The following is a 72,089-nucleotide window of genomic DNA, read 5'->3' as shown; positions in this document are numbered from 1 at the left end:
ACCAGATGGTCAACACTGAAATCAGATTGATTATATTCTTTGCAGGTGAAGATGGAGAAGCCCTATACAGTCAACAAAAACAAGACTGGGAGATGACTGTGGCTCAGATCAAGAACTCCTTACTGCCAAATTCAAACTTAAATTGAAGAAAATATGGAAAATCACTAGGCCTTTCAGGTATGACCTAAATCAAATCCCTTATGATTGTACAGTGGAAATGACAAATATATTCAAGGGATCAGATCTGATAGACAGAGTGCCTGAAAAACTATGGATGGAGATTCATAACACTGTACAGGAAGTGGGGATCAAAATCATCCCCAAGAAGAAATGCAAAAAGGCAAAATGGTTGTCTGAGGAGGCCTTACACATAGCCAAAAAAAGAAGAGAAGCAAAAGGCAAAGGAAAAAAGGAAAGATATACCCACCTCAGTGCAGAGTTCCAAAGAACAGGCAAGAGATAAGAAAGCCCTCTTCAGTGATCAGTGAAAAGAAATAGAGGAAAACAATAGAATGGAAAAGACTAGAGATCTCTTCAAGAAAATTAGAGATACCAAGGGAACATTTCATGCAAAGATGGGCTCAATAAAGGACAGAAATGGTATGGACCTGACAGAAGCAGAAGATATTAAGAAGAGGTGGCAAGAATACACAGAAGAACTATACAAAAGAGATCTTAATGACCCAGATAACCATGAGGGTATGATTACTCACCTAGAGCCAAACATCCTGGAGTGTGAAGTCAAGTGGGCCTTAAGAAACATCACTATGAACAAAACTAGTGGAGGTGATGGAATTCTAGCTGAGCTGTTTCAAATTCTGAAAGATAATGCTGTGAAAGTGCTGCACTCAATATCTCAGCAAATTTGGAAAACTCAGCAGTGGCCACAGGATGGGAAAAGGTCATTTTTCATTCCAATCCCAAAGAAAGGCAATGCCAAAGAATGTTCCAATTACCACACAGTTGGCACTCATCTCACACGCTAGCAAAGTAATGCTCAAAATTCTCCAAGTTAAGCTTTAACAGTACAAGAACCGAGAACTTCCAGATGTTCAAGCTGGATTTAAAAAAGGCAGAAGAACCAGAGATCAAATTGCCAACATCTGTTGGATCATAGAAAAAGCAAGAGAGTTCCAGAAAAACATCTACTTCTGCTTCATTGACTACGCTAAAGCCTTTGACTGTGTGGATCACAACAAATTGTGGAAAATTCTTAAAGTGATGGGAAGACCAGACCACCTTACCTGCCTCCTGAGAAATCTGTATGCATGTCAAGAAGTAACAGTTGGAACTGGACATGAAACAGCAGACTGGTTCCAAATTGAGAAAGGAGTACATCAAGGAGGTATATTGTCATCCTGCTTATTTAACTTATATGCAGAGTACATCATGTAAAATGCTGGGCTGGATGAAGCACAAGCTGGAATCAAGATGTTGGGAGAAATATCAATAACCTCAGATATGCAGATGACACCACCCTTATGGCAGAAAGTGAAGAGGAACTAAAGATTCTCTTGACGAAAGTGAAAGAGGAGAGTGAAAAAGCTGGCTTAAAACTAAACATTCCAAAAACAAATATGGCATCTGGTCCCATCACTTTATTGTAAAGAGATGGGGAAACAATGGAAAGAGTGACAGACTGTTTTCTTGGGCTCCAAAATCACTGCAGATGGTGACTTCAGCCATGAAATTAAAAGATGTTTGTTTCTTGGAAGAAAGGCTATGATCAACCTAGACAGCATATTAAAAAGCAGAGACGTTACTTTGTCAACAAAGTCTGCATAGTCCATGCTATGGTTTTCCCAGTGGTCATGTATGGATGTGAGAGTTGGAGTATAAAGAAAGCTGAGCGCAGAAGAATTGATGCTTTTGAACTGTGGAGTTGGAGAAGACTCTTGAGAGTCCCTTGGACTGCAAGGAGATCCAACCAGTCCATCCTAAAGGAAATCATTCCTGAATGTTCATTGGAAGGACTGATGTTGAATCTGAAACTCCAATTTGGCCACCTTATGCAAAGAGCTGACTCATTAGAAAAGACCCTGTTGCTGGGAAAGATTGAAGGCAGGAGGAGAAGGGGATGACAGAAGATGAGATGGTTGAATGGTATCACTGACTCAACAGACATGAGTTTGAACAAACTCCAGAAGGTGGGAATGACAGGGAAGCCTGGCGTGCTGCAGTCCATGGAGTCACAAAGAGTCAGACACGACTGAGAGACTGAAAAACAGCAACATAATGCAGTGAAGAGGGGCCCTCCGGGCCCGCCTCCCAGGTTATGCATGCTATCTTGCTTGGGTCCACACCACGCCATTTATAATACCACGGCTGGAAGTTCCCACTTCTTACCCAACCCAGAGCTCATCACCACCAGGGATGGTGGGCATGCTCTGCTCCAGTAAAGGAGGCCTCAAGGAGCCCAGTCTGCCTTGAGACCCACATTCTGACTCTGGACACCGGCTGTCAGTCTGCAACCAAAATGGTACACTCGCTGACCAGAGAGTCAAGGGATGCCTCTCAGTCGGTGCACGTGACTGGGAAGGCCTCCCAAGCCTCCCATTCAGACTTACCAACATTGGCCACGCTAGAAATCCCAGCTATGCTTGGCTCTAGTTGGGGTTCCAGGAGTCTCATGAGCTGCCTTGGGCTCTGCACCTAGACCCAGGGACGCGTGGCTCTCAGCCTGCACACCTTAATGTGTGTCAGGGGAGGCTCACCCTGGGACCCGTACCAGGGCCAAGAGGTCTACCAGTTTTTCTCTGTCTTGGCTGTCTTTCTAGATGGGAAACAACCACCAACTCATCTGAAGATGCCCTTATGATGTATCCTTAGTAACTGGGAGCTATTGACCCTCAGACTCTGAGGCCAAGATCCTTAAAATTCTTTTGTAATTCTGTATGGCTGTAATATAGCCTGGGGGATGGGGAACGCTGGCCCAAAATTGGGAGCTTAAATTACAATACCATTCTACAATTGGATCTGTTCTATAAGAGACAAGGGAAATGGGTAGAGATCCCCTATGATCAAATTTTCTTCCAATTAAGAGACATGAAGGAACTCTGCCTTGAGTGTAAGATTAATGTATGCTTTGAGTGCAGACCTGCTAGACAGATGGTGTTAGAAAGACGACCAAGTAAAAGAGGCCCCCCTTGAAAGTCTGCCTCCCGCCACTCCACCCTCAATATATCCAGAATTAGCCCCATAACCCAGAGTGCCCTTTCCACTGGCTCAAGTATGACCTTTAGCTGAAACTGGAGGGGAATTTGGACCAAACTGAATGCGTAAGCCCTTCTCTCCCCTAGAACTAAGGCAAATAAACAGGATTTGGGAGGCTACATGAATGACCCAGGTAAATATATAGATGCAATTCAGCATATCACCTTGGCCTTTGACCTAACATGAAAAGATGTCATGGTCATATTTAATTGAACCTTATCTGACCCTGAGAATGATAGGGTCATAAGGGAGGCCTGAAAATATGCTTTGGGGCTTCATATGTCAAGCAGTAAATATTCAGTGGGGGAAGAGCAGTTCCCTCCTCAGTTCTCAGTTGGAATTATAATAGCCCTGGTCAAATTTGGAAAAGAGACCATCCTTTATTCTGTATAAAGTCATGATTAAAAGCAGCTCAACAGAAAGTGATCAGCTATGCCCAAGTCTCAGCAGTAACTCAGGAGCTCAATGAAAACCCATCATCTTTTTAGAAAGACTAAAAGAGGCCCTCCAAAATTTCATCAATCTGGACTTAGACTCTTATGAGGTAAAGGTGATATTAAGGACAAATTCTGTCCCAATGTGCCTCAGATATAAGAATAAAGTTACAAAAGTTATAACAACAAGACACTATGGCCTTCCTGGATGAGGTAGTCCAGATGGCAACCAATAACTTTTATAATAGAGAAGAGGAGAGGGAGGCCAAGGCCCAGGAAAGGGAAAGAAGGAAGGAGACAAGGCATGCCAAAATGCTGGCCACCCAGCAGCCAACTCAGAGTCCTGAAGGACAAGGCACGAGACAAATGCCAAGTCTGTAGACAGGCAGGACATTGGGCCAAGCACGCCTCCTATAACAGCCTGTCACAAATGCCACCAACTGGGGCATTGGACAGCGCCCTGCCCCTGGGGCCCGAGAGTCCTGGGGTCAGACTCCAAGCCATCCTCTGTAATGGTCCCTCAGGACTGAAGCAGCCCACTCCAGCCAGCCCCATATCTCAGATAACCATCACAGAGCTGGATCCAAGGGTGCAACTGGTTGTGGCAATTAGGTCTGAAAATTTTTTCATCAACACCAGGCTGCCTACTCTGTACTGACCTCCTACTCAAGAGCCATCTCCCCCCCAGACCTGTGCCATTTTGGGTGCCATAGGAAAAACATTTACAAAAGAATTCACCCAGGCACTTCTTTGTTGCTGGGGTGGTCAGATATTTTCCCACCAGCCCCTGTGGTTCCTGAGTGTCCCACTCCTCTGTTAGGAAGGGGCATATTTACCAAACTGGGAAGCACCCTTATGCTGGGGAACTTTCCAGCCCCCAGGGCTCTACAAGTCCTAATTATAGTTGAGGAGCCCACAACAGCTCCCCCATGAGAAGGGACCAGAGACCTTGGGAGGACAGAATTAACCCTGAGGTGTGTAATTCAGTTCCTAAACTTTTTGGCAGTCTCTCACGCCAAAGCACAGATGGTCCAGACACAGGTCACTTAACTCAGATTTCAAATTATGCATGGGAGATCCAATTATGACTGTCTTCCGACTGAGTGCAAGGGATTCTCCAGTTGCCTGCCCCTCTGACTTGAGAGCAATTGTGGGCCTTCTTGTGGTTAACCAAGTGTTGCAGAATCTGGATACCCAGCTATGGCCGAATCACTCAGCCCTTACATGAAAGCTTGAAAAGACAGGATGATTCAATTCCAATGGCGTGATGATGTCCTCAAAAGAAGGCTGAAGCTGCTCTAAAGCAGGCCTTAATCCAGGCACCTGCTTTAAAGTTGCTGGGCCCAGAGAAACCATTCCAACTGTATGGTCATGAGAGGGAAGGGATAGCCTTGGGATTGCAAACTCAAAGGCTGGGACCTGAACCCCAGGCAGTGGCTTACATATCTAAGAGGCTCAACCCCAACTGTCTGAGGCTAGCCTCCCTGCTTTCAAAACCTAGAGGCCATAGTAGTTCTAATAAAAGATGCCCTAAAGCTCTCACTAGGAGGTGAGCTAACTATTTTTACCAGCTACCAAGTGAAACAACTTTTAAGTGGAAAAGGCCACTTATGGATGTCAGAACAAAGGATTCTCAGATATCAGTGATGAGTTCAGTGATTATTTCAGTCACTCAGTCGTGTCCAACTCTCTGCGACTCCATGGACTGCAGCACACCAGGCCTCCCTGTCCATCACCAACTCCCAGAGCTTGTTCAAACTCATGTCCATTGAGTCAGTGATGCCATCCAACCATCTCATCCTCTGTCGTCCCCTTCTCCTCCTGCCTTCAATCTTTCCCAGCATCAGGGTCTTTTCCAATGAGTCAGTTCTTTGCATGAGGTGGCCAAAGTATTGGAGTTTCAGCTTCACCATCAGTCCTTCCAATGAATATTCAGGACTGATTTCCTTTAGGATGGACTGGTTGGATCTTCTTGCAGTCCAAGGGACTCTCAAGACTCTTCTCCAACACCACAGTTCAAAAGCATCAATTCTTCAGTGCTCAGCTTTCTCTATAGTCCAACTCTCACATCCATACATGACCACTGGAAAAACCATAGCTTTTGACTAGACAGATATCAAGTAATGCTAATGGAAAGCCTGGGCTTGACCATAGTCTGCTGTGGGACACTCAATCCTGCTACTCTCCTTCCCCTGACAGAAGAGTCTCTCCCTTTTCACTCTTGTGTAGAAATTTTAGACCATTGGACAAAGCCTTGGGAGGGATTATTGGAAGAACCTCTGACCAATCCTGAGAAAATTTGGTACACTGATGGGAGCAGCTTTGTCTTAGATGGGGAAAGGAGAGCAGGGTATGATGTAGTCTCCAGTCATGAGACCATAGGGGTTAAACCTCTACCACTAGGAACTTCAGCCCAATTCACTGAGTCCATAGCTCTGACTTGGGTTTTAGACCTGGGTAAAAGGAAGAGAGTAACTATTTACACCGACTCCAAGTATGCCTTTCTGGTGCCACACACACATGCTGCCACTTGGAAAGTGAGGGGCCACCTGACCACTCAAGGGTCCCCAATCAAGTATGGTGACTAAATTCTTAGGCTCTTGGAGGTAGTCCATCTGCCCACTGAGGTTTTGTTCTCTCACCATGAAAGTGAAAGCGTTAGTCACTCAGTCATGTCTGACTCTTTGCAACCTCATGGACTGTAGCCTGCCACGTTCCTCTGTCTATGGAATTCTCCAGGCAAGAATTCTGGAGTGGGACTGTAGAGGACACCAAAAGGGGAATACAGAAGTGGCATGAGGGAACCAAGCTGCTGAATAGCACTGCAGAGCAGCACTGCAGAGCAGTGACCTAATAGGGGTTGCCACCCTAGTTCCACAGGCTAACTCGCCAGAAACTCTTTCATATACTGAAGGTGCAACCCTCAAGGCTTCAAGTGAGGGCTTCCAACAAGACCATATGGTTTTGAAAGGAGGGTCAGCTCTTTCTGCCCGGATACCTCCACTGGAAGTTGGTTAACCCCCTACATGCCACCACTCATCTAGGGGACAAAAGCCTCCAAAGATTACTGGAAAGGTCCTTCAGGGGAATAGGCCTCCAAATGACCATAAGGCAGGTGGTCCCTCGTGTCCCACTTGCCAACTAAATAACCCCTAAAGAGCTCAAAAACTACAGTTGGCCCAACCCATCCAGCATCGGGGAACATACTCAGGCAGGGGAGGAGTGGCAGATAGACTTCACCCAGATGCTGGCCTGTCAAGAATATAAGTACCTACTGGTCATGGTAGATCCCTTTACAGGCTGGATTGAAGGCTTTCCCACCCAGACTGAAAGGGCTGAAGAGGTAGTGAAAAAGCCGCTCCATGAAATTATTCCAAGATGTGGTCTACACAGGGTACTACAAAGCAACAATGGGACATCATTTGCTTCTAAAGTCACGCAAGGGGTTTCCAAAGCATTGGGCATTACCTACCACCTTCGCTGTGCATGGAGGCCTCAGTCTTTAGGAAAAGTAGAAAGAGTCAATCAATTTTAAAATCAACAATTAAAAAAATAACCCAGGAAATCTACCTCAGATGGAAAGAGGCTCTGCCAATAGCCTTCCTCCTCACTCATATTACAGGTTTCCCTGATAGCTCTGTTGGTGAAGAACGTACCTGCAATGTGGGAGACTGGGTTCAATCCCTGCATTAGGAAGATCCCCTAGAGATGGGAATGGCTACCACTCCAGTATTTTCGGCCTGGAGAATTCCATGGAGAGAGTCCATTCGGTTGCAAAGAGTTGGATGCAACTGAGCGACTTTCACTTTCACTCGCATAACTCCTATAAAACAGATGTCTCAGATCCTATGAGATGCTATATGGGAGATCTTTTGTTTATGTCATGGCCTCTTTTTAGATCAAGAGCCTCAGGCCCTCCAATCTTACACTATGGCCATTGAACAATTCCAACAAGAAATGCCCTTGTGGGGTGTCAACCAGGACACAACGAACTCTGAGGGACTGCCACTATATGCCCCGGACACCCAAGATATGGAAAGATGGGTCTTGAGGGCTCAATTCCAGCCTAAACAGACAGGCCCATACCCTGTAATACTTTCTACCCCTACAGCAGTCAAGGTTCAGCTCAGTTCAGGTCAGTTCAGTCGCTCAGTCATGTCCGACTCTTTGCGACCCCATGAATCGCAGTATGCCAGGCCTCCCTGCCTATTACCAACTCCCGGAGTTCACCCAAACTATGTCCATCAAGTCAGTGATGCCATCCAGCCATCTCATCCTCTGTCATCCCCTTCTCCTCCTGCCCCCAATCCCTCCCAGCATCAGGGTCTTTTTCCAATGAGTCAACTCTGCGTGAGGTGGCCAAAGTATTGGAGTCTCAGCCTCAGCATCAGTCCTTCCAATGAACACCCAGGACTGATCTCCTTTAGGATGGACTGGTTGGATCTCCTTGCAGTCCAAGGGACTCTCAAGAGTCTTCTCCAACACCACAGTTCAAAAGCATCATTTCTTTGGCGCTCAGCCTTCTTCACAGTCCAACTCTCACATCCATACATGACCACTGGAAGAACGATAGCCTTGACTAGACGGACCTTTGTTGGCAAAGTAATATCTCTGCTTTTTAACATGCTATCTAGGTTGGTCATAACTTTCCTTGACAGCAGTCAAGGTACCAGGACACAACTCTGGGATACACTAGTCTCAAGTCAAGCTGTGGAAGGAGATAGGAGAGGATGCCCAGCATACCTGTGAGCCCCTGGGAGACCTTTGATACCTATTCAAAACTATGGATCAGCACCATTCTGATGAATATCCAGGGACCTGAATCTCTCAGGTTAAACCTTATGTTCTGCCTATACTTCATTACTCTCACCTTTTTAGGTTGTTTATTCCAAGGAAACTCTTTCTATGTTTGTTATATCCAAATTCCATAAGCCCTATACCCTAGATGCCATGATGTGGTACCTCTTTCTGGTCTGCCTTGCTGGTTTAGACTACTCAAACAAAGACTACACCCTTTGAGCTTGGCCATCTCAGAGGTTGCCAAGTCCCTCAACAAGTCTGGCTGTTCGGTGTGCCCTGATCCAGCCATCCAAAACGTGATGATATAACATGGTGACTTACTTGAATATCCTTTAGTGGCCATCCTATACCCTTTGCTGACCTGGCACAGGTCAATAGGAGCTGGCTAAATTCTACTCGCTCATAAGGAGATAATATCCTAGAGGTCAGAAAAGTTGAAACCATGTCTGGTGTTGCCCCAGTATGCTTTATGAGTCACCCCTGGAAAAATGGAAAACCATGCATGAAGGTGCTTGTGATCTCTTCACTGGGGCACTTAGCTTCTGAACCCACTGTAACTGGACTATGGAGATACGGAACTCCTCCCAGCTCTGGGACTCGAGGTTCAGAAACACCAAAACAAGGACCCAAACCCTCAATTGTTCACCTCAGATGGATGGATAGACATCAAAGGAATCAGTTGGTATCAAAACCAGACCACCAACCCCTGGGGCTGGGAATGGGCACCCCTTGTTGGTGGAGATGTAAAAAATTGATCATATACATATGATTTTGTGACCCATAACAACTCTAATAGCTTCCCTAACAATAATGATGGAACCTGGTTCTCAGATGTTGAGCAATACGTGAACCGTGAACTTCCAGATGTTCAAGCTGGTTTTAGAAAAGGCAGAGGAACCAGAGATCAAATTGCCAACATCCGCTGGATCATGGAAAAAGGAAGAGAGTCCCAGAAAAACACCTACTTCTGCTTTATTGACTATGCCAAAGCCTTTGACTGTGTGGATCACAATAAACTGTGGAAAATTCTGAAAGAGATGGGAATACCAGACCACCTGACCTGCCTTTTGAGAAACCTATATGCAGGTCAGGAAGCAACAGTTAGAACTGGACATGGAACAACAGACTGGTTCCAAATAGGAAAAGGAGTTCGTCAAGGCTGTATATTGTCACCCTGCTTATTTAACTTATATGCAGAGTACATCATGAGAAACACTGGACTGGAAGAAGCACAAGCTGGAATCAAGATTGCCGGGAGAAATATCAATAACCTCAGATATGCAGATGACACCACCCTTATGGCAGAAAGTGAAGAGGAACTCAAAAGCCTCTTGATGAAGGTGAAAGAGGAGAGTGAAAAAGTTGGCTTAAAGCTCAACATTCAGAAAATGAAGATCATGGCATCTGGTCCCATCACTTCATGGGAAATAGATGGGGCAACAATGGAAACAGTGTCAGACTTTATTTTTCTGGGCTCCAAAATCACTGCAGATGGTGACTGCAGCCATGAAATTAAAAGACGCTTACTCCTTGGAAGGAAAGTTATGACCAACCTAGATAGCATATTCAAAAGCAGAGACATTACTTTGCTAACAAAGGTCCGTCTAGTTAAGGCTATGGTTTTTCCAGTGGTCATGTATGGATGTGAAAGTTGGACTGTGAAGAAAGCTGAGCGCCAAAGAATTGATGCTTTTGAACTGTGGTGTTGGAGAAGACTCTTGAGAGTCCCTTGGACTGCAAGGAGATCCAACCAGTCCATTCTGAAGGAGATCAGTCCTGGGTGTTCTTTGGAAGGACTGATGCTGAGGCTGAAACTCCAATACTTTGGCCACCTCATGCGAAGAGTTGACTCATTGGAAAAGACTCTGATGCTGGGAGGGATTGGGGGCAGGAGGAGACAGAGACGACAGAGAATGAGATGGCTTGATGGCATCACCGACTCGATGGACGTTAGTTTGAATGAACTCAGGGAGTTGGTGATAGACAGGGAGGCCTGGCGTGCTGCAATTCATGGAGTCACAAAGAGTCAGACACAACTGAGCGACTGAACTGAACTGAACTGAACTGAACAATAATGATGGAACCTGGTTCGCAGATGTCCACATACAGCTATGCAGGTTTGTCCGAGTTGAGACTCGGGAAGGATCTGGGGATGTGTGAAAGCTAATCCCTGCAATCCTGATCAAGATCGTGGAGTTGGGCACACAGCAAAACACTGAGACTCTAACCAGTCCATACACCACTCCAGAAATATTATTTAACTTGTCTTCCAAAACACCATTTTTCCAAAGACAACAACGCATCCTGCATGCAAAAAACCATTCCCAATATACCCAATAGGGGTATGCTTACCCACCCCAGGCCCCCATCCAATGTACAGGGTGAAGTTTCATCCAACCAGGGCTAAATCTGACATCTTAGGTCAGCCCACATCAAGGGGAAATCTCCTTGGTGGGAATGGGATATTATTTCCTTTATGGGAAGATTATATGCCTCGTCCTACCAGCCTAATGGTATGGGGTCTGTGCAATAGAACTGACTGTTCAAGAGTCTAGTTCCTCAAAGCTAAACAACTTGGAGCAACCTCAGAGGTGATCTGCAGTTTGGTTTCATTTCTAGACAGGCAGTGGAAAAAGTCACATATCGGCACAGGCACTCCTTCCCCTCTTACCAATTACCATCGGATATAGGAGGACATGCCCATGATAATTCCATCCTGGAAAGTTGGGGGATAGGACATTCTACAGCTTGAGGGCTCTTTTGGTTTGTGGGAATTGCCCTCCTACAGAGGTCAGTACTAAATATCTTGCTGATGATTCAACAAGGATGGAAAGTGACAGTATCAGTTCTAGAGGAACAACAAAAACCCACGACAGTTTGGCAAGGTTGGAAAACTACTGATGAAATCTACTGCTTGGCCTTAGACAGACACTGCCTTAAGGATCCTGAGGTCTAAAGATAACAAGAGAGCCCAAAACCCCTCTCAGTCCCAGCTCAGCAGGAAGTAGCCAGAGAGACTTTGACACACCTATTCCCAAAGAACTGGGCCTCCTATCTCTTGAGAAGGGAAAAGTTAGGCATTTATAATAGGGAAACAGGGTCCAAGATGGTGGTCAGAGGAAGCCATGACTAGGAAAAAAAAAAAAAAAAAGCCCACAAAAAGCCATGGGCTGGAGTGGGAACCTCTGGTGGGAAAATACGCCCCCTTCCCTGGCTGGTCTTGGGTGTAACCAGGTACAGTCCTCTGTTGTAGAGGCTGTAACCAATCAGGCCCCAGGAATCTGCTCAGGAGAGGGAACAAGGGATATAAAAGAGGAAAGCCAAAATGGGACAGGACCATTCCTATAGGAACTTGTCCACTCTCATATCTCCAAGAGTGTACTGCTTGCTATTTACCCCATAAATCTTGCCTGCTTGACTTATATCTGGTCTGTCATTTCAGTTTTTTGCTACGATGAGACAAGAACTGAGGAAGAAGAACCAACCTGACATTTTGAAGAACCGGCCTGACATTCCCAGTAGAAATTTTTGCTACCATTTAAATCTCAGAATAAAGAAGCCATATGGAGCAGAGCCCTAGCTAACCTGCAGTTGAACTGACCTGAACAAGAAATACACATTTGGAATTTGGGATTTGGGAATACTGTTCATTCCTGTAGCATCACCTACCTATGCATTTCCTGTATAAAAAATTACACATGTTCTCCCAGGTATGCACGCATTCTTCAATATACACAAATAAATCTATATACCACATCAACAAACTGAAAAATAGGGTTTCCTTGGTGGCTCAGTGGTGAAGAAGCCCACTGGAGACATGGGTTAAATCCGTGGACCAGGAAGATCCCACGTGCAGAGGAGCAACTAAGCCCATGCACCATGACTATTGAGTCTGTACTCTAGCACCAGGAACCACAACTACTGAGCCCTTGCATCACAACAGCTGAAGCCTGCATACCCTAGAGCCTGTCCTCGGCAACGAGAGACACCACCACAGTGAGACACCCACAGGCTGACAGTAGCAGGATGTGGCCACAACTAGAGAAAAGTTCACGCAGCAATGAAGATCCAGCACAGCCAAAAATAATCAATAAATAGCTAAAGTTATTTTTTTTAAAACCCTGAAAAATAAAAATCATATGATTATCCCAAAAGTTGCTAAAAAAAGCTTTGACAAAATTCAACACTCACTTATGGTAAAAACTCTCCAGAAAGTGAGCATAGAGGGAACCTACCTCAACAAAATAAAGGCCGTTTACGACAAACCCATAGCTAACATAATTCTCAACATGAAAAACTGAAAGCGTTTCCTCTAAGATCAGAGGACGAGGATGTTCACTCTCACCACTTTTATTCAACACGGTTTTAGAAGTTCTAGACATGGCAATCAAAGAAGAAAAAGAAATAAAAAAATTCCAAACTGGAAAAGAAGAAATAAAACTGTTACTGCTTGCAAACAACATGATGCTATACATAGAAAATCATATGCTGCCACCAGAAAACTACTAGCATTAATCAATGAACTTGGTAAAGTTTCAGAATACAAAATTAACACCCAGAAATCTCTTGCATCCCTATACACTAACAACAAAATATCAGAAAGAGATGTTAAGGAAGCAATCCCATTTACCATTGCAACAAAAAGAATGAAATACCTGGGAATGAACTGCAGCAATGAAGATCCAGCCTAAAGGCTTTCCAGGTGGCACAGTGGTAAAGAATCTGCCTGTCAATGCAGGAGATCCAGAAGACAAGGCTTCTTTCTGTCTCAGGGTCAGGAATCTTCCCTGGAGTAGGAAATGGCAACCCACTCCAGTATTCTTGCCCAGAAAATTCCATGGACAGAAGAGCCTGGCAGGCTACAGTCCATGAGTTGCACAGAGTTTGACACAACTGAGTAACTGAACACACATACACCCAAACCTACCTAAGGAGGCAAAAGACTTGTACTCAGACAAGATACTGATGAAAGAAATAAAAGATGACACAAACAGATGGAGAGATATACCATGCTCTTAGATTGAAAGAATCGATATTGTCAAAATGACTATACTATCCAAAGCAATCTACAGCTTCAATGTAATACCCGTCAAACTACCAATGGCATTTTTCAAAGAATTAGAACAAAAAATTTACAGGATGCTGTAGTTGTTCAGCTGCTAAGTTGTGTCTGATTCTTTGTGATCCCATGGACTGTAGCCCACAAGGCCCCTCTGTCCATGGGATTTCCCAGGCAGAATACTGGAGCAGGTTACCATTCTCCAGGGTTACCATCCCCTGGGTTACCTTCTCCAGGGGATCTTCCTGGACTAGGGATTGATCCTGCATCTCCTGCACTGACAGGCAAATTCTCTACCACTGAGCCACCAGGGAAGCTCACACAAGAAGTAGGGAGGTGCTAAAACCAGGAAAGGATGGGAAGAAGTGTGAGGTTTTTTCCTTCCCAGAAATGGACAATTATTATAATTGATTAAATGAGCACAATCACAAAATGCTCTCTGGGCTATGTACAAAGTCAGGTAAATAATAACAGCAATAATAAGTCACGTTTCTCCAGCACTTACTATGTGCCAGGTACTATTGTATGAGCTTTACTTTTGTAAGACTTAATCCTCAAGACAACCCCATGAAGTAGGTAATGTCCATATTAAACCTATTTTACAGATGAGCAAACAGATACAGATAAACTTCTCAATATCTTATCTCCATTGGCAGTATCTGGGATTCAACTCCAGAGTCCTGTCTCTTAACCACTAAACTAGGCTTCCAGTGGTCCGACGACCCTTCTGGAGTTTATACCTTTCAAACAGTATCCCTAAACTGATCATTAGACACCAGTTTCAAAGACATGTGCATAACTCTGCTCATTTTGCATGGGGGAAAATCTAGAAAAGTTAAGGGACTTGACCAAGCTCATGCTGTCCATAGATGGGGAATTAGGACTGCAGAAACCCCTGTGGCCTTTCCCAGTGGAGCGCAGTAGAAAGCAGGGTCTCTGGAAACTCCACTCCAAGCAACAGCATCTTCTCTGACTGTCTTTTGCCAGGCCCCTTCACCAGCGCAAGTGCCAAGGCTCCTGGAGAGGATATTTCCACAGAGCATGAAAACATAAAAGACCTGGAGTAGACAAAGCAATCTTTTTTTTTTTTAATTAAATTAATTTATTTATTTTTAAATGAAACAAAGATGAATACTTTTAATGGTAAAAGCTACCATTCACAAAGAAGATAAACATCAAAAACCATTAGACACCTAACAACAGACAGACAAAGATACATAAGGCAAAAATCAGAAGAAATATAAAAGGAAAGAAAAATATATGTCATCATAGTGAGACATATTAACCTTTCTCTGAGAATATTTTATCAAGTACAGAAAAAATAAGAATAGGAGCATCTTGAATGATGTCATTAATAATTTAAATATAATAGATTTCTATTATATTACTCTAATATCCTACACAAATGTATTTAAAATTTTGTTTCTCCTACATTGTTATTAGATGCTCGTAGGACATTTAGAAAAACTGCCAAAAGATAAACATTCAGATCAGATCAGTCGCTCAGTCGTGTCCGACTCTTTGCCACCCCCATGAATCGCGGCACGCCAGGCCTCCCTGTCCATCACCAACTCCTGGAGTTCACTCAGACTCACGTCCATCAAGTCAGTGATGCCATCCAGCCATCTCATCCTCTGTCATCCCCTTCTCCTGCCCCCAATCCCTCCCAGCATCAGAGTCTTTTCCAATGAGTCAACTCTTCGCATCAGGTGGCCAAAGTACTGGACTTTCAGCTTTAGCATCATTCCTTCCAAAGAAATCCCAGGGCTGATCTCCTTCAGAATGGACTGGTTGGATCTCCTTGCAGTCCAAGGGACTCTCAAGAGTCTTCTCCAACACCACAGTTCAAAAGCATCAATTCTTCGGCACTCAGCCTTCTTCACAGTCCAACTCTCACATCCATACATGACCATAGGAGAAACCATAGCCTTGACTAGACAGACCTTTGTTGGCAAAGTAATGTCTCTGCTTTTGAATATGCTATCTAGGTTGGTCATAACTTTCCTTCCAAGGAGTAAGCGTCTTTTAATTTCATGGCTGCAGTCACCATCTGCAGTGATTTTGGAGCCCAGAAAAATAAAGTCTGACATTGTTTCCACTGTTGCCCCATCTATTTCCCATGAAGTGATAGGACCAGATGCCATGATCTTCGTTTTCTGAATGTTGAGCTTTAAGCCAACTTTTTCACTCTCCACTGTCACTTTCATCAAGAGGCTTTTGAGTTCCTCTTCACTTTCTGCCATAAGGGTGGCGTCATCTGCATATCTGAGATTATTGATATTTCTCCCAGCAATCTTGATTCCAGCTTGTGTTTCTTCCAGTCCACCGTTTCTCATGATGTACTCTGCATATAAGTTAAATAAACAGGGTGACAATATACAGCCTTGATGAACTCCTTTTCCTATTTGGAACCAGTCTGTTGTTCCATGTCCAGTTCTAACTGTTGCTTCCTGACCTGCATACAAATTTCTCAAGAGGCAGGTCAGGTGGTCTGGTATTCCCATCTCTTTCAGAATTTTCCAAAGTTTATTGTGATCCACACAGTCAAAGGCTTTGGCATAGTCAATAAAGCAGAAATAGATGTTTTTCTGGAACTCTCTTGCTTTTTCTATGATCCAGCGGATGTTGGCAATATGATCTCTGGTTCCTCTGCCTTTTCTAAAACCAGCTTGAACATCAAGAAGTTCATGGTTCACGTATTGCTGAAGCCTGGCTTGGAGAATTTTGAGCATTATTTTACTAGTGAGTGAGATGAGTGCAATTGTGTGGTAGTTTGAGCATTCTTTGGCATTGCCTTTCTTTGGGATTGGAATGAAAACTGACCTTTTCCAGTCCTGTGGCCACTGCTGAGTTTTCCAAATTTGCTGGCACATTGAGTACAGCAGTTTCACAGCATCATCTTTCAGGATTTGGAATAGCTCAACTGGAATTCCATCACCTCCACTAGCTTTGTTCGTAGTGATGCTTTCTAAGGCCCATTTGACTTCACATTCCAGGATGTCTGGCTCTAGGTCAGTGATCACACCATCGTGATTATCTGGGTCGTGAATATCTTTTTTGTACAGTTCTTCTGTGTATTCTTGCCATCTCTTCTTAATATCTTCTGCTTCTGTTAGGTCCATACCATTTCTGTCCTTTATCGAGCTCATCTTTGCATGAAATGTTCCTTTGGTATCTCTGATTTTCTTGAAGAGATCCCTAGTCTTTCCCATTCTGTTGTTTTCCTCTATTTCTTTGCATTGATCGCTGAAGAAGGCTTTCTTATCTCTTCTTGCTATTCTTTGGAACTCTGCATTCAGATGTTTATATCTTTCCTTTTCTCCTTTGCTTTTCACCTCTCTTCTTTTCACAGCTATTTGTAAGGCCTCCCCAGACAGCCATTTTGCTTTTTTGCATTTCTTTTCTATGGGAATGGTCTTGATCCCTGTCTCCTGTACAATGTCACGAACCTCATTCCATAATTCATCAGGCACTCTATCTATCAGATCTAGGCCCTTAAATCTATTTCTCACTTCCACTGTATAATCATAAGGGATTTGATTTAGGTCATACCTGATTCGGTCTAGTGGTTTTCCCTACTTTCTTCAATTGAAGTCTGAATTTGGCAATAAGGAGTTCATGATCTGAGCCACAGTCAGCTCCTGGTCTTGTTTTTGCTGACTGTATAGAGCTTCTCCATCTTTGGCTGCAAAGAATATAATCAATCTGATTTCGGTGTTGACCATCTGGTGATGTCCATGTATAGTCTTCTCTTGTGTTGTTGGAAGAGGGTTTTTGTTATTACCAGTGCGTTTTCTTGGCAAAACTCTGTTAGTCTTTGCCCTGCTTCATTCCGTATTCCAAGGCCAAATTTGCCTGTTACTCCAGGTGTTTCTTGACTTCCTACTTTTGCATTCCAGTCCCCTATAATGAAAAGGACATCTTTTTTTGGTGTTAGTTCTAAAAGGTCTTGTAGGTCTTCATAGTACCGTTCAACTTCAGCTTCTTCAGCGTTACTGGTTGGGGCATAGACTTGGACTACTGTGATATTGAATGGTTTGCCTTGGAAATGAACAGAGATCATTCTGTCGTTTTTGAGATTGCATCCAAGTACTACATTTCGGATTCTTTTGTTGACCATGATGGCCACTCCATTTCTTCTGAGGGATTCCTGCCCGCAGTGGTAGATATAATGGTCATCTGAGTTAAATTCACCCATTCCAATCCATTTCAGTTCGCTGATTCCTAGAATGTCGACGTTCACTCTTGCCATCTCCTGTTTGACCACTTCCAATTTGCCTTGATTCATGGACCTGACATTCCAGGTTCCTATGCAATATTGCTCTTTACATCATCGGACCTTGCTTCTATCACCAGTCACATCCACAACTGGGTATTGTTTTTGCTTTGGCTCCATCCCTTCATTCTTTCTGGAGTTATTTCTCCACTGATCTCCAGTAGCATATTGGGCACCTACTGACCTGGGGAGTTTCTCTTTCAGTATCCTATCATTTTGCCTTTTCATACTGTTCATGGGATAAGATAAACACTACTAGATTTCAAAAAGTAGAATTATTTTTTGTGTGATTCAGTTATTATTTTTGAAATTATTTTGCATTATAGATTATTACAAAATATTGACTATATTTACCTGTGCTATATAACAAACCTTTGTTGCTTGTTACATATCTATTTTTTTATTAGAAATCTAGCATTCTATTCATACTAAGTCAAACAAGTGGAATCAAAATGTCATAATTATTTTTAGTTAGGCAAAAATTCATGTTTTATAAATATATATATTATACATATTATTTATATATATTTGCAAGAGCTTTTCTACTATGCTTGATAAAGACTTGAGAAAGGACATAAAAAATAAAAAAAAAAAGAGATGGAGAAATTGGAACACATAAACTAAATGAAATGAGAGCACTGAACATGAAATAGAAAACATGAAACAAGCTAAATAAAAGTAAAAGACCTCATATAGTCCAGTTGTTTCTAAACACAGCTGCTCATTAGAAACATACCTGGAGCTCTGGCAAAAAAAAAAAAAAGCAATACCTGAGCATTTGTATTTTTCAAAAACTTCCAAGATAATTCTGATATACATCTGTATTTTAAAAAGTGATTACAGGTTTTCTATTAAATGTAGTTTTGGTGATATGGAATTCTATTATGTTTCTGTTGACTAATCATGATAGAATGGTATTGAGTAATAGTTACATAATCACAATAGTGAAAGATGTTTATCAGTTTTCACAATCAATAGCCAAACAAAAAATAAAAGATAATTACAACTGCAAGCCATAATGGGAACATGGTTAACCTAACAGTATAAAATAATTACATACAATTTGGAGGAGTGGTCAAGCAGAGTGATGTGGTAAGTGGAAATGCATACATGCAGATGTTTTCATCTGCTTGGCCACTCTGTGTCTTTTGGTTGGTGCATTTAATCTATTTACATTTAAGGTAATTATTGATATGTATGATCATATTATCATTTTCTTAATTGTTTTAGGTTTGTTTTTTGTAGGTAGGTCTTTACCTTCTCTTGTTTCCTGCCTAGAGAAGTTCCTTTAGCATTTGTTGTAAAGCTGATCTGGTGGTGCTGAATTCTCTTAACTTTTGCTTCTCTGGAAATCTTATGATTTCTCCATCAAATCTGAATGACAGTGTTGCTGGGTAGAGTATTCTTGGTTGTAGGTTCTTCCCGTTCATCACTTTACATGTATCATGCCATTCCCTTCTGGCTTATAGAGTTTCTGTTGAGAATTCAGCTGATAGCCTGATGGGAGTTCCCTTGTATGTTATTTGTCTTTTATCCCTTGTTGCTTTTAATATTTATCTCTCTTTAATTTTTGTCAGTTTGATTATTATGTGTCTTGGTGTGTTCCTCCTTAGGTTTATTCTGTCTGGGACCCTCTGTGGTTCCTGGACTTGGTTGACTCTTTCCTTTCTCATGTTAAATAAGTTTTCAGCTATTATGTCTTCAAATATTTTCTAAGGTCCTTTCTTTCTTCTCCTTCTGAGATCCCTATAATGTGCATATTGGTGCACTTAACGTTGTCCCAGAGGTCTCTTAGGCTGTTTTCATCTGTTCTGCAGCAGTGATTTCTACCATTCTGTCTCCAGATCATTTATCTGTTCTTCTGCCTCAGTTATTCTGGTGTTGATTCCTTTCCATATATTATTCATCTCTGCTTGTTCTTTAGTTCTTCTAGGTCTTTGGTAAACTTTTCTTGCATCTTCTCAATCTTTGCCTCCATTCTTTTTCCAAGATCCTGAATCATCATCACTATCATTATTCTCAATTCTTTTTCTTTAAGATTGCTTATCACCATATCTTTTAGTTGTTTTTCTGGCATTTTATTTTGTCCCTTCATCTGGGACATAACTTTTTGCTTTTTCATGCTGTTAACTTTCTGTAATGTGGTTTTTGTTTTAGTCACTGTGACACTGTGGTTCTTCTTGCTTCTGCCCTCTGAAGGAGGAGGCTAAGAGGCTTGTGTAAGCTTCCTGACGGGAGGGACTGGTAGTGGGAAAAACTGGGTCTTGCTCTGGTGGGTAGGGCCTTGCTCAGTAAAGCTTTAATCCAATTATCTGCTGATGGGTGGGGTGGCACTCCCTCCTTGGTAGTTTTTTGGCCTGAGGTAACCCAGCCCACAATCCATGGGGTTGCAAAGAGTCAGACATGACTGAGCGACTGAACTGAACTGAATTGACTAGCCCTTGGTCGGGTTAGTGGTGATCTTCAAGAGTGTTGGTGGCTCAGACGGTAAAGAATCTGCCTGCAAAGCAGGAGACCCAGGTTTGATCCCTGGGTTGGGAAGATCCCCTGGAGAAGGGCATGGCAACACACTCCAGTATTCTTGCCTGGAGAATTCCATGGACAAAGGAGCCTGGCAGGCCCCAGTCCATGGGGTCACAAAGAGTCAGACACAACTGAGCGACTAGCACACACGACACCAAGAGCATGTATACCAAGGGGGACCTTCCCAGTCTAGACCCCCGTCCCTGTAGTGAGCCCCTGCCGACTCACGCCTCCACAGGAGGCCTTCCAACACTAGCAGGTGGTTTTGGTTCAGTCTCCTGTGGGGTCACTGCTCCTTTCCTCTGAGTCTTGGTGCATGCAAGGTTTTGTTGTGCCCTCCAAGACTGGAGTTTCTGTTTCCCCCAGTCCTGTGGAAGTTTTGTAATCAAATCTCACTGGGCTTCAAGGTCAGATTCCTTGGGAATTCCCAGTCCCTTTGTCCCAGGCTGTGAAGCCTGCCGTGGGGTTCAGAACCTTCACAACAGTGGGAGAACTCCTTTGGAACTTTGCTCTCCAGTTTGTGGGTCACCCACCTGGTGGGTATGGGATTTGATTTTATTGTGATTGTGCCCCTTCTACCATCTTGCTGAGGCGTCTTCTTTGTCTTCGGACATGGGGTTTGTTTTGTTTTGTTTTGTTTTTTTGGTAGGTTCCAGCATCCTCCTGTTGATGGGTGTTCAACAGCTAGATGTGATTTTGGTGCTCTGACAGGAGAAGATGAGCACATGTCCTTCTGCTGTGCCATCTTGAACCAGAAGCCCAAAGCAATCTTAAGAAATGAAAATAGAGCTGGAGGAATCAGTTTCCTTGACTTCAGATTATACAACAAAGCTACAGTAATGAAAAGAATTTGGTACTGGCACAAAAACAAAAATACAGATGAATGGAACAGGATTTTTAAAAGTCCAGAGATAAACCCATGAACCTATGCTCAACTAATCTATGACAAAGGAGGCACGAATATACAATATAATCTTTTCAATAAGTGGTTCTAGGAAAAGTAGATAGCTACTTGAAAAAGAATGAAATTAGAACATTCTCTAACAGTATACACAAAAATAAACTCAAAATGCATTAAAGACCTAAATATAAAACTGGATACTTTAAAACTCTTAGAGCATAATATAACCAGAACACTTTCAGACATATACCACAGCAATATCTTTTTGGATCCACCTCCTAGAGTAATGAAAATAAAAGCAAAAATAAACAAATGGGGGTCTAATTAAACTTAAAAGCTTTTGCAAAGCAAAGGAAACCATCAACAAAATGATAAACAGCCCACAGAATGGGAGAAGATATTTGCAAATGAAGTGACTGATAAGAGATTAATCCCCCAAATATAAAAACAGCTCATGCAGCTCAATATCAAAACAACAAACAACTCAAAATACAGGCATAAGAGACTTTCCAGGGTGGTCCAGTGGCTAAGAATCCATCTGCCAATGCAGGGAACACTGGTTCAATCCCTGATCTGGGAAGATTCTACATGCTGTGGGCAACTAAGCCTGTGTGCCCCTGCTTAAAAGCATGCGCGCTCTAGAGCCTGAGGAGCCACTGCGATGAGGGGCACACATATCACAACAAGAGAGCACTCCCACCTGCTGCGACTAGAAACATGCAGCAGTGGAAACCAGTGTAGCCAAAAATAAAAATAAATAAAAATTTTAAATGGGCAGAAGATCTAAATAGACATTTCCCCAAAGAAGACACACCGATGGCCAAAAAGCACATTAAAAGGTGCTCGACATCACTAACTCTTAAAGAAATGCAAGTCAAAACCACATTGAGATATCACTTCACACTGGTCAGAATACCCATCAAACACTCCACAAGCAATAAACACTGCAGAGAGTGAGGAGAAAAAGGAACCTGCTTACACTGTTGGAGGGAACATAAATTGGTACAACCATTATGGAGAACAGTATGGAGGTTCCATAAAAAAACTAAATATAGAACTCCCACATGATTTAGCAGTCCCACTCTTGGGCATATACTGGAGAAAATAATTTAAAAAGACACACGCACTTGCACTCCAGTGTTCACTGGAGCACTATTTACAACAGCCAAGACATGGCAGCAGCCTAACCCTTCATCGAAAGAGGAATGGGTGAAGGTGTGGAACATCTACACAATAGAATATTGTTGTTGTTGTTGTTCAGTCACCCAGTCGTGTCCAACTCTTTGAGACCCCATGAACTGCAGCACACCAGTCCTCCCTGTCCTTTACCGCCTCCCGAAGTTTGCCCAAGTTCATGTCCATTGCATTGGGGAAGCCATCCAGCCATCTTATCCTCTGATGCCCTCTTCTTCTTCTGCCCTTAATTTTTCCCAACATCAGGAACTTTTCCAATAAATCAGCTGTTCTCATCAGATGACAAAAACAATGGAGATTCAGCTTCGTCATCCATTCAGTAATGGAATATTACTCAGCCATAAAAAGAACAAAATAATTACATTTACAGCAATATGAGTGTACCTAAAGATGGGCATACTGAGTGAAGTAAGTCAGACAGAGGAAGTTAAGCATCATATTATTCGTGGAATCCAAAAAAAAGAAAAGTACAAAAAATTACACATGCTATATGAAAATCTGTTAAACTTTACATCCCACATTTTCTTTTTTAGGATTCATTTTTCTTCTTGTTGAAGTAGTTCTTTCAGTGGGAGTCTGTGATTACTAAGGTTTCTGAGATATTTCATGCCTAAAGATGTCTTTACCTTTACTCTGGAATAATAGTCTCATTGGGCATAGGATTTTATATTTAACATTGTTTTATTTCACTATTTTGATGATTTTATTCCATTGTTATTTGGCATCTGCTGTTAAATATGAGAAAGTCTGGTATCAATCTGATTCTTATTTCTTGCTAAGTAATCTGTTTTACCTCTTTGGTAGCTTTTAATATTTCCTTTTCTAGTTCTCAAGTTTGGCTTTTAAATCTATTTTCTCCCTCATTTTCTGTGTTTAGAGAAGAAAGAGAAGGTTTCAGCAATTGTTTCCCCTGCTCTCTTGACCCAGAACTTGGCTCTTGCTCTATTAAATGGAGTGAATTTATTTTGATGACACATACTCATCATTTTGAATTGTCTATTTTTATATGATGTTGCAGAAGCCTGATTAATATTAATAAATGGTGTCTTTTTAGTTCTTGTGTCTTCTTTTAGAGATTTCACCCTTCTCTTCTTTCCAGCTATCAGCTGCCACTTCACTCTAATGTCCATATAACTAGCCATAGCAATCTTCTACGTGTTGTTTGGCCTCTTCACTTCTCCCAGTCAGTTCAGAATGATTTCTTCTACCTTATTGTATAGAACAATTGTGTTCTCTCTAGCCCCTGCCTCCAAACTCAGCTTGCGACTTCACTTTGAAAACTTACAGTATTATTCACATGCTCTAGTACACAATGGGATATCTCTTTTGACTTTTCTTTTTTCTAGCAGTTCAACAAACAGAAAGAAATGGTATAGAAATTTCTTCTCTTGTTGATGTAAATTATGCCACTGTATTAGTGGGATTTGTGTCTGAGTCCTAATAATAAAGGCCCAAATTAGAGGGCTTAATCAAATAAATGCTTTTCTACTCCCACATAAATAAGCCTCATAGTAGGAAGTTTTAAGCTAAAATCGTAGTTCTCCAGTCATCAGGGATCCAAGTACTTTCTATTTTTTCTGTTTGGCTTTCCTTAACAGAAAACTTTCAAACTCCCTTCATTGTCTCTTTGTGGTCTCAAGATGGTTGCTAGATCTCCAGCCATCACAACCATATTCCAGCCAGGTCAAAGAAGGAAGTGAGGGGCTTCCCTGGTGGCACAGTGCAGGAGACATGGGCTTGATTTCTGGTCCAGGAGGATCTCACAAGACTGGAGCAACCAGGCCTGTGTGCCACAACTGTTGAACCTGTGCTCTCAAGTCTACATGCCACAACCACGGAAGCCCTTGCAGCCAGGGTGCTCCTCAGCAAGACAAGCCATTGCTATGAGAAGCCTGCATGCTACTAGAAAGTGGCCCCTGACCACTTTCTGCAACTAGGAAAAACCTGCAGCAGTGAAGACCCAGCACAGCCAAAAATAAATAAATACATAATTACTTTAAAATTAAAAACAAGATGTGTACGATTCAAAAAAAAAAGAGGAAAGTGGGAAAGGGCAAAAAGTTATGCCCCTTTAGGTGAAGTTCCCATATACCACACTGTTGCGATGAAAAAAAATAGAGGAATGAGTTTTTCTTTTCTTTCCTGAGAGCAAAGAAGATAGAGAACAGTAAACAGGACTGGTCACTCCTAGTTTGTGCTTTAACTGTTCCTAATCTGAAGTCTGTAACTAAGTTTGCTTTTCTGACATTTTGCACCTATTATCCTTTGACTATGCAAATTACATCCTGTATCTGGTGCTCACCTTTATACACTGTCTTTGCAAACCACCCCTTGTAGTAGTTCTTCTCTTTTTGAAAACAGAAAAAATGCCACACAAAAGACAGTGGACCCAACTACTGGGCTACCAGACTGCCAGGCCCAATTGCTGGATGCCAGCCTACCACTGTTTTTGAAACAAAGCAAAGAAAGAATAAGCTCCTCATACCTTTGTTCCTCAACTCTTACCCTGGACTGCAAGCCCTCTTCTTATATAATCCCCCAGATTCCTCATGGAGAGGGGGGCATAGTTTTGAGGCATGAACCTAGCGTGGTTTCCCCCTCTGCTGGATAAGGATTAAAACCATCTTTCTATTTCCTCCAAACTCTGTCTCTGTATTTTTTTAATTTGTCTTCAGTGGCAGAGAAAGCTAAGATTTCGGGGGTAGCATCACCTATTCCATTTATGTTTCATTGGTCATCCCTAGCTACAAGGGAAATATTTTAGTCTCAAATAAATTGAAAATATTGCCTGGTACACAATCACCTTTGATGGCTCTACATTGTACCTTAGCTTACAATGGTGGAACAGACTCATCTCTTTCTCTTAAGGCAGGGAAAATTATTTTTGCATCTCTTTATGCTTAAGAGTATTAAGACTTTAGAGTTAATTTTGGCTGGAAAAGAGGAATGGGGAGAAAGGCAGGGCAAAATCAGAACAGAAAGGAGCAGGGTTGAATTGAGAGGAATGAAATCAGGAGGGCAATTTCGTCCTGAGGGCCCGTAGCAGCTTCCCCTAACCCCAGACTGCCCCCTCCCGTTCCTTTTCCCCTTCCTCCTCCTCTTCCTCCTCCTCCTGTCTCCTCCCAGCCAAGCCTGGCTTCCATTCAAAGTTTCCGGAAATCCCCTACCCAATCTCCAGCTTTTGAAACAATGACCCTCTGGAGACTATTCCCATTGTCCTTGGAACTAGAACAATGAGAGAGTAGAGGCTCCTCTCCGGCTTCAGGCTAAGTCCCTACTCTTAGCCTCCCCCCAAAGTAAAAACTTCCTCAACTCTCCAATCACTGTCCTCTTCTGTACAGAGGCCGGAAGTTGGGGGAGGTAGACAAAAAGCACTTTCTATCAACGGCTTCTGAGGCTTAAAGTCAATGCCAGCCCCTTAAGTACAGCCTGGGGCCTGTCCTCTCTTAGCTGGAACTAAGGAGTCTGTCTGCAGGGCAGGGTGTCCACTGGACACCTGAGCATACTGGGGGGTGGCAGGCAAACCCAAGGCCTTACTCCTATATTTTCTAAGTCTTTTGTGATGACTTAATGTCCCCTGTCATTGAAATGACAGAACCACAGGCCATTCTAAAGGAATTGGCAGTTTTATGTTACTGCCAGCCTCTCTTCCAGCCTCTCTTCTCCTGACCCTAGGAGACCCCTGTCCCCTGCCTTACCCAGTTCTGCCAAAAGAGCCCTTAGATAGGGGGAGGGGTGCGGGCGGGGCTTTTCTTGCACCATCCTGGCGCCTGACAGGATCGGATTACTGGAGGCAGTCTGGATTTGAATGTGCAAATAAACAGAAGTCGCTTTGATCCAGGAGGCTGTAAGGGAGGGGGAAGAAAAATGAGTGCCCTGGTCAGAGACGTGCTTGCTGGGCACTTGAGAGAGGGTTTGGGGGAGGTGGAGTGTGAGCATGTCCTATCCCTTTGACTGGACCCTAAACCTACTTTTTTAAAAAAAGAGAAGGAGATCCAGAAAGAGACAGGGACCCACTTTAGGCATTTCAGACTTCCCCCTGGAACCAAATACCCCATTGGCCTTCCTCGCTGTTACCAGGAGGGGAATGGGTAGTTTGCACCCCACCCTCCCTCCAGGCTCTCCCGCCTTTGGGACATTTTGGGTGCTACTTAGGAGAGCGAGAACTATGGAGTGTGTGCGGCTCAGGGTGGGGCCACAGGTTGGGAGTGGGTAGGGCCTATTGTCTTCCCGGGCACCAGTCCACAGCCACAGGCAGGCTTAGAGAAGGAGAGACAAAGGAGAAAATGGAAGAGCACAAAGGCAGCAAGGAATGAAAGGGTAAGTAAAGGCAAACAAAAGTGAACCGGGGGAGACAAAAGCTGGGAACAATATTCCCCAGGCAATAGGCTGGGAACAATGGGGACACTGACAGCGCCACAAAGACACCAGTGTCTCCAAGTAGACGTTATCTCAGGCAGTGGTTGGCAGCCCCGCTCTGGCTGCAGCTATTTTCAGGGCCGCTTTTGTGCCATGCTGAACAATATTCCTTGCATGGCTGCTGATAGAAAGATGAGAAGGTTTCTGTTTGATTCTCCTCTTCCTTCCCTCCCCCTTCCCCCTCTTCCAACCCCCACCAGCTCAGGCATTCTGAGCTCAATCAACTGGCCTGGTAAGGGAGTGTGTGTGAGTGTGTGTGTGTGCGCGTGTGTGAGGACCAAGGGGCCTGGGGGAGGCCCTCTGTCAGGCTCTCCAGTCGCCCTCCGCCTTAGCAGGGCCACCGCGGAGGGTAGAGAGTGGGGATTAGGGCTGGGCAAGCAGGGACTGGAGAACTGGATTGTGGCGGGAGGACTGTTCAGGAAAGTGGTTTCTGCCCAACAATCATGAGTCTAGCCTGAGCTATTCACTGTGAAAAGGCCTACTCAGCAAGCGTTTTGCTTGTTGCGGCCAGCTATTCATTTCATAGCTAACGCCATAAGGGGAATCACCTGGTCCTTCTGCCACCTTCCTCTGGGCCAGCGAGGTTCCCCACTCCATCCCTCATGCCATCGCTCTCCCATTTTTGTTTATAGTTTTACCGGTTTTTTGACTACCTCTCAACTCCTCCCTCCCTAACCTTTGCCACTCTGAGTTGCACCTAAGGGATCAAGGTCCTTAGCTTGAAAGACTGCTTGATAATACTGGCCCTTCTGCAGGCCCCATGACCATTCCCCTCCGAGCACTCGATCCCTATCCACAGTGTTAGCCATTTCCTGCTGAGTATCTCCTGCATTCCTTCTTGGGGGAACTCAGAGCTACGTTGTGCATAAGGCTGTGTACTCCTAGTTTTCTCCGGGATGCAGCCCAATACATTTGACGTTGTGTGACTAGAAAGAACACTACACTTTCTCATTGAACTGATTTTCTTCTTGTTCTTATTCTTCTGTTTGGGTTAGTTTTCTAGGTGGTTAAAATACCATATTTCAGATTCATGGCTTCCCCCCTACACAAATGAGCCCAAACTTCTTGGGAAGACAAGGCATTGATAAAAAAGCTTCCAAAAGAATGCCTTCCTAAGAGTCCAGACACTCAGAGGTGGACCAAGAAATTCGAGCCATCACTTAATTTGTAGCTATTTGTTCAGATTTCTCAATGTAAGTTAGCACTTTGAAGGCAGGTATTTTTACACCTCTATTGGCTACTTCATACTATCATGGCACCGAATAAATTCATTGAGAATTGCTGAATTGCACCAAAATTTGAGAATCAGAAGGGAGCTTAAAACTCATCTAGTACCTTACTCTTCAAAATGTGACCCCTAGACCAGCAGGATTAGCATCACCTGGGGGTTTATTAGAAATGAAGAATCTCAAACTGTACCTCCGAACTGCTGAATCAGAATCTGCATTTTGATGAGCTACCCAAGTACTTCATATACTCCTTGAGAAGCACTGACCTAGCAGAGCTTCTCCCGCCTTGCCTCCTCGCAATTGCTGCCCATTTCATGGCAGTACTGCCATTCAGAGCCTGCAGTCACTGAAACCGCGAGCTGTACCACACCATCCAGTAGAGAAGAGCTTAGTATCTGTGGTAACAATCTAATCTGCTTGGAATCAAGTCTTAAGAAATGGGACCTTTTACCTAGCATATACCCCATCAAAGGCTGTGTGTGTGTGTGTGTGTGTGTGAGTGTTTAAGATATTCACTTATTATTTATTTTTGGCTACATCAGGTCTTACTTGCAGCACAAGGGAACTTTGTTGCAGCATGCAGGCTCTCTGGTTGTGGTGCAAGGGCTCCAGAGTGCATGGGCTCAGTAGCTGCAACCACTGGACCACCAGGGAAGTCCCTCAGGGAAAGCTTGCTAAGGGAAAGGCTTTAAAATTCTATTATGACCTCCTTGGATGATCTCTGTGGTAGGGACTTTTATGGACCAACTTGACTGGGACATGGGTACCCAGACATTTGGTAAAACATTATTCTGATTGTGTCTGTGAGGGTGTTTCTGGATGAGGTAAACATTTGAATTGATAGACTAAGTAAAGCAGATTGCCCTCCCTAATGTGAATGGGCCTCATCCAATCAGTTGAAGACCTGAATAGAACAAAATGCTGAATAAGAGGAAACTCCTCAGGCCTGTCAGCCTTCAGTTGGGACGTTGGTCTTCTCCTGTCTTTGAACTTGAACTGAAATATCAGCCCTTCTTTGATCTCAAGCCTGCCAACTTTTCAACTGAAATTTACGTCATCAGTTCTCTGGATTCTCAGGCCTTTTGACTTGAATTAGAACTTAAAGGTGATTCTGGTGAGATTTCAGATGGAAATAAGGAACATGTTGGAAATTATAGAGGAAAGGTTATCCTTGTCACAAAGTGGCAAAAAGCATGGCCACACTTAAGTCTTGATGTTTTGTGGAAGGTAGAATTTATGAACTATAAAATTGGATATTTAACTGAGGAGAATTTCAAGCAAAATATTGAAGGAGTGGCTTGATGCCTCCTAACTCATAGTAAAATGTGAAAGGAGACAGATGAATTGAAGAACCCCAGTATCAGAGCTGTAGAGGTGGGACCACTGCTCTACCTCTTAAGCAAAAAGGAACCAGAACTTCAAGATTTGAAAAGTTATCCTATTCATGTTGTACAAAGAGAGAAAGAGAACCTTTGTTGCCAGGAGAATCCTAAGGGTACATGAACAACCATTTGATAAAGAGATCATGGATGTAATTCCTGGACTTAATCAGTTCATCTCAGCAGAAGCCAGGAATATAGATGTGATTGTACCTGATTATACCTGACTTCCTTGGTGGCTCAGATGGTAAAGAGTCCAGCTGCAATGCAGGAGACCCCGGTTCAATCCCTGGGTCGGGAAGATCCCCTGGAGAAGGAAATGGCAACCCACTCCAGTATTCTTGCCTGGAGAATTCCATGAACAGAGGAGCCTGACGGGCTGCATTCCAAGAAGTCATGAAGAGTTGGACATGACTGAGCAAGTTTCAGTTATTTTCACTTATACCTGGAAAGACACGGTCAATGTGAACTAAAGGAGACAGAGAAAATGAAGTAAAATGAAGGAAGGCTACTGGACTTTTTAGGTTTTAAGAAGAGGACCATAGGGCTGTTAGACTGTAAATGTCTCCTAGTCTTCAAAAAAAAAAAAAAGGGAAGAATAACTGCTCAGGTAATTCAGAGATCTTTAGGGCTGCCTCCTTGGTTTCAAAGGGTGAGGCTATTGTCTTGGTTCCAACAGGACAGACAGCCTCCAGGGTGGAGCTGCCCAGAGCCTTGGGGGCAGGAGCCCCAGTACCAGAGCTGTGAAGGTGGAACTACGCTGCCATGGGTCCCGAAGGCAGGACAGCCACCCCAGTGGGTCTAGCAGACAGGGCACTGAGCAAAAGTGGATCATTGCAAACCTTAAGAGCTAATGAACTTTACCTTGCTTGGGACCCAGATTTCTTCCTTTAGATTCCTCCCATTTGGAATGGGAATGTCTCTCCTATGCCTGCCCACCATTGTAGTTTGGAAGCACATAAATTGTCTGGTTTGGTGGCATTAACGGTAAAGAACCCACCTGCCAATGCAGGAGACATAAGACATGCAGGTTTGATCTCTGGGTCAGAAGTTCCTCTGGAGAAGAGAATGGCAACACATTCCAGTATTCATTCTTGCCTGGGGAATCCCCATGGACAGAGGCACCTGGTGGGCTACAGTCCACAGGGTCGCACTGAGTCAGACAGGACTGAAGCTACATAGCACGCACGCACCAGGATCACAGCTGAAGAATTTTGCCTTAGGATGATTTTACCCCTCAGGCATCATGCATACCTGCTTTCGATGACATTTATCTGAGACTTTAAACTTCAGAGTTGATACTGGAATAAGCTGACTTTGGGGGCTGTTGGGATGGAGTTCAGAGAAGGCAATAGCACCCCACTCCAGTACTCTTGCCTGGAAAATCCCATGGATGGAGGAGCCTGGTAGGCTGCAGTCCATGGGGTCGCTAAGAGTCGGAAACGACTGAGAGACTTCATTTTCACTTTTCATTTTCATGCATTGGAGAAGGAAATGGCAACCCACTCCAGTTAATGTATTTTGCAGGCAATAAGACATGAATCTGGGGGGCTAAGAGTGGACTGCTATGAGTCAAATTGTGCCCCTCTAAATTCATATGTTGAAGCCCTACCTTCCACTGTGACTGCATTTGGAGTAATAAAGTAATTAAGGTTAAATGAAGTCATAAGGGTGGGACCCTGATAAGTTTATGTAACAGGAGACACCAGAGAGCTTATTCTCTCTCCCCACCCTGTGAGGACACAGGGAGAAGGCAGCCAGGAGGAGAGTCTTTATCAGAAACCGACCCTGCTGGACCTTGATCTGGGACTTCTCAGTCTTCAGAACCGTGAGAAAATACATTTGTCTAAGTCACCCGTTCATTAGTATTTTGTGATGCAGCTTGAGCTGGTTAATGCAGTCCCTACTGGTGGGAGAAAGGAGAGGTCCCAAGGCCTGCACAGGGCAGAACGAAGGACGCAGCAGAGGACACGCTGAGTCTCTTCACTCCTCCAGGGCGACATGGCAACATCTCCTCCTCTCCTCTGCTGTCTTCAGTGCAAACAAAACCACGGCAAAGTGAGCCACTTGGAGCTGCTGCATGTCTTATAGCTCAAAGCAGTTCCTATTCAGGGAGCATTCAAAACCCTTATGATTATCTCAATTCAAAACTCTGTTCTTAGATTGAAAAATTTTGTTGCTGTTGTTCAGGCAACGCCCTATCTTCTCAATCTGTGGAAAGTTACAAAGGAATAAAGGTTAAATTTTTAGAATTATAATTTTTTTTTCTCCCATAGGCTGGGAAAAAAAACACCTTTGTTGGTGTCTGCTTATAAACAGCTTTATTCATGTGGTTGTTTTAATCCTAGTATATAATTTCATCACCTTCTATAAAGATCATCATGACTCCTATGTAGTCAAGCAATCTAAACGAATTTATAAACAATTGCTGAGCATTTATTTGACAGTCTTCCTCCACCAAACCAGTCAATTCCCTCCAATGAAATAAGTAACAGTGTAATTTCTGATCTATGGGCAGTCAAGTTTTGGGAGGAGGGGAGAGTAGCTGGGGCTGGCAATCTACTGGCCAGCCAAACTGGAAAATCGGCTTTTCAGCAGTTTCCTCTTGACTCCTCCCAGCCCATTTATCTCAGATATCCTCCACTCCCACTCCCCAGATTAGGGTAGGGCAGAGAAGAGAACAAATATTAAGGTTTGGGATAAACGATCATTGATCGTATTTATAATTAGTTCTGAATTCTCAGCAACAGAGGACCGGACTAGAGGCATGACCTAGCGCCCCTAGTCCACACACACGGCCATCAGGAGGACTGCGGTGAGCCTCAGGGGTTCTCTCCTTCTGCCTGTTCACGTGTCTTTTGACATGATCTGATCATCCCAGACTGACTACCTCCGGTATACCCGAGTATGGGTACAGAGGGTGACATCACCTTCCAGAGTCTGAGAATCCTGTGTGATCAAGGCAGCTGGTACTAGGTGATGGTTCACAGTCCCCAAAGAAGCTCAGTGAAGTGGAAATTAAGTTACTGCAGTGGTGACCTAGGATGGGCAGCTGGGAGCCTACTCATAGAGCTATGAGGGTAGCAGAATGCACTGCCCCCAAATATGCCACCTTGGCATAAGAATGATTTTGAGCTGAAGGCAACTGAGGAGAAGCAGACACAAAAAAGCTCTCTGCCCTCCTCTCCCTACTTGCAGGACATAAATGCGTAAAGGTGTCCACATTCCCTGTTCAAGAAGGACAGAGGTAAATCACAACTCTGGGCCCTTATTAGCCCAGAAATGTCACCAGAGGGATCTACATCGCAAACTTTACTGAAATGATCCCTATCCCCCATTAGTTCATCCATATATTAATATTCACCTTCCCTCCAACTGCTCCCTTAGTAGCTCAAAGTCCTTTTCCTTTGTCTTGTCATGATGGCTGGATGGCATCACTGACTCGATGGACGTGAGTCTGAGTGAACTCTGGGAGTTAGTGATGGACAGGGAGGCCTGGCATGCTGCGATTCATGGGGTCGCAAAGAGTCGGACACGACGAGTGACTGAACTGAACTGAATTGAACTGTCACTTTTCCAAAAATTTACTTTGAAGATACTATATAAGCCCAAGTTCTAACCACCAATTTGAGTTACTCATCATTGAGGGCTCTTCTGTATATGTACCATTCACATGTTAATAAACTTGCCTTTGTTTTCTCTTGTTAATCTGTCCTTTATCAATCTAATTTACAGGGCCCCAGGCAGTGAACCTAAATTGGGGAGAGGAAAACAGTTTTTCCTCTCCTATATCAGGGGAATGCCAGGGCCTCTGGGGCCCTTAGAGAAATGATGGGAGGGTTGTTGTTGCTGATGTGGTTCTTGTTCAGTCCCTAAGTCAGGAATGACCCTTTGCAACCCCATGGACTACAGCACGCCAGAATCTCCTGTCCTTCACTATCTCCTGGTGAAAGTGAAAGTGTCAGTCGCTCAGTCGTATCCAGCTCTGTGCAACCGCATGGACCTCAGAGGCCCACCAGGCTCCTCTGCCATGGGATTCTCCAGGCAAGAACACTGGAGTAGGGTGCCATTTCCTTCTCCAGGAGTTTGCTCAAATTCTTGTCCATTGAATGGGTAATGCTATCCAATCATCTCATCCTCTGCATCTCCTCCTTCTGCCCTCAGTCTTTCCCAGCATCAGGGTCTTCTCCAGTGAGTCAGGTCTTTGCATCTGGTGATTAAAGTATTGGGGTTTTAGCTTCAGATCAGCCCTTCCAATGAATATTCAGGTTTGATTTCCTTTAGCATTAACTGGTTTGATCTCCTTCCTGCCCAAGGAACTCTCGAGAGTCTTCTCCAGCACCACAGTTCAAAGTATCAATTCTTCAGCGCTCAGCCTTCTTTATGGTCCAACTCTCACATCCATACATGACTACTGGAAAAACCATAGCTTTGACTCTATGGACCTTTGTCAGCAAAGTGATGTGTCTGCTTTTTAATATGTTGTCTAGATTTGTCATAGCTATTCTTCCAAGCATCTTTTAATTTCATGGCAGCAGTTACTGTGATTTGGGAGCCCAAGAAAATAAAATCTGCCACTGTTTCCATTGTTTCCCCATCTATTTGCCATGAAGTAATGGGAACAGATGCTATGATCTTCATTTTTTGAATGTTGAGTTTCAAGCCAGCTTTTCCACTCTCCTCTTTCACTTTCATCAAGAGGCTCTTTAGTTTCTCTTCACTTTATACTAAGAGTTACATCATCTGTGTATCTGAGGTTGTTGATGTTTCTCCTGGCAATCTTAATTCCAGCTTGTAAATTATCCAGCCTAACATTTCACATGATGTATTCTGCATATAAGTTGAATAAACAGGGTGACAATATACAGCCTTGTCATACTCCTTTCCCAATTTTGAACTAGTCTGTTGTTCCATGTCTGGTTCTAACTGTTGCTTCTTGACCTGCATACAGGTTTCACAGGAGGCAGGTTAGGTGATCTGGTACTCCCATCTCTTTAAGAATTTTCCACAGTTTGTTGTGATCCACCAAAGTCTTTCATGTGGTCAGTGAAGCAGAAGTAGATAGTTTTCTGGAATTCCCTTGCTTTTGCTGGGATCCAACAAATGTTGTCAATTTGATCTCTTGTTCCTCTGCCTTTCTTAAACCTAGGTTGTATATCTGGAAGTCTTTGGTTCACATACTGTTGAAACCTAACTTGAAGGCTTTTGAGCATTATCTTGCTAGCATGTGAAAGAACTACAATCGTACAATAGTCTGAACATTCTTTGGCATTGCCCTTCCTTGGGATTGGAATGAAAACTGACCTTTTCCAGTCCTGTGGCCACTGCTGAGTTTTCCAAATTTGCTGACATATTGAGTGCAGCACTTTAACAGCATTATCTTTTAGGATTTGCAACAGTTCAGCTGGAATTCCATCACCTCCACTAGCTTTGTTCATAGTAATGCTTCCTAAGGATGACTTCACACTCCAGGATGTCTGGCTCTAGGTGAGTGACCACACCATCGCAGTTACCTGGGTCATTAAGTATAGTTCATTTTTGTATAAAAGGTCATTTTTGTATAGTCCCTCTGTGTATTCTTGCCACCTCTTCTTAAGCTCTTTTTATTGTTGTTGTTGATGAGAGGGTGAATCTCCAAAAATAAATAACCTTTTGAGTTGTAGAAAGTGAAGAAGGGATTTTAGCTTCTGCTGGTGGATACGTAAGGCACATGTAAAATAACTGTAACTTGAGCTCTTATTTTTGAGTTAATAATGCAGGGTTTTGTTTGTTGTTTGTTTTGCCATAAACCCTAATTAGACCCGTAAAGCGAGTTCGGGTAAAGCTAGCATTATGTACTAGCTACAACACCCGTGGCCCCCATGAGCTCCACACACCTGAAATACATCTGGAAGCAAGAGGGTTGTCAGTCAGTCTCCCTTTCAAAGACTCATTTGAAGTTGGCACACAGGAGGTTCACAGAGACTGCCATCTGAATGATGCTTCCTGGAATGAGCAATGATGTGGCCTGACCCATTTTTCTTCACAAATTGATGCCCCCTCTGTAAAGCCCCAAAGTCACTCCATTCCCTTTACCAAACCATAGCCTTTGGTGCCGAGATTGCTCTATCACCCAGATAGATAGAGCTTTTGTGGCTTTCCCTGCTATCCTTGAGAGAGATGCAATGTCAGCCCACCCTTGACTTTTCAGGAACTATTCATTTAGGCTGTGATGGTGAACTAGATGTCTAATATAAGAACTACTTTCCTTCCAGGAAAAGAATTTTAAATTCTGAATCAAAATTATCCTTCTTTTCTTCAAACTTCATTCATTCTAGGGTCAAATCCTGATTAAACCAGCCAGACTGTGGTCAGTGAACACAGCCCCTTTCGGGGCTCATCATTGTTGCATTCATCTTGACTCTGAGGTTTTGGTTTCTGGTCCTCGTTCCTGGTCTGAGTTTCCCCCTGAGTGACCCTGCTGTTAACATTAGGGGTTAAGCTGAGATGAAAGGCCTCATCTAAGCCCGCCTCAGGATCAAAATTAAACCTGCAAATAATTTTCAATAGCCATCAAATGTAAGACACAGTCCTAGGATGAGTACTGGAAGATGAGAAAGAGATACAATGAGTTGGGGCTACTCCAGCCTTTAAGTAGTTTATAGCTAGTTAGAGAGAGAGACTTAATCACAAGTGGAGTGAACTGATATGAGGTTTCAAGAAGATAATAAAATAAAAGTGAGAGGGAAGCATAAGAATGTTCAAAAAAGATAAAGTCTATGTAGGTAATAAGATGGGTAATGAAAAATAAACCTTGAAGTAAAGATGGAATTGGCCAGGCAAAAAGGAGAAAGCAGACCATTATGGCCTTAGGAAATTATATAAACAAAGATACAGTCAGTTTTGCTCTAAGGCTTATTTTGAAAACATGCATTTGTTCCGACCTGGTTCATATATTAAAGAGAAATTTGAGCACAATGCAAATCTTGGATTTGCTTACGCTTGATCTTACCCTGAGAAACACTAGGCGAATGGACAAAAGTGCCCTTAACTGCACTAAGCAAGGTAGGAACACACAGAATGTATACAAGCGCACCCCTCAAATTTCTACCACCTAGCTAAGCTCACAAACTGTGTTATATCTTTCTTTCCAATTTTAGATAACCCCTTCCACCCCTGACAACTCATAAGCTGCTCCCCTTCTGACACCCAGTTCCATGTGCAAAATTCAAGTCTGTTTCAAGGTATGCGCCTTATTTATTGTAATATTCATGTATTTCTTAACCATTTAATAGCATAAATTGTGCTGCCCTTTTATTAGGTTCTTGTGCTTTTTGTTGCTGTGGCTGACAAAGTTAAAGTGTATTTAAGTTTTGTGACCTCGAATCCCATTTTCCCCACGTGGTTTTTATTGTATGGTGTTTGCATAATAAGATGATTTTTAGGAGCACATACATTATGTTATCGGAGAAGGCAATGGCACCCCCTCCAGTACTCTTGCCTGGAAAATCCCATGGATGGAGGAGCCTGGTAGGCTGCAGTCCATGCGGTCGCTAAAAGTCGGGCATGACTGAGCGACTTCACTTTCACTTTTTACTTTCGTGCATTGGAGAAGGAAATGGCAACCCACTCCAGTGTTCTTGCCTGGAGAATCCCAGGGATGGGGGAGCCTGGTGGGCTGCCGTCTATGGGGTCACACAGAGTCGGACACAACTGAAGTGACTTAGCAGCAGCAGCAGCAGCACATTGTGTTATAGCAGAAGTGACCCCACAGGCTTTGGAATAAAAGGGATTCTTGGAGAACTGTGAGAAAGATTAGAATTATAAGTAAATTTATGTAGGAGAATTTTCACACGGAAGGCTGGAATTAGATTCATTCATTTACTTATGCACTTACTTAACAAATACTGGTTGAGTGCAAGCTATCTGTCAGACTGTTCTAAGTGCCAGGGACATGACAGTGAGCAAAACAGACAAAAATACCTGCCCTTCAGAAGTTTACATCCTAGTTAAGGAGGAAGACCAAAACAAGATAAACAAATAGCATAATTAATGCTAAGAAGAAAACACAAAGCAAAAAGTCAATGTGATGTCAGGGGATGAGTTTGGATACAGCGTGTCTGGATTATTTATTGCTGTATGACAAACTACTCCAAAACTTAACAGCTGAAATCATAAACATTTACTATTTCACACACTTCTAAGGTTGGGAAGTCAAGAATGACTTAACAGGAATGGTTCTGGCTCAGGATCTCTGATGAACTTGCAAACAAGATATTGACTATGAGCTTCCATGCTCAACTCACATGGCTATTGGCAAGAGGCCTTGGTTCCTTGCCTCTCCATAGGACTGCTCGGGACATAGTGGCTTGCTCTCTCAAATGCATAGAGAATGATTCAAGGAGGAGATCACATGCTCAAGAAGCTGCAGGCCTTGATCACCTAATCTCAAGCGGCTCATCATTACTTCTGCCATCACACAAACCAACCCTGGTACAATGTGGGAGGGGACACAAGGGTATGAATATCAGGATACGGAAATCACTGGGGCCATGCTGGAGGCTGGCCACCACAGTGACCAAGGAAGGTCATCTAACATGATGACCTTTGGATTACTTTATTTATTTTTATTTTGGCTCCACTGGGTCTTCATTGCAGAGCAATGAACTCTTTAGCTGTGGCATGCAGGCTTATTTGCCCCACAGCATGAGGGATCTTAGTTCCCCAACCAGGAATCAAAACCCATCCCCTGCATCAGAAGTGTGGAGTCTTAACCACTGGACCACAGGGAAATCACTGGATTCCTTTTGAAGGAAGTGGAGGAGATGTCCATTAAGATGTCTGTGGGGGATGTCTGTCTCCTATGGAGATGGAACAGATGAACAAATATACATGCCTAGTTTGTTTGAAGGACAGCCATGTGCAGTGAGCTGGGGCAGAGTGAATGAGAGGGAGAGAAAGAGAAGACGTCAAAGAGGGGATGGGGAGAGGAATGCTTTCATCTTTACTCTCAGTGAGATACACGTTTTAAGTCAAGAAGTGACATAATCTGACTTAGGACTTAACAAATCAAGTCTGGTTGCAGTGTTAAGAATAGACCAACAAAAAGCAAAGGCAGGAACAGGAAGACAAGTTAGGAGCTTGAGAAATAATGATAGTCTAATTCTGGAAACATGCTGAAGGTAGAACAGACAGAATTTGCTGACGGTTTGGCTATGAAGAAAAGTCAAAGATGACACCACTTTGTCAAAAAATGGAGTTGCCATTTATCTGCTTGGCAAGGCTAAGGAAGGAAGAGTGTTAAGGTAAACAGCAAGTGTTCGCCTTTGGACACACTAAGTTTGACATGCCTGTTAGGCTTTCAAGTGGAGACACAAAGTACACAACCAGATCATCAAGACCGGAGCTCTGGAAAGAGGTTCAGGTTAGGGGTGCAAGTTGGGGAACCGTCAGGTGTAGAGAGAGTTTAAAACGCTGAGGTTGGATAAAATCCCCTAAGCAGTGAGTGCAGCCAAAAAGCTGTCAGACCCAAGGATTAAACTTGGGGCATTGGAACCTTTAGCACGGAAGGTGGGGATTGTGTGGACCAGCAACGAGGATTCCGAAAGGGTGGCCAGAGAGGTAGGAATCAAGCCAGGTGATTGTAGTGATACAGAAGTCACATGAAGAGGTTTTTTAGAGAAGACTTAGAGAGATCCCCTTTGTCAAATGCTGCTGAAAGGATGAGACATGACCACTGGATGTAGCATGTAGAAGGCATTAGCTACCAGAGCAGTTCTGATGGACTGGTGGAGGCAAAATCCTTTTTGAAGTGGGTTGAAAATAGAATAAAAGAAGAGAAATTAGAGACAGAATAGTCTTTCAAATAATTTTGTGTGAAAGGAAGAAGGGAATTAGGGTCATAACTGACGGGGGAAATGGAGTCAAGAGAGGCTTTTTTAAAGATGGGAGATATAACAGCATGTTCATGGGCTGAGAAAATGATAGGGAAACACTAATCAAACCAGGGATTCAAAGGGGAGAATTACAGAGGCAAAATCTTGAGTGGGTAAGAGAGAGTCGATAGAAACTGGCATATGTTTGCAGGGGTTGTCCTCGTCAAGAAGGATAGATAGTGAATATAGAACAGCAGAGGAAGAGGTGGAGCAGGTCCACGGGGATAGGCACAGAGGGGGAAGAGAGTTGGCTTCAAATGAACCTGAGGTTTGGCTGAGCACAATGAATAAGAGACGTCATGCCTCTCCTTCGAGAGGTTCCACAGCTGTGAGGGCCACATGTGCTGCTTTCCAGAATCCTCCTAAATGTATGCCTGGTGTTTCAAGGCAGCTAGTAATAGTGGCCCCTTTCACTTTCAACACTACTGATTTGGGTAATAAATGAAATGATCATTCTACCTAGAGCCACGTGGAGTCACTGAAGTTTCCTGAACAGAGCGTTCATCACTGACATTTTAAAAACACTAAATAGATTGTAAATTCCTTGAAATCAATGTCACATTTCATACATCTCATCCCAATTCTAGCATATCTTTTATACGTGGTCTTCTCATCTCTCAGTTAACCCAGCAAAGGCACAATTGATTCAGAGCTAGAAGAGCCATTGAGGATAATGCCAACGTTAGCCAAACTCTCCTAAATCACAAAACAAAGGAAGAGGATCCCGTCAACTTATTTACACACGAAGAGGACTGTTCATAATCCTGCTGAAGAAGATTATGAGGGCAAAGTCTTGAGTAGGTAAGAGTAGAAGGGAGGCCATTGAGGACTTAGAACCATGCAGGGAACAGGCTGGCTAAAGGAAGGATTTCAAACTCATATGTTCTGCTTATCTGTTGCTGTGTGACAAATCATCCTAAAACGTAAAGAGTTAAAACCACAGCAATTGCTCTGTTATCTCTCATGATCTCTGTTGGGTCAGGAATTTGAGTAAAGTTTGGCTGGGCAATGGTGGCTTAGGATAAAGTCTTAGCCAATTGCAGTCAACTGGTTAGAGCTGATACACTGGAGATCTGAACAGTTTGGAACTGGCAAGGCATCTCACTCTCTTCATGGAGTCACAGGGCCTTTCCATGTGGCCTCCTTACTTGGGTTGATTTTAGGTTGCTCCCAGCTCGGTGGTTGTAAATCAGACTATTTACATGGTGGGTGAAAACTTCTAGAATGAATATGCTGGTGATTTTGCCTTGGAAGTCAGAGTGTTATTTCTGTCACAAGTCTGCCTACTGCAGATAAAGAAGACATGGAAACTACTCTTGAATGAGAGAAGGGTCAAAGTCACTTTCTAAGCTGATCATGTGAGATAAACCACATTGTTTTGAACATTTGGGAAAAGTATAATTGTGATATCAAGTTTGGGTACATACACCTTACTTCCTTTCAAAGAGTCTTATTGGAAGACTCAAGATCCCATTCTTTTAATTTGTAACTTTAACCACTTTGTTAATCACACCAGATAACCATGATGGTGTGATCACTCACCTAGAACCAAACATCCTGGAATGGGAAGTCAAGTGGGCCTTAAGAAGTACCACTATGAACAAAGCTAATGGAACCGATGGAATTCCAGTTGAGCTATTTCAAATTCTAAAAGATGATGCTGTGAAAGTGCTGCACTCAATATGCCAGCAAATTTGGAAAACTCAGCAGTGGCCACAGGACTGGGAAGGTCAGTTTGCATTTCAATCCCAAAGAAAGGCAATACCAAAGAATGTTCAAACTACCACACTCATCTCACACGCTAGTAAAGTAATGCTCAAAATTCTCTAAGTCAGGCTTCAACAGTACATGAATCATGAACTTCCAGATGTTCAAGCTGGATTTAGAAAAGGCAGAGGAACCAGAGATCAAATTGTCGACATCCACTGGATCATTGAAAAAGCAAAAGAGTTCCAGAAATACATATACTTCTGCTTTACTGACTATGCCAAAGCCTTTGTCTGTGTGGATCACCACAAACTATGGAAAGTACTTAAAGAGATGGGAATATCAAACCACCTGACCTGCCTCCTGAGAAATCTGTATGCACGTCAGGAAGCAACAGTTAGAACTGGACATGGAACAACAAACCAGTTCCAAATTGGGAAAGGAGTGTGTCAAGGCTGTATATTGTCACCCTGCTTATTTAACTTATATGCAGAATACATCATGTGAAACGCTGGGCTGGATGAAGCCCAAGATGAAATCAAGATTGCCAGGAGAAAATATCAATAACTTCAAATATGCAGATGACACCACCCTTAAGGCAGAAAGCGAAGAACTAAAGAGCCTCTTAATGAAAGTGAAAGTGACAAAGCTGAATTAAAACTCAACATTCAGAAAACTAAGATCATGGCACCTGGTCCCATCACTTCATGGCAAATAGATGGGGAAACAATGAAAACAGTGACAGACTTTATTTTAGGGGCTCCAAAATCACTGCAGATGGTGACTGCAGCCATGAAATTAAAAGATGCTTGCTCCTTGGAAGAAAAGTTATGACCAACCTAGACAGCATATTATAAAGCAGAGACATTACTTTGCTGACAAAGGTCTGTCTAGTCAAAGCTGTTTTTTCCAGTAGTCATGTATGGATGTGAGAGTTGGACTATAAAGAAAGCAGAGTGCCGAAGAATTGATGCTTTTGAACTGTGGTGTTGGAGAAGACTCTTGAGAGTCCCTTGGACTGCAAGGAAATCAAACCAGTCAATCCTAAAGGAAAACAGTCCTGAATATTCATTGGAAGGACTGATGCTGAAGCTGAAGCTCCAATACTTTGAGAAGTAGTGACTCATTGACTCATTCACCTGATGCGAAAGACTGACTCATTGGAAAAGACCCTGATGCTGGGAAAGATTGCAGGCAGGAGGAAAAGGGGATGACAGAGGATGCAATGCTTGGATGGCATCACCAGCTCGATGGACATGAGTTTGAACAAGCTGCAGGAGTTGGGGATGGACAGGAAGCCTGGCATGCTGCAGTCCATGGGGTCACAAAGAGTCAGACACGACTGAGTGACTGAAATGACTGAACCACTTCGTTAGGTCCATGAACCAAGGTGAATTGGAAGTGGTCAAACAGGAGATGGCAAGAGTGAACACTGACATCTTAGGAAGCAGTGAATTTAAATGGACCGGAATGAGTGAATTTAATTCAGATGATCATACATCTACTACTGTGGGCAAGAATCTCTTAGAAGAAATGGAGTAGCCCTCATAGTCAACAAAAGAGAAGCACAATATTTGTGTGCAATCTCAAAAATGACAGATCTCACTTCCTTTCCAAGGCAAACCATTCAACATCACAGTAATCTAAGTCTACGCCCCAACCACTGATGTCAAAGAAGCTGATCAGTTCTATGAAGACCTACAAGACCTTCTAGAACTAAAGCCAAAAAAAATATGTACTTTCATCATAGGGGACTGGAATGCAAAAGTAGGAAGTCAAGAGATATCTGAAGTAACAGGCAAGTTTGGCCTTGGAGTACAAAATGAAGTATGGCAAAAGCTAACAGAGTTTTGCCAAGAGAACACACTGCTCATAGCAAACACCCTCTTCCAACAACACAAGAGATGACTCTACCCATGGACATCACCAGATGGTCAATACTGAAATCAGATTGATTATACTTTTTGCAGGTGAAGATGGAGAAGCTCTATATAGTTAGCAAAAACAAGATCTGGAGCTGATTGTGGCTCAGATCATGAGCTCCTTATTGCAAAATTCAGACTTAAAATGAAGAAAGTAGGGAAAACCACTACACCATTCAGGTATAACCTAAATCAAATCACTTATGATTATACAGTGGAAGTGACAAATAGATTTAAGCAGATAGATAGAATACCTGAAGAACTACAGACCGGAAGTTCATAACATTATACAGAAAGCAATAACCAAAACCATCCCAAAGAAATAGATGCAAAAATGGGAAATGGTTGTCTGAGGAGGCCTTACAAATAGCTGAGAGAAGAAGAGAGGTGAAAGGCAAAGGAGAAAAGGAAAGATATACCCAACTGCATGCAGAGTTCCAAAGAATAGCAAGGAGAGATAAGAAAGCCTCCTTAAGTGAACAATGCAGAGAAATAGAGGAAAACAATAGAATGGGAAAGGCTAGAGATCTCTTCAAGAAAATTAGAGATACCAAGGGAACATTTCATGCAAAGATGGATACAATAAAGGAGATAAACAGTATGGACCTAACAGAAGCAGAAGAGATTGAGAAGAGGTGGCACAAATACAGAGAAGAACTATACAAAAAAACATCTTAATGACCCAGGTAACCACAATGGTATGCTAGCTGACCCAGAGCCAGACATTCTGGAGTGTGAAGACAAGTGAGCCTTAGGAACCATTATGATGAACAAAGCTAGAGGAGGTGATGGAATTCGAGCTGAGCTATTTTGAATCCTAAAAGATGATGCTATTAAAGTGCTGCACGCAATAGGTCAGCAAGGGACTTCCCTGGTGGTCCAGTGGCTAAGACTCCAAGCTCCCAACACAGGGGGCTTTGGTTCGATCCCTGGTCAGGGAACTAGATTCCACATGTTGCAAAGATTGAACATCTTGCAACCAACAGTAAGACCTAGTGCAGCCAAATAAATACATAAATTGTTTGTTGTTTTTTTTTTAATGTCAGTGAATTTGGAAAACTCAGCAGTGGCCACAGGACTGGAAAATGTCAGTTGTCATTTCAATCTCAAAGAAGGGCAATATCAAAAAATGTTCAAGCTACCACACAATTGCTCTCATTTCACATGCTAGCAAGGTAATGCTCAAAATACTTCAAGCTAGATTCCACAGTAGGTGAACCAAGAACTTCCCAATGTACAAACTGGATTTAGAAAAGGCAGAGGAACCAGAGATTAAACTGCCAACATCCACTGGATCGTAGAAAAGCAAGGGAATTGCAGAAAAACATCTACTTCTGCTTCATTGACTACTAAAAACTTCATTGACTTCTGCTAAATCCTTTGACTGTGTGGATCACAACAAACTATGGAAAATTCTTAAAGAGATGGGAATACCAGACCACCTTACCTGCCTCCTGAGAAACCTGTATGCAGATCAAGAAGCAACAGTTAGAACTGAACTTGGAAAAACTACTTCAAAATCAGGAAAGCAGTATTGACAAGGCTGCATACTGTCACCCTGCCTATTTAATTTATATGCAGAGTGCATCATGAGAAACGCTGGGCTGGATGTAGCACAAGCTGGAATCAAGATTGCCGGGAGAAATATCAACAACGTCAGATATGCAGATGACACCACCCTTATGGCAGAAAGCAAAGAGGAACTAAAGAACCTCCTGATGAAAGTGAAAGAGGAGAGTGAAGCGCTGGCTTAAAACTCAACATTCAAAAAACAAATATCATGGCATCCGGTCCCATCACTTCATGGCAAATAGATGGAGAAACAATGGAAACAGTGACAGACTTTATTTTCTTGGGCTCCAAAATTACTGAGATGGTGACTCCAACCATGGAATTAAAAGACGCTTGCTCCTTAGAAAGTCACTCAGTTGTGTCTGACTCTGCAACCCCATACAGTCCATAGAATTCTCCAGGACAGAATCCTGGAGTGGATAGCCGTTCCCTTCTCCAAGGGATCTTCCCAACCCAGGGATCGAATCCAGATCTCCTGCATTGCAGGTGGTTTCTTGACCAGCTGAACCACCAGGGTTGGGAAGATCCCCTGGAGAACGGAATGACTACCCACTCCAGTACTCTGGCCTGGAGAATTCCGTGGACTAATCCATGGGGTGGCAATGAGTCGGACATGACTGAACAACCTTCACTTTGCTCCTTAGAAGAAAAACTATGACAAACCTAGACAGCATGTTAAAAAGCAGACACATCACTTTGCTGACAAAGGACCATAGTTTTTCCAGAAGTCATGTACAGATGTGAGACTTGGACCATAAATAAGGCTGAGCACTGAAGAACTGATGCTTTCAAACTCGAACTGTGGTACTACAGAAGACTGTTTGGAGTCTCTTGAACAGCAAGTAGATCAAACTAGTCAGTCCTGAAGGAAATCAGCCCTGAATATAAATTGGAAGGATTGATGCTGATGCTCCAATTCTTTGGCCACCTGATGCAAAGAGCCCACTCATTGGGAAAGACCCTGGTGCTGGGAAAGACTGAGGGCAGGAGGAGAAGGGGAAGCAGAGGATGAGATGGTTGGATGGCATCACTCCAAGATACAGTGAAGGACAGGGAAGTCTGGCATGCTGCAGTCCTTGGGGTCGAAAAGAGTCAGACACGACTAAGCAACAACAGCAATTGTCTAGGTTGCTTCCCCTAATGAAACTTCTCATCTAGCCCCCCCTCTTGATATGTGGTAATGTGTGTAAATGGTTTGCATAATACCAGAACAGAGGGTGGAGGTTGTAAGCTGTACCTCCTTAGAGAGAAACTTGACAACATAATATGAATAAACTGCTCCATTAAGCAGTTAAAAAAATTACCATTATGACATCACACAATATACTAGTTTTTATTGATATGAATCAAATGACCACACGTTTAGTGGCTTAAAACAACACTCAGTTGTCATCTCATAGTTTCTGTGGGTGAGAAGCCTGGCATGTTTTAGCTGCGTCCTCTGCTCACAGTGTCACAGACTTAAATCAAAATGTCAGCTAGCCTGTCCTTATCTGGAGGCTCAACTATAGGAAGGTCCAGTCTCAAGCTCCCTCAGGTCATTGGCAAAGTTTATTTCCTTGCAGTTGTATAACTGAGATATCCACATTTTGGCTAGCAGTTGGCTGGGCACTGCATTTAGCAACTAGAGATTACACACAAGTCCTTTGCAATTTGGACCATAGGCTGTTTAAACACGGCAGCCTACCTCTTCAAGGCCAGCAGCAGGATCTCTTTCATACTTCAAATTCCTGAATTTTAAGATGGGCCCTGTCCCTTTTAAGAGCTTACATGATTAGGTCACGCCCATCCCATCTGGAATAATCTCCCTTCTGATTAATTCAAAGACTAGAACCTTAACTATATCTGCAGAATCCCTTCATCTTTGTAATATGACATAATCTAATCTTGAAAATGAAATCTATCCTCCTCCAAGGTCCCATACACTCATGGCTGGGGATTATACAGGACCTATATTCTGGGGGCTGGGAACCTTAGGGACCATCTTAGAATTCTACCTGATCATGGGGGAACTTCTGGCTGGTAGGCAGCCTATGTCAATCAGGATATAGGATGAATATATATATATCCTATATATTCATCAGGAAGGGAATGTTGGGCCCATTGAAGGAATCTAGAAAGATAAACTAGAGGGGGAAAATACTTTAGCTTCCTTCGTTTATGGAGTGGGTCATATATAACCCACTTATTTTAGAACTGTGTTTGTAACTCCCATTTGGCAGTCCAGTGGTTAAGACTCCATGGTCCCTAGGCAGGACGTACCAGTTTAAACCTTAGCTGGGGAACTAAGATCCCTCAAGCTGCATGGTGCAGCAAAAACAAAAGAACAAATAAAAATATTTTTAAATAAGAGCAATTAATGAAGAGATAAAATAAAGAAAAAAGATGTAAACAAATGAAAAATTATATCTTTTAAAAAAAGAAAAAAGTACCGGCTTTCCTGATCACTCAGTTGGTAAAGAATCCGCCTGCTGTGCAGGAGACCCCAGTTGGATTCCTGGGTTGGGAAGATCTGCTGGAGAAGGGATAGGCTACCCATTCCACTATTCTGGCCTGGAGAATTCCATGGACTGTATAGTCCATGGGGTTTCCAAGACTCAGACATGACTGAGTGACTTTTACTTTCACTTTTCAAATGAAAAATTAAAATTGCAATAAAAGATAAGGTAAAGAGAGGATAACCATAAAGGTAATAGTGATAAAGAGAAACTAAAAATGTAATTGAGAATACAAAGTTTAAGAAAAGACAAGGCACATTCAGAACAATTAAACTGTGGCAAATCAGTTCAAGTTAAAGACTGAAAGATTAAAAGGACTAAATAACTTTTAAAAGAAAAAATGATGAAAATAAACAAAATGTAAAAAGGAAAGAAGGACCCCATAGTAAATGTGTCTAAACATGAAGTACTCACAACTTAGTTAGCAATCTCAAGCTTACTAAGTCAACCATAATTCTTTAAGCTAAAGCAACCATAAATTTCAGCATACCTATATGAATATCCTTCTCAACTAGCTACCCCGTCTGAACTCCGGAACACAGAAAACTGAGTAATGATTTTTCTCAGTTCTCCCAAGGATGGTACACAACTAGTACAATTTAAATGCAAAGAAGAGAAGTTAATTCATTACACACAGTGGGTGCCTCGAGCACTGGGGCTTAATTCTTTCACCAAACTGGCTAATCTGTGTCCAAAAGTATGCAACTGAGAAAAGATCAGTCCATTAGGCATAGAGTCCTGTGATGGTTTGAGGAACAAGTTTTACTTGAGAAGTAGAAGCTGAAGTCAGATTCCTGGGACATTTTCTCCTCAAGAGTTGTTCAGTCACGTGATGACTGACTAAGTGATCATTTTGGATCACTTACTGAAAATAATAAAGCCATCAACAGATGTCTTGACTTCACCCAGAGGAATTCAGAGAAGTAACAGAGAACACTTATTTGATTTTACTCTATAAGCTTCCTGTCCAAAGCTTAAAAGTCCTTGGTACCATTTAAAAAAAAATAAGGCTCTTCGAAATTCACATTGTGATGCACCAAAACCAGCTTATAAGTAGGACTGATGCTAGATCAGCTTCCAGATGCTCCTTTCTTTTCTTTCTTTCCAGCAATACATCAGTGAAAAAAACAAATGACTGTTAGTTTCACATAGTTGAACTCATTCTATTGTTGTGTGGTCACTAAGTCCTATCTGACTGTGATCCCATGAACTGCAGCCCACCAGGCTTCCCTGTCCTTCACTATCTCTTGGAATTTGATCAAACTCATATCCATTGATTCAGTGATGCCATCTAACCATCTCATGATCTGTTGCCACCTTCTCCTTCCTGCCCTCAATCTTTATCAGCATCAGAGTCTTTTCCAATTAGTCAGTTCTTTGCATCAGGTGGTCAAAGTAGTAGAGTTTTAGCTTCAGCATCAGTCCAGGGCTGATCCTTTAGGATCCTTTAGGATTCACTAGTTTGATCTATTCGCTGTCCAAGGGACTCTCAAGAGTCTTTTCCAGCACCACAGCTTGAAAGCATCAATTCTTTGGCACTCAGCCTTCTTTATGGTCCAACTCTCACATCCATAACATGACTACTGGAAAAACCATAACTTTGACTCTATAGTCCCTTGTCAGCAAAGTGACGTGTCTGCTTTTTAGACGCTGTCTAGGTTTGTCACAGCTTTTCTTCCATGGAGCAAGAGTCTTTTCATTTCATGGCTGCAGTCACCGTCTGCAGAGATTTTGGAGCCCAAGAAAATAAAGTCTGTCACTGTTTCCATTTTTCCCCATCTTTTTGCCATGATATGATGGGACCAGATCTTTGTTTTTTGAATGATGAGTTTTAAGCCAGCTTTTTCACTCTCTTCTTTCACTCTCAACAAGAGGCTCTTTAGTTCCTCTTCGCTTTCTGCCATTAGAGTGGTATCATCTGCATATCTGAGGTTGTTGAAATTTCTCCCAGCAGTCTTGATTCCAGCTTGTGATTCATCCAGCCCAGCCTTTTGCATGATGTATTCTGCGTATAAGTTAAATAACCAGGGTGCACTCATTCTGGCCAAGCTAAAACTGAATAGAACTCTGTGAGGCTGTCCCAGGTATAAATCCTTTCTGCATCTCTTGTTTTGCATTTGTAGGAAAAAGGCTTCATTCAGCCTCCTAGACTATCCCTGTGTTCCAAAGGGCAGATTCAAACGGTTGCTAATCAGGAAAGGGAGGGATTACAAAAACAAAAGGGAAGCAATCAAGAAACAATAGAGCACCATAAAGCAGGGTCCTGGTTCTTCCTCAAAGTATACACATAAAAATACCTCTGAGTTCTTCTGCAGGAATTAGAGCCCCCACCCAGGAAGAGGATGGTAACTTCAGGCTGAGTGCAAGTTTCCTGGAACACCACCCTGTTACCTTACCACCGACCAATCAAAAGAGTCTGTCCGCAGTGGAAAATAATGAAGACTCTGACCCTCTCCTCAAATGATTTACTGTGGTTAACTTCCCCTTTATCCCTTTAAAAACTTTCATAGTCCAGCAGAATCTTCAGAGTTGGTTCTTGGACACAAGTCCTTCTTCTCCCCATGTTGCCAGCCTCCTGAATAAAGCAACATTTCCTTCCAACCAACACTCGTCTCTCAGGTATTAGCTTTAGCTTTAGAGTAGCTAAACTTGAGTTTGGGAACAAAGGGACTCCTACAAAATTTATTTAGTCCTTTCCTCAACTCTGGATTTTAGTACCAGAAAGTTACTATTGGTACTGTTGTAGGAAAGGGTCCTTTCAGGACCCAAAAGGGGGTTCTTGTCTAACATTCAGAAATGAATTATCTATACAGTTCATGGAATTCTCCAGGCCAGAATACTAGAGTGGGTAGCCTTTCCCTTCTCCAGGGGATCTTCCCAACCCAGGAATCAAACCCAGATCTCCTGCATTGCAGGCAGATTCTTTACCAGCTGAGCCACAAGGGAACCCCAAGAATACTAGAGTGGGTAACCTATCCCTTCTCCAGTGGATCTTCCCGACCCAGGAATTGAACTGAGGTCTCCTGCATCACAGATGGATTATTTACCAACTGAGCTTTGAGGCAAGCCCCAAGGAGACACACATGTTGGCAAAGCAAGAAACTTTATTGTGAAGGGGATGCCTGAGCACAGAGCAGTGGGGTAAGGGAACCCAGGAGGACTGCTCTGCCACATGGCTCTCAGTCTCATGATGATGGGATTAGTTTCCAGGTTGTCTCTGGCCAATCCCTCTGACTCAGAGTGGTGCGTACACATTGCTCAGCCAAGATGGGTGCCAGTGAGAAGGATTCTGGAAGGTGGTAGGACAAGTGACCTTTGGGCCTTTCCTGAATTCTTCTGGTTGGTGGTGGCTTGTTAGTTCTGTGTTCCTTACGAGGACCTCCTATCATAAAATAACTCACACAAATGGTTACCATGGTGCCTGGCCAGGGTGGGCAGTTTCAGTCTGTGTGTTTCCCCTAACAGTACAACCTACTAATTTCTACTTGACTTCTTAGTTGCATGGCCATGCTTGATCGCTCTTCCCTTGAAATACATTTTCTTGGTTGTATTAGTTATCTGTTGTCATGTAACAAATTACTCCAAAACTTTAGTCACCTAAAACATCATATATTTATTATTTCATGCTTTCTGTAAGTCAGAAATTCCAGAGTATATTCTGGGTGATTTTGTTCAAAGTCTCTCGTATAATTATGGTTAGGATGTTGGCCAAGGCTGCAGTCATCTGAAGGCTAGACTAGGGCCGGGGGTACACCATGGGGGCTCATTCCTCTGGTTTTTGGCAGAGGACCCAGTTCCTCTCTGGTTCTCAGCTAGAAGGTTTAGTCCTTTATCATGAGGATGTCTCCATAAGCGGTTTGTGTGACCTTACAACATGGCATAACTTCTCCCAGAAAGAAAGAGCAGGAATTTGCCGTCCTTTGATGACCTCACCTCTAAATTCACACACTGTCACTTTTGCTTTATTCTATTTCTTAAAAGCGAGTCAATAAGTGTAGCCCACATTCAAAGGGATCAGAATTAAACTCGACCTTTTACTTTTCAAATTTTTTAATTTTTTGGCCACACTGGACAGCATTCAAGATGCAGCATGTGGGTTGCAGGATCTTAGTTTCCCAATCAGGAATCAAACCCCTGCTCCCTGAAGTGGAAATGTGGAGTGCCAATCACTAGACAGCCAGGGGAGTTCCTAAAGTCCATCTTTTAAAGGAAGGAGTATGATAAAGGAAGAAATAAAACTTTCTTTCTCTACACTTTTAGGTTGATTGCTGAAGCCCTGAAAATTAGACTGACAAAAGACTTTAACAAGAGACAGAATTTATTATGACTTGCAGAGCTCATATATTCAGGAAAAGGATGATGAGTAACTCAAAGGGGTGGTTAGAACTTGGGCTTATAGCATCTCAACAAAAATAAATAAATTAAATTTGTAGAGAAGCAATAAGACAAAGAAAAAGGGTTTCAGGCTTCCAGGAATGGCAAATTGTGCAAAGTAAATATATCCAGAAAATTAAAGGAAGAAAGAGTTATTTCAGGTTTGTTATGCAGTCCTTTTGGTGTTGTCTCTAGGCAATGAAGAGACAACACTAAGTCTCTGGTAATTAATAATAAGAGTCTCTGGTGATTAAGAATTCAAGCCTCCTTTTAGACAAACAGTCGGGGAGGACAGAATGTGGTCCACTAGAGAAGGGAATGGCAAACCACTTCAGTATTCTTGCCTTGAGAACCCCATGAACAGTATGAAAAGGCAAAATGATAGGATACTGAAAGAGGAACTCCCCAGGTTGGTAGGTGCCCAGATTGCTACTGGAGATCAGTGGAGAAATAACTACAGAAAGAATGAAGGGATGGAGCCAAAGCAAAAACAATACCCAGTTGTGGATGTGACTGGTGATAGAAGCAAGGTCCGATGCTGTAAACAGCAATATTGCATAGGAACCTGGAATGTCAGGTCCATGAATCAAGGCAAATTGGAAGTGGTCAAACAGGAGATGGCAAGAGTGAATGTCAACATTCTAGGAATCCGCAAACTAAAATGGACTGGAATGGGTGAATTTAACTCAGATGACCATTATATCTACTACTGTGGGCAAGAATCCCTTAGAAGAAATGGAGTAGCCATCACGGTCAACAAAAGAGTCTGAAATGCACTACTTGGATGCAATCTCAAAAATGACAGAATGATCTCTGTTCATTTCCAAGGCAAACCATTCAATATCACAGTAATCCAAGTCTATGCCCCAACCAGTAACGCTGAAGAAGCTGAAGTTGAACAGTTCTATGAAGACCTATAAGACCTTTTAGAACTAACACCCAAAAAAGACGTCCTTTTCATTATAGGGGACTGGAATGCAAAAGTAGGAAGTCAAGAAACACCTGGAGTAACAGGCAAATTTGGCCTTGGAATACGGAATGAAGCAAGGCAAAGGCTAATAGAGTCTTGCCAAGAGAATACACTGGTCATAGCAAACACCCTCTTCCAACAACACAAGAGAAGACTCTACACATGGACATCACCAGATGGTCAAAATTGAAATCAGATTGATTATATTCTTTGCAGCCAAAGATGGAGAAGCTCTATACAGTCAACAAAAACAAGACTGGGAGCTGACTGTGGCTCAGATCATGAGCTCCTTATTGCCAAATTCAGATGTAAATTGAAGAAAGTAGGGAAAACCACTAGACCCTTCAGGTATGACCTAAATCAAATCCCTTATGATTACACAGTGGAAGTGAGAAATAGATTTAAGGGACTAGATCTGATAGATAGACCGCCTGATGAACTATGGAATGAGGTTCGTGACATTGTACAGGAGACAGGGATCAAGACCATCCCCATGGAAAAGAAATGCAAAAAAGCAAAATGGCTGTCTGGGAAGGCCTTACAAATAGCTGTGAAAAGAAGAGAAGCGAAAAGCAAAGGAGAAAAGGAAAGATATAAGCATCTGAATGCAGAGTTCCAAAGAAGAGCAAGGAGAGATAAGAAAGCCTTCCTCAGCGATCAATGCAAAGAAAGAGGAAAACAACAGAATGGGAAAGACTAGAGATCTCTTCAAGAAAATTAGAGATACCAAGGCAACATTTCATGCAAAGATGGGGTCAATAAAGGACAGGAATGGTATGGACCTAACAGAAGCAGAAGATATTAGGAAGAGGTGGCAGGAATACACAGAAGAACTGTACAAAAAAGATCTTCATGACCAAGATAATCACGATGGTGTGATCACTCACCTAGAGCCAGACATCCTGGAATGTGAAGTCAAGTGGGCCTTAGAAAGCATCACTACAAACAAAGCTAGTGGAGGTGATGGAATTCCAGTTGAGCTATTTCAAATCCTGAAAGATGATGCTGTGAAAGTGCTGCACTCAATATGCCAGCAAATTTGGAAAACTCAGCAGTGGCCACAGGACTGGAAAAGGTCAGTTTTCATTCCAATCCCAAATAAAGGCAATGCCAAAGAATGCTCAAACTACCGCACAATTACACTCATCTCACACACTAGTAAAGTAATGCTCAAAATTCTCCAAGCCAGGCTTCAGCAATACGTGAACCGTGAACTTCCAGATGTTCAAGCTGGTTTTAGAAAAGGCAGAGGCACCAGAGATCAAATTGCCAACATCCGCTGGGTCAAGGAAAAAGCAAGAGAGTTCCAGAAAAACATTATTTTTGCTTTATTGACTATGCCAAAGCCTTTGACTGTGTGGATCACAATAAACTGGAAAATTCTTAAAGTGATGGAAATACCAGACCACCTGACCTGCCTTTTGAGAAACCTATATGCAGGTCAGGAAGCAACAGTTAGAACTGGACATGGAACAACAGACTGGTTCCAAATAGGAAAAGGAGTACGTCAAGGCTGTATATTGTCACCCTGCCTATTTAACTTATATGCAGAGTACATCATGAGAAACGCTGGGCTGGAAGAAGCATAAGCTGAAATCAAGATTGCCAGGAGAAATATCAATAATCTCAGATGAAAGTGAAAGAGGAGAGTGAAAACGTTGGCTTAAAGCTCAACATTCAGAAAATTAAGATCATGGCATTCGGTCCCATCACTTCATGGCAAATAGATGGGGAAACAGTGTCAGACTTTATTTTGGGGGGCTCCAAAATCACTGCAGATGGTGACTGTAGCCATGAAACTAAAAGACGCTTCCTCCTTGGAAGGAAAGTTATGACCAACCTAGATAGCATATTCAAAAGCAGAGACATTACTTTGCCAAGAAAGGTCTGTCTAGTCAAGGCTATGGTTTTTCCAGTAGTCATGTATGGATGTGAGAGTTGGACTGTGAAGAAAGCTGAGCGCCAAAGAATTGATGCTTTTGAACTGTGGTGTTGGAGAAGACTCTTGAGAGTCCCTTGGACTGCAAGGAGATCCAATCGGTCCATTCTGAAGGAAATCAGCCCTGGGATTTCTTTGGAAGGAATGATGTTAAAGCTGAAACTCCAGTACTTTGGCCATCTGATGTGAAGAGTTGACTCATTGGAAAAGACTCTGATGCTGGGAGGGATTGGGGGCAGGAGGAGAAGGGGATGACAGAGGATGAGATGGCTGGATGGCATCACTGACTCGATGGACATGAGTTTGAGTGAACTCCAGGAGTTGGTGATGGACAGGGAGGCCTGGCGTGCTGCAATTCATGGGGTCGGAAAGAGTCGGACATGACTGAGTGACTGAACTGAACTGAACTGGAGAGGACAGAGAATTTTTTTTTCCCTGGTGTTTGCTGTTTATCAGTTGTCTTTAGTTCAACATAATCTTTATGCCTGGTGCTGGAGAAGACTCTTGAGAGTCCCTTGGACAGCAAGAATATTCATTAAAAGGACTGATGCTGAAGCTGAAGCTCTAATACTTTGGCCACCTGAAGCAAAGAGCCACCTTACTGGAAAAGACCCTGATGCTGCGAAAGACTGAGGGCAGGAGAAGTAGGCAACAGAGCATTAGACAGTTAGATGACATCACTGACTCAATAGACATGAGTCTAAACAAACTCCAGGAGATAGTGAAGGACAGGGAAGCCTGATGTGCTGCATTTCATGTGGTCACAAAGAATCAGACACCACTTAGTGACTGAACAACAACATTCTTTATGCCTAAATGGCATCTTTTGGGGTGACATAGTCTGACCTCCTATTGTATCAGTGAATTAGTGGACATGTTTTAAAACTGTCATACTTGTCTTCTGCAACAAGACAACTCTCCCGGTTGTCTCCTTATGTCTCTGGCTATTTACTCCGAATGTCCTTCTATGGTTCCTTGTATTATTCCCGTTCCTTGAATGCTGGGTTTTTCAGGTCTACTCAACTAAAATAGAGTCACCTCAGACTAATTTATATCACCCTCTTCAGACCCTTCTGGGCTTCAAATACACGCCCACCTGCCCTCTGGCTCTTCCTTCTTACATGTCTCAGGGGTAGCAGACACTCATCTCTCCCTGTTTTTTCCATCCACCACACCTGGGATTTCTCTTCTTTTCTCTATCTTGTATATCACAGATATCCCTATCTGGTCAGTTCCTGGAATCCAAAAGTGAGAAGTGATCCCTGCTCATCCTCCTTCATCTCCCACATCAAATTAGTCAACAATTAGTATACCTCCTAAAGTTATCTCAAATCAGTCTTCTTGGCTCCATCTCCATTGCTCCTACTCAATTTAAGCTATCATTATGTCCTGCCTGAAATTCCACCATAGCCTCCTATGATGGGCAGAAGAAGGGCCCCCAAAGACATCCATGTCCTAATCCTCAGAACCTGCAAAAGTGCCACCTTACATGACAAAAGGGACTTTGCAAATGTGACTAAATTAGGATCTGGAGATGGGATTATCTGAGTGGCCCCAAAGTATTCACGAGAGTCCTTATAAGAGAGAGGCATGAAGGTCAGGCATGGAGAGGGCACCTGACAATGGAGGCAGAGACTGGCATGAAACTCCTTGAATATGGAGGAAGGGACCAGAACCCAAAGGATGCACCCTCTGGAAGCTGAAAAAGAAAAGAAAATGGACTTTCTTCTTAAACCTCCAGAAGGAAACATCCTACCCACCATCTTAGCTTTAGCCCAGTGAGTCTGACTTTAGACTTCTGACCTCCAGAACTGTAAGATAATACAGTTGTGTTTTAAGCCACCAGATTTGTGGCAACTTACTGAAGTGGTAGGAAGTGAATATACATCCTAATCCTTCTTCCAGTCTCACTGTATTCTATTCTGCATACACCCCAAACACAGATATCATCTGTCCAACATCCTCATTCAAAACACTTCCATGACTTCCCTGCATCCTTAGGATAAACTCCAGGCTGCTTACAAGACTCTATCTCCAGCCCCTCAGCAGTTTATGCTCTATAAATTCATATAATAAATTTAAATCAGCATGCTTTCTCCCTATTAGACTGAATGCTGCCTCTATTTAGGACCTATTTTCCTCCCCTCTCTCACTGAACTCCTCCAAGTCAGTTCCCAGCTTAGACATCGCTTCATCAGTGATGATCACTACCCCCATTCTGAGCTCAGGTCCTCTGTTGGAGACATTACTGTAATTCCCTTATCATATCCTTGACCCACTTAATGGCTGTGACTTGTGAAAGCAGAAAGTATACATCCGTCTGGTTCACCACTCTGTGCACTTGCCATGATGGCTGGCACACGCCAGAGTGCAGTGATACATAAATGAGAGCGTGGCGGGTCCAGGGAGTCTTAGTGGAGGTGGTGCTGAGGGGCTCCAGGACTGTTTCATTTCCACTTAGAAAACTGGGGAAGAAAAACCCACGTGGGAGAGAGATCTGGAGCTGACCGGGGAGCAGGTGAGAGTCTGAATTGCCCTCATTTCCCTTCCTGCTCAGCCTGGTGGGGAAGATGCTGGGAAGGGGAACACGGCGTCCCTGCCCTCCTGCTACAATTAGCCGAGCCTTTCATTCTCCCTCTACAAAGAGGAGAGAGCGAATCAAAAGAAGATAAAAGTGCACGTCCCACAAAAGACATCAAGATGAGGGGGAAAGAAGGGAGGGTGGTGGGAAAGAGAGGCAGAGGCAGAGAGAAAGCCCTGCGGCCCAAACAAAAGCCTAAACCCAGCCGATCCCAAGGATCAGACAGTGGAGACACAGGACAGGAAGAGAGCAGGCTGCGTGGGATCAGCAGCCCTGTCAAGCCAAGGAGAGGAAATGAAGGAAGATAAAATACCTATGTGAATTATGTGAATGGCCAGGGAAGAGGGTGGGGAGGGACCCCAGATGGAGTCGGGACAAAAGCATGAAAAGACAAGATTGCCACCATCCATGAGCTACTCCACCCTAGGGAAGGCACAGAGGCGCTGGAGATAAAGGCTGAGAGAGGAAGGTAGAAAGGGAGGGAGCTCAGCGCTGGTGGCAGGACTGAAAGCGTGGGGGGACAACGGTGTGCATTACCCGTGGAGGTCAACCGAGGTGAAGAGGTCATCAGGGTCCTGGCCTGTATTTGCTGCAAGAAATCCTACCTGGTTGTATGTCTTGCATTTGAATCATAACGGCAACTCACTCCAGTATTCATGCCTGGAAAATCTCATGGACCGAGGAGCCTGGTGGGCTACAATCCATGGGGTCACAAAGAGTCGGACACGACTGAGCGACTTCTGTGTGTGTGTGTGTGTGTGTGTGTGTATGTGTGTGTACGCGCACGTGCTCAGGCATGTCTGACTCTTTCCAACCCCCATGGACTGTAACCTACCAGGCTCCTCTGTCCATGGGATTTCCCAGGCAAGAATACTGGAGTAGGTTGCCATTTCCTCCTCCAGAGGATCTTCCTGACCCAAAGATCAAACCCAAGGATTGCAGGCGAATTCCTTACCTGAAGTGAATAAAGAAAAGCAACATGGTCTTGAGGCTTTCAGCAGATATGTTTTTGTGTCTGGCTTCATTCTATCAACAAGCACGTAGTGTGGATACGTCATTGTCATTGCTGTGTAATCCCACTGTGTAAACACACCACTGCTTATACATCCATTCTTCTGTCCTCTGATGGAGGATTTCGATTCTGGTCCACAATCTCTTACCTGAAACTTTGGGGCCAGATGTGTTTCAGGATTCTAGAAAGACAATAAGGTACATACAATCTATATTACGCAACCCTCCATGCAAGCACCAGCATTCTCCAGTAATCAAACATATCAATATTTCTGCAAGGAAATACATGAATATTCCTCATAGAGATAGCTTCACTTCCATTCAGTTGGGTTTTGCCACTGAGTGAATTCTGGCCGGATCAGGTTATGTCTCCAGATAAGAGAAGGCAAATTCTTGTTTTTAGGGCTTTTTGAATTTTAGAATTGAGACTTGGGCATTGTGAACTTATACTTTACTAGTTTCAAATAAAATTTGCTTTGGGAAACCCTGGCAGAAAAATAAAGAGGATACCACCCTACAGATATCAACAAAAATCAGGGCAAAGTTCCAATGATATCGATAGATGTGATTTAGAAGGGTTGTCAGTGGCTAAATGTGGTTTAAACACTGACTCTGTGTGAGAGACAAGGAAGACTCCTGCTGACTGTGTACATCTCTGATTGCCCTGATCTGTTGAACACCATAAACCTTCTTTGTTTTTATAACAGCTCCTAATCTTATAAATTGCTGATTATATTTTGTATGTAATTTTAAAGCTCATTTCTTTTTTATTCTTTTAATCTGTTAGTCCTCTATTTCTGTTTTACTTATTTTGATCATTCCTCATCTCTATTTTGTCCTTTATAATTTTATATCACATTCTTTGATCTCATCTTATCTTCTCATTTTTATTCTTATTGTGCTATTTTTTTAGTGATAGGGAAAAGACCCCTGGGGTTTGGAAGAGCAAGCAGAGATAATTTATCCCTTCCCTCCCCTGAAGCCAGATTGCTCTGTACCAGAGAAAATTTCTTTCCTTCGGATTTCTAGCTGGTGAGGAGCCCTCAAAATTCAAACACAAGACTTAACAAAGAATTGGTCGTAGGACTTTTGAAGCCTTGGAAAACCCCTGGTCTCAAAGCAGGAAACCATTCTAAGTGGTGGAGATCTTTTTCTGGGCAGATATTTCTTTGCTCTGGGAGACCAAACCCTGGAATTCAATAAGCCAGCATAAATACCTTTCACCGTCTCCACATACAGGTACTTGTCATCCTTTCATGAGCTGAGGATGCAGCAATATGTTTTTAATCTTTTCCCAAGTTGCCTATATTTCTTTTCTATAGGGTTGTGGAAGGCATTGTTCCTGTAACTCAGGGATGAGTGAAGATGTGGCCCTTTTCAGCTATTGCTACAGGGGGGCCCAGAGAGAAGCTACCAGAAGGAGAGCTGGGCATTATATTCTCCTCACCTGGCAGAGATGCCCTTGAACAGCCAGTCTGATAAATTTAGACCCCTCCAGGGAGAATGCTGAAGTCTTCTCAAGGGGTTAGGCCACACTGAAGAATCCAACTCTGGGAAATGTAGGAAATGGGGAGAGAGGCTGGTTAAACCCTTTACTCAGAGCCAGTCCAAGTCCTAGACTAGCTCTTTTGTCTTGAAGGGGTGCACATTCTGTTAGCTACCCCAAGAGGGAGACCTGGGAAAAGCAGGCCTGAGAGTGCTTTGGGGTTCCAAGGATAAGGTATCCTCCCACTGCAGGAAGGTGAAGGCAGCCCTAGGGAGCAGAGGAAGGCCGAGAATGAGGCTGGGAACGCTTAGAGAATGTGCCTGCTCATAACTGGTTTATGTCGTGCATTTCTCCACATCCCAGTGTCTTTCTGAGGGGCCCAGTCCTTCACACAGGTTTTATCTGGATGGTCCCACCAGCCTCCAGCTCAGCTGTGAGCAGTCCTAGGGTGCCGCCCGTGTCCTCACAGAGGACAGAGCAGTAGAAGGCAGACCCGCAACCTCAGCCCACCCTCCAGGTCAGTGCCTTTGGGAACCTCCGGGGTTCCCGTGGTCCACTCAGCAGCCTCAGGCCTGACACTTACTGGAGATCTGCGGGCCAACTAGGGAGTTATTTTTAGTTCCTTTCATCATTTACCTGCATACTGCTTTCTACACCATTTTAATAACCTTTTTCTTTCTTTTAAGAATGTACTTTATTTTTTCATGAACTGCTGTTCATATAGTTTCTTTTCTATTTCTTCAGTTTAATAAACTGGGTGCTGGGGCCCCAGGTCCCAGCTAAGAGCTGTGAGGCAGCCCAAGCAAAGAAGGCTGGATGCTCTGCCCTCTCCAATTGGACCCCCAAGTCTCCTTACCAGATGCGTCTTGTCCCCAGTGACCCCTCCTGACTCTGAAAAATTTCTACCTGTGGAATTCAGAAGCCTTCAGGCCAGAATTCCTTCCAGGGTGATAATAATAGCTACACTGATAACACCTCTGAACCCAGGAGACGATAGTCGCACTTACTATGTTTATAATTATTAATAGAAAGGTAATGGTTGCTCATTATCAAGAAATGCAAATATAAAAGGGTATGAATTTTTAAAATGTATGTCCCCCAACTCCCTCAAATTCTGCTCCAGACTCAGAGTAACTTTGTTAACATATGTGTGGAAATGTATCTGTGGCATAGGGACATACCCATTTAAAATTTGGTAGATAACGTCACCAAACCGCTAGGCCAGTTTGTATTCCTACCAACAGCTTCATCCACACCCTTATCAGCACAGCAGGGAGTCTAAGCCAGACCTTTTGAAATTCTGTCTGTATCAGCCTGCCCCTGCCCTGCACCCCTCATCATCCCTTCTCAGGTTGTTTGGATTCAGGAAATAGGGTTGAGGTGAGTGCTTGTCCATTAAGCACAGGAACTGCACGTCCTTGCTGGGTGAAGCTCCTGCTCTGGGTGCACCCCCAGGCAGGCTGCAGGCTGTCACCTAGCAAGTCCAGCTTCTGCAGCTTCTGCAGCATGTGCCCTTTAGCTCAGCACAAGCAGTAACTTACCCACTCAAGCAGGAGACTCCCAGGCATGCTTGAGAATGGGCGCGTGCCTTCTTGTTTACATGGGCAAGCACCCACTGAGCACCAAGTCCAAGTCACATATGAAGGTCCATCTGGGTTTTTCCCGAATCCTCTCCCAGCGGGAGCAGGCAGAGCCGTCTCCTCCACACTCTCCCGCCACATCTGATAACACTGCACTAATCTGGGGACTATTCCCAGCAGTGTGTGTGCACCCAGCCTGGGACTGTGGTTAGGATCCTGGCTCTCCCTGCCAGCCTGCCACAGTGGAGCAGACAGTAGGTGGGTGATCAGGCTGTCGACATTGTCCATTTCAGAGATACTGCATCTGCAAGCGAGAGAGATAAATGAGAAGGTAGCTCAAACTAAGGTGTAGCTGTCAGGTGGGACGAGGTGGCAGCACAGCCAGAGATGAGGAGAGGAGGAGAGGGCGGAGCCAGCTGGCACGAGGCCCTCAGGTACCCTCAGACCTGGCCACCAGCTACCTCGTCGGGGCCCAGCGGCTGGTTGAAAGATGAGAACTAGCAGCCATCCCAGAAAACTGGTTTGACTACTTCCTCTCTGAGTTAACTGACTATGTATCTTTGACCAAAAAAATAGTCCTGGGATTTCCCTGGTGGTCCTGTGGTTAAGAGTCCTGCTTCTTACCGCAGCGGGCACAGGTTGAATCCCTGGTCAGGGAACTAAAATCCTGCATGCAAGGCGGCGTGGTCAAAAACAATAACAAACCAAAACGGTGCTAAGTTTCATTACTTGAAAGTTAAGACAGACTTCACCCTCTTCTTCAGATGGTGTGGCTCTGTGAGACAGGAACCCCCACAGAGGGAGATGTTAGTGGGCCATGGTGCCAGGTGCCTTGATAAATCATCTAGGGTCTGCCTGTTGTGGTGGGTGATGGGGTCCTTGACAGGGCAAGAGGCCCATTATACCCCAGCTGCCCTCAAAAGGATCAAAAGACCTTTAGAAAGAGGCAATCTGAGGACTTCCCTGGTGGTCCAGTGGTTGAGAATCCACCTGCCGATACAAGGGACACAGGTTCCATCCCTGCTCTGGAAAGATTCCACATGCCGCAGAGCAGACAAGCCCATGCGCCACAGCTACTGAAGCCCTCACACCCTAGCGCCGGCGCTCCCTGGCAAGAGGGGCCACCGCAATGCCCACACACCTCAACTGGGGCATAGCCCACGCTTGCTGCAACTGGAGGAAGCCATGAGCAAGGAAGACCCAGAGCGGCCAAAAATTTACTTTAAATTAATTAATTAATTTAAAAAAGAGGCAATTTGAGTAGCTTATCCCATATCCACTCCAAACCTCATTCTCAGGCCAGTCTTCACTCTGCTGCTGCTGCTAAGTCACTTCAGTCGTGTCCGACTCTGTGCGACCCCATAGACGGCAGCCTACCAGGATCCTCTGTTCCTGGGATTCTCCAGGCAAGAATACTGGAGTGGGTTGCCATTTCCTTCTCCAATGCATGAAAGTGAAAAGTGAAGTCGCTCAGTCATGTCCGACTCTTCACTACCCCATGGGCTGCAGCCTACCAGCTCCTCCATCCATGGGAGTTTCCAGACAAGAGTACTGGAGTGGGTTGCCATTGCCTTCTCCAAGTCTTCACTCTAGAGGCTGGAAAAACTAAAACCACCTTTTTATCGTCGGTAGCTGTAGGTGACTTTTGACAATGTCCTGGCCCATTAGAGATAGCAAAAACCTGTTTGGATTTTGGGAAACCTTTGTTTTTAATAAATAGGATAGTTATAACTCTTCCCCTCTGTTGTCCACCCTGAATAGGGATGTAATACTTGGAGCTATGGCAAAACTATTGCGACCCTGAGGAAAAGGTCAAGAAAAATACAAGATTGTTATCTCTAATATTATAGTGCCCTAAACCAATGCCCGGAGAAGGCAATGGCACCCCACTCCAGTACTCTTGCCTGGAAAATCCCATGGATGGAGGAGCTTGGTAGGCTGCAGTCCATGGGGTCGCTAAGAGCCGGACACGACTGAGCGACTTCACTTTCACTTTTCACTTTCATGCATTGGAGAAGGAAATGGCAACCCACTCCAGTGTTCTTGCCTGGAGAATCCCAGGGACGGGGGAGCCTGGTGGGCTGCCGTCTATGGGGTCGCACAGAGTCGGACACGACTGAAGCAACTTAGTAGCAGCAGCAGCAGCAAACCAATGCCAGCTACTGACAACCTCCAGTAAGGAAAATAAATCCCAATTTGTTTAAGCCCTTGTAAGTTAGCTTTTCTGTTTCTTGTTATTGAAGAGCATTCCTAAGTGATACATTTATTTATGAATGTTTTCAAAGGAAGGACGCTTAAAGGAGCCCCTCAGCCTTTACCGCTGAGCCGAGGAGATGAGTCAGCTTGGTCCTGCAACTTCCCAGCGTGACCTGGACCTTGCAGCTCTGCATTGGGGCCCACACTTGCCTCATCAACCCCCAGGTGAATGGCCTGATACTGTTTACTCAGCACAGGATAAGTCTAGGCCCCCGGGCTGAATGCCAAAGAAGTGAAAAAAAACAGCTTTGACCTACCGTTCCGCTGCCCTCTGTCCCCTGAGGACCCCACACGTTCTCCTGAGACGGGGGCCAGGTCACTGCTCCGCTCCCGGGTGACGGCGCATATGCTCTGGAGGCACGCTTCCATCTGCGCTCCCTCAGCGCTCCTCTCAGGGCTCCTGGGAGTGATGAGACCCCACCTCCCGAGGCTGCCCAGACAAACTGGGGATTCAGGCAAGGCAGAAAATAGAGAGCAAGCCCCAGGGAGTAAGCAGTGAAATAATCTTCCTATGTTATTCCTTTCCCGCCTTTGTGAGGGGATGTCAATCCTTTGGTTAATCCTTGCCAATCACTCCTTCTCTCTCCTTCAAGAGTTCCTCTGCTTTTCTTTCTTGGCCTGCCTTCCAAGAATCCTCCATCTTCTATTCTTCTCACTCTCATCCTTCATTCAATTTTATGGCTTCCAAATCTCCTGAAACCCCAGGTCTCTTTCCCCAGCCCAGATGTCCCTCCTAAGCTGCAGCCTCAAATACCCAGCTATTTCTTTTACATCTGCACTTGGGCTCTATAAACTTAACATATTCAAAACATAAATTTTTCTTGTCCCCAAATCTTCTCCTACCCCTTCATATCTTAATGGTGGCAATACCCACTAAATTAATTTCCTGTTGCTACTGTAACAGATTATATCAATAACCTCAGATATGCAGATGACACCACCCTTATGGCAGAAAGTGAAGAAGAACTAAAGAGACTCTTGATGAAAGTGAAAGAGGAGAGTGAAAAAGTTGGCTTAAACCTCAACATTCAGAAAACTAAGATCATGGCATCCAGTCCCATCACTTCATGGCAAATAGATGGGGAAACAGTCGAAACAGGGGCTGACTTCATTTTTTTGGGCTCCAAAATCACTGCAGATGGTGACTGCAGCCATGAAATTAAAAGACACTTGCTCCTTGGAAGAAAAGCTATGACCAACCTAGAGAGCATAATAAAAAGCAGAGACATTATTTTGCCAACAAAGGTCCATCTAGTCAAAGCTATGGTTTTTCCAGTAGTCATGTATGGATATGCGAGTTGGACTATAAAGAAAGCTGAGCACCAAAGAATTGATGATTTTTAACTGTGGTATTGGAGAAGACTCTTGAGAGTCCCTTGGACTGCAAGGATATCCAACCAATCCATCCTAAAGGAAATCAGTCCTGAACATTTGTTGGAAGGACTGATGCTGAAGCTGAAACGCCAATACTTTGGGCACCTGATGCAAAGAACTGACTCATTTGAAAAGACCCTGATGCTGGGAAAGATTGAGGGCAGGAGGAGAAGGGGACGCCAGAGGATGAGATGGTTGGATGGCATCACTGACTCAATGGACATGAGTTTGAGTGAACTCTGGGAGTTGATGATGGACAGGGAGACCTGGTATGCTGTGGTTCATGGGGTCGCAAAGAGTCGGACACAACTGAGCGACTGAACTGAACTGAACCAAACTGATAGAGATAATATGAAATGAAAAGAGGTCTTTGAACTCCTAAAATTCTACTGGTAGGAAGCAGGCTGAGAAAACTATTCAGCTGCAAATACATGCTGCTGCTGCTAAGTCGCTTCAGTCGTGTCTGACTCTGTGTGACCCCATAGACGGCAGCCCACCAGGCTCCCCCGTCCCTGGGATTCTCCAGGCAAGAACACTGGAGTGGGTTGCCATTTCCTTCTCCAGTGCATGAAAGGGAAAAGTGAAAGTGAAGTCGCTCAGTTGTGTCTGACCCTCAGTGACCCCATGGACTGCAGCCTACCAGGCTCCTCCATCCATGGGATTTTCCAGGCAAGAGTACTGGAGTGGGCTGCCATTGCCTTCTCCAGCAAATACATGCTAGCTTTCATGAAAAAGGAAGGATGACACAGAAGTCAAAACCAAGTGCTCAGAGGGGAAAGCCATGAGCCATGAAGAATTACTCTTGCTGGATTTCAGACTTGCTGTGGACTCCTTTCTCCCTTTTTGAATAACTATTTTATGCCTTTCCCCCGTTTTTATTGGGTGTAATGTGGGGGGAAGGGTGGTGGTCATCTCTTTGTTTAACTGGTCAAGAGGAACATTTCATGGGAGCTGTAGTGAAGGAACCACACCTGAGGCACCTCCTCAGCACTGGGACTTGATTTGGAAGATGGAATACAACTGATGCTGTAATGGGGTGGGTCTAGGGTCTTGAGGGGTGAAATGAAGCGTCATCACTCAGTCATGTCCGACTCTTTGCGACCCCATGGACTGTAGCCCACAAGGTTCCTCTGTCCACGGGATTCTCCAGGCAAGAACATTGGAGTGGGTTGTCATTCCCTTCTCCAGGGGATCTTCCCCACCCAGGGAGTGAAGCTGAGTCTCCTGCATTGCACACAGATTCTTTACCGTCTGAGCCACCAGGGACACCCTTGAGGGGTGGGGTGAGTGCCTTTTGTGTGTGGGAGGGATGTGCACAATAGTGGCCAGAGGGCAGAGGTAGCCAGCCTCCGCGATGGCCGCCAGTGATCCTGGTTTCCTGATGGTCACACCTTCGTGTAGTTTCTTGCACGCTGTACCACTAGCATAAAAGTGACGGCATGCCACTTCTGAGATAGCTTATCAAAGGCTACGGCCACTGTTTGGGTGTGCTATCTTTCCCTCTGTCTCTGTCTCTGTCTCGGATTACTCATCTGGGCAAAGCAAGCTGTTGTGAGCAGCCCTAAGAAGAGGCCCACGGGTGAGGAAGAGAGACCTGAGCCAGAAGCACCCAGCTAAGTTGCTTCCAGAATCCTGGTCCTAAGACACTATATAAGATAATGTGCTCATTGTTTTACATCCCTAAGATTGGGGGTAATCTGTTATGAGCAATAACTATTTCAAGCAGCTAGAGAGGTAGGCGTGAAGGGATCCTTTAATGCGATTCCCCTGCTCTCATGTCTGCAGACAGCTCTGCTGACCGCAGCCTCCTTCGGAAGCTGTTTCTGCTGCCCTGGATGACTTCTTTCCACAAGGCCAACTTTCTTATTCGGCTCTGGTTAGAAAGGCTCTTCTGGCTGCCCAAGCCAGAGTAGTGCCTCTGTTGCTCGCCTTCCTGCAGTGACTCTCTGCTTGCCGTTTATCACTCTGATAGGTTTGTTTGCTTGATTTTTACTGTCTGTCTCCCCCACTAGAATAGAAGCCCCATGAGAGTAGGGAGCCAGTCACAAATAGTGCTTGGCATAAATGAATGAACCCTGAAAGAAAATGAAAGTGAAAGTTGCTCAGTCGTGTCCAACTCTGTGACCCCATGGACTATACAGTCCATGGAATTCTCCAGGCCAGAGTACTGGAGTGGGTAGCCTTTCCCTGCTCCAGGGGATCTTCCCAACCCAGGGATCGAATCCAGGTCTCCCGCATTGCAGGTGCATTCTTTAGCAGCTGAGCCACCAGGGAAGGCCAAATGACCCCTGCCTGCTTTCATTTCCTGCCAGCACCTCCCTACAGCTATCCCTCCTGTCTGACTGAACTGAAGTTTCTTTTCAGTCATTCTGTTTCACACATTGTTCTTTCTCCTAGAATGCTTTTTCCCTTCCTCTTCAATTGATGAAAATCTACAAATCTTTTAAGAAAGTCCAGCCACCTGACTCAGGTGTCCCACCTGAGTGCCCCCATAGCATTCAGAGCTTTCCCTACCGAACATTTATCATCCATCATCCATCCATCAGGGGTGACCAGACGTCTGTGTCTGTTCCCTGCCAGATGCTGAACTTTGAAGGGTCTGCCCTGTGTCTCCTTCACCATCGCATCCCCAGGGGCCCAGCAAAGTGCTGAGCCTGTGGCCGTACTCAGCGCGCATTTGACAAGAGGAAAGATGGATCAAAAGAGAGGGAAAATCTCTGCCAGAGGTGGCTGGCATTGCTGTTTACCCACATTGCATCCTTGCCCCGAGGGCCTCACTCCGCCTGAGTGAGGCTCACTGGGTGAAATGATTCCTGAGGGAGCCAGGTGAATTGTGGGCAATGGAAATATCCCTGGGGGTGGGCAAAGGAGCGACCTCGGTGGCCAGGCACGCAAACCCCAAGGGGGGATGTTGCTGCTTCACCTAGCCCCCAAGCCCCGCTCTGGATCAGATGGGTTCTGGGGAGCTTCCAGTGGTCCTGGGACCTCAGCAGACTAACTGCATTACCATCTTCCCTGCTGTACCACCACATAAAGACTGGAAAGCCAAGTGGTTGATGGCATTGGTGATAGGAGGGAAGGGATGATTTAGGCAGAAACAAAGTGGGAGAGAACAAGGGCCATTGCTGACTTGGATGATTTAAGACTCTCCCACTTTGAAACTTCTAATAGCCCCGCGCATGCACAACACTCCTCTCAACCCCAACATAAAAAGCCCTTTCTCAGAACAAAAGCCCTGTCACCGAAAGCACTTATTTAAGAACAATAACAGCAAAACACACAAGGTACAAAAACATTTTTCTCAAAAAATTTTTCCACTTCAATTCAACAAATATTTATTTTCCTGAAAAAGCAGAGATATATAAAGAAATAGAAAAATGTGGATTTTTTTTTTCTTATTTTTGATTGAAAAGTACAACCAGGAGAACAACATTGCCCCAGTGAGCCAAAGCACAATGGGAACGCATTTTTAAATAGGAAAGAACTCTAATATATAAATATACCAAGATAATTTTAAAACACAGTGGAGCCTCCACTCTTGAGTAGGGAGTGGGTCTCACGTGCAGAGGCAACCTGTGTCCCGACTGCCCGGTGGGCTGCTTGGGGATACAGTTTAATCCAGGGTGAGACACCATCATCACGTTAATAGACCACATGGCATAGGGCGTACGTAAAGCTAGCACGGCAGCCCTAGCTCTCAAAAGCCACTGGACAAGCCCTTCAGAAAGCAAGTGAGAGTCCAGACAGCTTTGGGTTAGGAAAGAACAGCTTCCTTATCTATAAAATGGATTTGGAGACTTCTACTGTTCCTTCAGGTGCTAATGGACTGTGATTCTCAAGGGGTTTCTCAGAAATCTAGGGGCAAATATGGTGGAGGAGATACAAAAATCCCATTATGGCCCTTGTAGTTACCTCTATTAGAAACCAAGACCCAGGCCAAGTGAATTGCAACCCCAGAACTCCTTTAAGGAAAACCAGTGGGCCCAGCCCAAATCCAGCAAGAGCATGTAACTTGTGTGCGGTGATTCCATCATAGCTTTCAGTCCTGTTTGAAACTGATCTCTGCCCCTGCTGGGCTATATATGTATGTCGTACAGTGATCTACGTCATATAGAATGTGGATCTGGGCAAGTTGTGTGAGATGGTACCAGGCCGATCGCCAGGAAGAGGCGAGAGGCTTTGTTGAACATATGGAGAACTTGGCCAGGATGGTGTCAGAGAGAGAAAGAGAGGCTACCCCAATGGTGACAAACTGGGGTGAGAAGGAGACAAGTGCAGATGCTCCTCACAACATGGCCTGAAGTAGCGATTCAGTAATCAGGCTGACTTGTTTAGTGCTGCTTGAGTTCTTTCAGTCCTTTCAAGGACCCTGCCAACAACTGAAGTATTTGAAAAGGAGCCATGAACTGCCTGGGTATGAGGGTTCCACAAACGGCAGTTATCCCCAAGTACCTGCCTTACCAGGCAGAGAAGTAAGACTCCACTCTCATTTTCTTCCTGGCCCTGGAGCTCTTGATGGCCTCAACCACCTCGCTTCCCCTTCTCCAGCCTCTGTCCCCACCCCACACCCGAGCCACACAGATGCAACAAGCAGGACCTACATTGTCCTCTTCCCACCCTGCCCCCCAACCCCATACTCACAGACACCTCTTTTGTGAAGCCTATTCCTCGGCTTAATTATTTGCAGACCTTCTTTCTCTTTTGAGTCTCTCAAAGTCCAAAGCCTTTTCAGATAATTAAACCTGGAAGGACAAGAGGAAGACACCCACCCCCACGCTCTTGGAATGGACTGGGCGATTAGGTCATAACTGGTCTTTATTGTTGCAGCTGAAGAGTATTTATTCCACTTCCAGAGGAGCTTGCGTTGTTACCTGCCTGCCGCACCTGCAGCTCTGCGAAGCTGAAGCTGACCTGCCTTGGGCTTGGAGTCCTGCCTTGGGCTTGGAGTCCTGCCTTGGGCTTGGAGTCCTGCCCTGGGCCTGCACTGAGAACCAGGGCCAGGGGCTGGCCTGTTTCCTCATTTTCTCTCCTTGGGGGACTCTCTTGTGTCCCTGCCCCTGCCCCAGACTTGACTGCATTTCTCACTCTCCTTGTCACTGCCACCCCTTTTGTCTTTCTGGCCATCTCAGCCCTGGGCCTCCTACCCTGCTCAGTCCTCCTGGGGACTACAGCCCAGGGTCAGAGAGAAGAACTGTTCAAGCGCATCCCGGCAGCGGCCTCCAAGCCCAAGTTCAGGAGCCTTCCCAGGCATGCCCTGGAAAGAAAACCAGGGCAGAAGGAATGAGTTTCCCTAAAACCATATTTAGATTCCCCAGTGCAGAGATGAGTGAGAGGGTGGAAGACAGGACCATGAACTGTTTCAGATCCACTCTGAATCCGAGGGTCAGAGTTTCCTACTGGGAAGAAGAAAAAAAAAAAAAAATCCTCCCTGGTAAACAATGGAAAAAGAAAAAATTCTTCTACCCACAAATAAATTTCCTAGGGACGTTCTTGGCCATGGAGATTAAGTATATTATTATTTGTGACAATAATACACTTCATAGAGTACTCTAAAATATTTTCACTGATTTCATTCTGCTCATCAGCATGACCTCATTTGTCTAGAGTGATGAGACAGGCAGAGAGGAGCTCTGTGTTCTAAAGGAGAGAACTGGGAACAAGAACAGCTAAGTGACTTGCTCAAGTCAACACCAGAATTCGAGTTCCCTCTCTGCCTCAGATCAGTTATGCAATTTCCTTGTGGCAATATGGGGGTCCCCCCTGGAAGGTTGTGACTTTCACTTGCTGGGTTGAAATCTCCTGGTAGGAGACACAGAGCTTTAGGTAGGAGACACAGACAGGGGATTCAGGGTCTCCTGCTTCTTTTAAGTGTCCGGTCCTTCCTGGGCCCCCACCCCTGCCCCATGTCATCTTTAGAGACTGGTAACCCCTCAAAGGGCTTCCCAAGTGGCTCTAAAGGTAGAGAACCCACCTGTCGATGCCGGAGACATAAGAGACGTGGGTTGGATCCCTGGCTCGGGAAGATCCTCTGATGAAGGTCATGGCAACCCACTCCAGTAGTCTTGCCTGGAGAATCCTGTGGACAGAGGAGCCTGGCGGGCTACCATCCATAGGGTAGCAAAGAGTCGGACATGACTGAAGTAACAGGGAGCAAGCACACAACCCCTCAGGATGAAGGACTGACCACAGCTATTGTTCATTCCTGCATTCCCACCATGTGACAAGGTCTATCCATGAGGTCACACAAATCATCCCACTTAATTCTTCCAGTAACTCTGGGTAACTCTCATGGGATCAGAGATGTCAATCTTCCCTAGGTCACACAGCTAGTAAGAGACAAGAGCTGAGATTTAAGCCAGAACCTCATGGACTCTGAACACATGCCTTTACCTGTGAAAGACGTACTGCAGAGGACAGATGTGAAAGTGGAGGTCCAAAGGGAGACGTGCCGGAAGGAGACCTGGGTGTCCTGGCTTCCAGCTGCAGAGTGTGCCTTTGACTCATCCAGGTCACCTGCCGCTTCCTCCTTCAGCGTCATAACTTTATCTGCCGCTGCCTGCCGTGTCAGATGACCTATGATCATCACCCATTTTCAGTTTATAAAGAAAACTCTTGCATTAAAAACAAATCCCCAGGAGGAGCCAGGACGCGGAGAGGGAAGACATGGAGTCCGCATATCCCCATGCTAAAACACTCACCAGGTGCTAGTGGGGGACCGCAGCAGACAGGCTGGCAGACAGGCTGGGGGGAGGAGCCCCGGGGGCCTCCAGATACCGGGGAGGGGAGGCTGGGGGAAGGGACCTGTGCAGACCCCCGGTCTGGGGAAGCGGGAGCACTCTGGGGACCCAGAGCAGCAGGTTGCTCAGCGCGGTGGGAGGAACTCTTGGAGGTTGGAGGATTCTTTAGAGGATCAGAGGATCCATCAGGGAAAGCCTCTGAGCCTCCACTTACACTTGGCCCCAGGAAGTCTGCTGGGGCCCCCGCTGCCCTCTGGGGCTCTCTCTACCCTCCTGGCTGAGCCCTCTGCCCTCCAAGGCGCCCTCCACTCTTCAGGGACCCCGCCCCCACCATGGGCCCTGAGAGCATGAGAGGGAGGGGGTAGGAAAAAACGCCAGGCCGGCAAGGGAGCATCCTTTGAGGGTATGCCTGGTGTTCCCCCGCCCGGTAGGCCCTGAGGAGCTCCCCGAGGCCCTGGGCCAAGCCCTCTGCCCTTCAGGACCTCCTCCGCATTCAGAGCCCCCTCATCCTTGGTGCCCACTCAGCCTGGGAGGGGGAGCTCCTGAGGCAGTGGAAAAAGGCGGGCTGGTTGTGGGAGGCTCCTGTGGAGTTCCGGCAGTAGGGAAAGGCCTGGTGTTCACTGGCCCACTTGGCCCTGGGGAGTCTTCTGAGGCCCCCTCGGGGTCGCCCTCAACCCTTCAGGCCAAGCCCTCCACCATCTGGAGGCCCCCTCCACATTCTGGGGTATCCCTCCACTCTCT

General features: G+C 44.3%; 1 long non-coding RNA gene across 3 annotated transcripts; it reads left to right on the top strand.

Moving 5' to 3' along the window:
- Nucleotides 1-26,309: 26,309 nt before the first annotated feature.
- On the top strand, nucleotides 26,310-70,264 carry LOC112582768. Of its 3 annotated transcripts, none has more exons than XR_006551256.1 (5): nucleotides 26,310-26,720; nucleotides 36,567-36,650; nucleotides 39,963-40,142; nucleotides 63,267-63,402; nucleotides 69,439-70,263. It is a non-coding gene; the product is annotated as an uncharacterized LOC112582768 (long non-coding RNA). The 3 variants fall into 3 exon arrangements; XR_006551257.1 differs by lacking the exon at nucleotides 26,310-26,720 and adding an exon at nucleotides 34,879-34,914 and having other exon boundaries at nucleotides 69,439-70,264; XR_003107109.2 differs by lacking the exon at nucleotides 39,963-40,142 and having other exon boundaries at nucleotides 69,439-70,264.
- Nucleotides 70,265-72,089: the final 1,825 nt, after the last annotated feature.

The sequence above is a fragment of the Bubalus bubalis genome, chromosome 5 (assembly GCF_019923935.1).
Source record: "Bubalus bubalis isolate 160015118507 breed Murrah chromosome 5, NDDB_SH_1, whole genome shotgun sequence".
In the NCBI taxonomy this organism is placed as follows: Eukaryota; Metazoa; Chordata; class Mammalia; order Artiodactyla; family Bovidae; genus Bubalus; species Bubalus bubalis.
The sequence above is the reverse complement of the archived record's forward strand: the minus strand, read 5'-3'. Positions and strand labels throughout refer to the sequence as shown.